Source organism: Scyliorhinus canicula, chromosome 2, assembly GCF_902713615.1.
Source record: "Scyliorhinus canicula chromosome 2, sScyCan1.1, whole genome shotgun sequence".
Lineage (NCBI taxonomy): Eukaryota > Metazoa > Chordata > Chondrichthyes > Carcharhiniformes > Scyliorhinidae > Scyliorhinus > Scyliorhinus canicula.
Window position 1 is genome coordinate 190,387,585 of NC_052147.1, and position 72,089 is coordinate 190,459,673.

At 45.5% G+C, this 72,089-nt stretch overlaps 2 protein-coding genes across 5 annotated transcripts in view; both read right to left on the bottom strand.

Moving 5' to 3' along the window:
* Window positions 1–11,434: 11,434 nt before the first annotated feature.
* On the bottom strand, window positions 11,435–49,576 carry nup35 (nucleoporin 35). Of its 4 annotated transcripts, none has more exons than XM_038789221.1 (9): window positions 49,468–49,576; window positions 29,627–29,794; window positions 28,881–29,008; window positions 27,683–27,743; window positions 26,470–26,611; window positions 16,712–16,781; window positions 14,323–14,451; window positions 13,379–13,543; window positions 11,435–13,284 (listed from the first exon to the last, which is right to left on the bottom strand). In XM_038789221.1, the coding sequence occupies exons 2-9, from the start codon at window positions 29,781–29,783 to the stop codon at window positions 13,207–13,209; spliced, it is 930 nt and encodes a 309-aa protein (XP_038645149.1). In that variant the 5' UTR covers window positions 29,784–29,794; window positions 49,468–49,576; the 3' UTR covers window positions 11,435–13,206. The 4 variants fall into 4 exon arrangements, with proteins under 4 accessions (XP_038645149.1, XP_038645148.1, XP_038645147.1 ...); XM_038789220.1 differs by lacking the exon at window positions 49,468–49,576 and adding an exon at window positions 33,820–34,027; XM_038789219.1 differs by lacking the exon at window positions 49,468–49,576 and adding an exon at window positions 33,544–33,678.
* A 13,018-nt stretch (window positions 49,577–62,594) lies between these two features.
* The window catches only part of dusp19a (dual specificity phosphatase 19a), a 10,187-nt gene continuing 692 nt past the window's right edge, over window positions 62,595–72,089 (bottom strand). The window contains exons 2-4 of the mRNA XM_038789223.1: window positions 71,009–71,055; window positions 68,483–68,635; window positions 62,595–64,005 (exon numbers count right to left, since the gene is read on the bottom strand). Of these exons, the coding sequence (XP_038645151.1) occupies window positions 63,808–64,005; window positions 68,483–68,635; window positions 71,009–71,055 (398 nt within the window). The 3' untranslated portion in view covers window positions 62,595–63,807. The remainder of the gene's footprint in view (window positions 64,006–68,482; window positions 68,636–71,008; window positions 71,056–72,089) is intronic.

Genomic DNA, 72,089 nt, shown 5'->3' on the forward strand with positions numbered 1-72,089 from the left:
CAGATAGACTCCAGCCCCTTAGACCCCACTTGAAAGTTTTATTTAAAGTTTTTTAAAACTTGGACCTTTATTGGTTCCAGCTCATTTTGCTGGTCTCGCAATAATCAGTTTGTTGTTCGTGCCAATTGTTAAATAGAGGTGATTTAATTGGAGCCTGATTTGCAAACTTAGTCAAGGAGATTGCTGGTTTCAGTGGGACTGTTGTTCTTCCCACCCACTCAGATGAGCAGGTTACCTGTCACATTCAGTAAATATTAACCACTTTGGCATGATGTGTACCACAAGTGTACAGTTTAATCGCATAGTGTCTAGTTGGATTCAAAGATGCATATTTACTTGTTATTTTGGTAGAAACCAATTGTATAATCAGATTGTGTGTGATAGGTTTGTTTATTTATAAAATGAAAATCTTTCAATAAATATTTATATATATATATTATATATATATATATATATATATATAGAATAAATTGAAGGGGGAGTGTCTGTTGGTGACGATGTGTGCGGCACGGTAGCACAGTGGTTAGCACTGGTGGTTCACATCACCAGGGCTCCAGGTTCGATTCCTGCTTGGGTCACTGACTGTGCTGAGTCTGCATGTTCTCACCGCGTCTGCATGGTTTCCTCCGAGTGCTCCGGTTTCCTCCCACAAGTGCCGAAAGACATGCTTGTTAGGTAATTTGGACATTCTGAATTCTTCCTCGGCTGTACCTGAACAGGCGCCGGAGCGTGGCGAGTAGGAGTTTTCACAGTTACTTCACTGTAGTCTTAATGTAAGCCTACTTGTGACAATAATAAAGATTATTATTCTTAAATACTGTTAGTTTCCTTCATACGTGCAAGGTAACATTGCCCATGCCATTATCTAAATGTCATAAGTGGTTTTCGATATTTAAAATTAAGAATATAACAGGTGCACCAGCAAATCTAACCCGAGCTGTGTGTCTCAATGTTAATGTATGACGTTTACAGAAGACGAACAACAGATTTAACAATTTATAAAGATGGTGCTGGTCTGCCATCTGGTGGAGAAGATATATGGTATCTTAGTAAACAAAATAACATCTAGGCTCCACTGTCAATCATCAGTTTAAAACTTGTTGAAACATAGTGGATAATTCTACAAGCCTGCTCTCCCAAAATCTCAGGTCAGAAATTAAAAACTATTTATATTAATCATTATGCACAACCAACACTAAAAGGCTGCAATTTTTTTAACTGTTTCCAGCTGTGATGAACTCTACGAGGACAGCATTTATTGCCCTGAGAAGGTGGAGTGGGGCTTCCTCTTGCACTGCTGCACTCCACCATGGTTTAAAAAGGTAGTAAATTCCAGGATATGGATCAATCAATAACGAAGAGACAACAATATATGGTCAAGTCAGCATAGTGTGTAATTTGGAGAGGAATCTTTAATTGATGGTATTATCACACTATTGCTGTCTTAGAAGTGCAGAAGGAGGCCATTCGGCCCATCTAGTCTGCACCAACTCACTTAAGCCATCACTTCCACCCTATCCCCGTAACCCAATAACCCCATCTAACCTTTTTGGTCACTAAGGGCAATTTATCATGGCCAATCCACCTAACGTGCACATCATTGGACTGTGGGAAGAAACCCGAGCACCCGGAGGAAACCCATGCAGACATGGGGAGAACTTGCAGACTCCACAGTGACCCAGCAGGGAATCGAACCTGGGACCCTAGCGCTGTGAAGCCACAGTGCTATCCACTTATGCTACCATGCTGCGCAAACGCAGCACGGTAGCATGGTGGTTAGCATCAATGCTTCACAGCCCCAGGGTCCCAGGTTCGATTCCCGGCTGGGTCACTGTCTGTGTGGAGTCTGCACGTCCTCCCCGTGTGTGCGTGGATTTCCTCCGGGTGCTCCGGTTTCCTCCCACAGTCCAAAGATGTGCGGGTTAGGTGGATTGGCCATGCTAAATTGCCCTTAGTGTCCTAAAAAATAAGGTTAATGGGGGTTGTTGGGTTACTGGTATAGGGTGGATACGTGGGCTTGAGTAGGGTGATCATTGCTCGGCACAACATCGAGGGCCGAAGGGCCTGTTCTGTGCTGTACTGTTCTAAAAAAAAACGGATGTGCCGTTCTTTGTTGTGAAGGTAGAAGGGGAGAGAGGAACTATCAAAGTAACCTTAGTGCGTTGCTGCAGTGCATCCTATAGATTAAACATTCATCAGTCACAACAGTGAATATTGGTCCTGGTGCCGAGTGCTCCAATGAAGAAAACCTTTTTGTTTTGATCGGCAAAACAGAATCCCTATAGTGGAGAATTCAGCCCATAGTTTCCCAGATGGAGAATCCTGCCCTATATTTCTGGTGCCAAGTATGGAAATATATTCCTGCTGTGGAGATCGGTTCAAAAAAATCTGCATATTTCAGCAATTAATTTAGACATGGTGATTGAAAAAACCTATTAAAATATATTAACAAATAGTTCTGAACCTTTGTGTCACAAGGCAAAGATGGGTGCCAGGTCTCAGGGGTGAAATTCAATCTGTACGACTGCTTATGGAAGCCCATTCTGCAAGTTTTCGAAGGTATCCTTGTAATTTGTTGCAGTCCATCTCAGTATTGACTATTCCACCATTTGGCATCAGCAAGTTTAGAAATTTATGTTTATGGATGTGAACCACATGGGTTCCTAAAATTCTCCCCATTGACCTGGAAGATTCAGGTGCATGCATTTGGATGGGAATTCTGCTTTCCTGGTGATGCCACCTGCACTTTCGTTTTGGGTGTGTCCAGGTCCTTCCCAGTGGGAGAAAAGAACATCTGACATTTCCCAGTACACACTGAATCAGAGCATTCAGGAGGTCAGAGAAGCCATCTATTCCAAATGAGGGCAGTACATTGACTTTTCACACAGGAGGGACGAGCAGGATGAAAAGGCACGTGGCTTCACTGGGATAGATTCTACTCCTCATTCTGCATCCTTTACATATCCTTTACCCTGGCACCAGGGAGGCCACACACCATATGGGATTCTCAGTGATGTTTTCAGATATGCCTATCTGTCCGCAATTATGTAATCTCCTGTTACTACTACCCCAACTACTCTTGGGGTCAAGGTCCATCCACACCCCCCAGCTGCCATCACTTCCAAAGATTTCCATAGCCAAGTACCTGACGCCTCCTGTAATTCCTGCCTCTTCCTACTCTAACGGATGGCTACCTTTACTGTCCGAGGGGCGAGACGATGTCGAGTCCAATTGTTCGGTGCTTGACTGCTCAACATGCTGTGTGCTGCCAAAGTCCCAGGTTCAATCCCGGCTCTGTCCGTGTGGAGTTTGCACATTCTCCCTGTGTTTGCATTGGTTTCGCCCCCACAACCCAAAGATGTGCAGGGTAGGTGGATTGACCACACTAAATTTCCCCTTAATTGGAAAAAATGAATTGGGTGGTGGACATGATTAGGAGAGACCCAGAAACAAGCTGTAAATCTGAAAAAGCAGATTAAGCCCCTGTTCACACATCAAATCTGGTGTGTCACCGTTACATATCTCCAAGGCATAAAAAAAGTATTCAATGTTAGAGATTTTGGACATTATGGTACTGATATTCATGACACATTTAGTTTACTCATAATAACTTATTTGTGGGTCAAACCAATTAGACATTATTTTTTTTATGGACATGTTCTGCAAGATCAATTGTAACTGTATAAATGTGATCTTGTGCAGTTAAGTTTTCTTTATTAACAAATTTTTAAATTTACTATTTAAAACTTCAAAGTGTTATTGGAATTTGTGATTCCTGACTTCAGCACTTCTCATTCTAAAATACAAATTGAAAATTGTGATAGCTCGTCAACTTTTCCTTTGGGATTTGGTGAGCATGGCACTTACCCCCTGCTTTATCGAAACTATCCACCTCTCAGCCTTTAACATGCTCTTTAAACTAGCATTTGGTCATCTGTCCCATTATCCCCTTGTGTGGCGCAGTGCCATTTAATTTTAAAATCAGGAATATTTTTGTTAAACATTTACTTCAACTATTATCACAGCATTTACATGGACCCTTGCGTCTTCACCTACCTTGTCCAATATGAAGTTATTAAAACGTGTTATGGCATGGAATTGTCATTTGACAGTCACTGACACCTGGTAAAGAGCTGGTCATTGATTTCAGGAAGCAGAGTGTTATACACACCCGTCTGCATCAATGGTGCCAAGGTGGAGATGGTTGATAAGTTTCAAATTCTTAGGTGTGCACATCACCAACAATCTGTCCTGGTCCACCCATGCCGACGCTACGACCAAGAAAGCACAACAGCGCCTATGTGTCCTCAGGAAACTAAGGAAATTCAGCATGTCCACATTGACGCCAACCAACTTTTACAGATGTACCATAGAAAGCATCCTCTCTGGCTGCATCACAGCCTGGTATGGCAACTGCTCAGCCCAAAACTGTAACAAACTACAGAGTCGTGAACACCGCCCAGTCCATCACACCAATCTGCCTCCCATCCACTGACTCCATCTACATCTCCCGGGAAAGTGGGCAGCATAATCAGACCCCTCCCACCCCGCTTACTCACTCTTCCAACTTCTTCCATCGGGGAGAAGATACAAAAGTCTGAGAACATGCACAGATTTTAAAAGATTAAAAAACAGCTGCTTCCCTGTTGTTACGACTCCTATACGACCCTCTTATGGACTGATCTGATCTCTTCACACATCTTTTCTACTTAGTACTACACTCCTATATGCTTCACTAAATACGCCTATGTATTTACATTGTGTATTTAATGTTTGCCCCATGTATTTAGGGCTGCACAGTAGCACACGTGATTAGCACTGTGGTTTCAGAGCGCCAGGGTCCCAGGTTCGATTCCCGCTTGGGTCACTATCTGTGCGGAGTCTGTACGTTCTCCCCGTGTCTGCGTGAGTTTCCTCCGGGTGCTCCGGTTTCCTCCTACAGTCCAAAGATGTGCTGGTTAGGTGGATTGGATATGCTGCATTGTCCCTGGGTAGGGTTACAAGGATAGGGTCAGGGATTGTCCCTAGATTAGGGTGGTCTTTCAGAGGATCGGTGCAGACTCGATCTGCACTGGAGGAATTCTATAATCACTCTATGCTGATCAAATAAATTACCTCAAAACACCACCTGGTGGCCAAAACCTTGCAACTACATGCAGGCTTGATCAGGTATTTTTAATGGAGATGGGGAGGGGGAAATTCAATGCACTCAATGGGAAAACCCCAATCCAGCATACCTAGAGGTAATTACAAAATATTGACATTGAAGTGTTCAACGGAAACGGGACATACTGGTTGTATCACAAGTAGGCTTACATTAACACTGCAATGAAGTTACTGTGAAAATCCCCGAGTCGCCACACTTCGTCGCTTGTTTGGGTGCACGGAGGGAGAATTCAGAATGTCCAATTCACCTAACAAGCACGTCTGTCAGAACTCTGGGAGGAAACCGGAGCACCTGGAGGAAACCCACAGACACGGGGAGAACATGCAGACTCCGCACAGTGACCCAAGCCAGGAATCGTGGACAAGTTGTAATGGCACCTTGGGGCGTGGGGGGGGGGGGGGGGGGGGGGGGGGGAGGTCTCACAAGCCATTGCAGACCGCCAGGTGGTTGGGACAGGGCAGGGTGGTACTGTGGCACTCCCACTGGCACCTGGGCACCACCAGCCTGGCACTGCCAGGATGTCCAGGTGCCCGTGACAAGAGCTGGGCGCAGGTGCTTTACCCTTATAACAGATGTGGGGGGGGGGGGGGTGGGGGAGGATTGAGGACCCTGGAAGAGATACATTGGGTGAAGTGAGGGGGCCTGGAGGCCACGGTGGGTTCACTGAGCGGGAATCAGAAAGGACAGTGCTACGGACTAATTTTCTCAAAGATCCAGCACATGCATAATAGTTCAATTGCCTCCTATGATTTCATGTACATCCTGATAGGTTGTTAGGGCTGGTTTAGCTCACTGAGCTAAATCGCTGGCTTTTAAAGCAGACCAAGCAGGCCAGCAGCACGGTTCGATTCCCGTACCAGCCTCCCCGGACAGGCGCCGGAATGTGGCGACTAGGGGCTTTTCACAGTAACTTCATTGAAGCCTACTCGTGACAATAAGCGATTTTCATTTCATTTCATTTTCAAAAGTCTCAGAAATCATATTAAGATTACAATTTCAGCATTTTGTTCACACGCACGTGAAAAATAAGCTAATGTTTAGACCTTAAATGACTGTAATATGCAGTTTATATTTTACACTTTTCTTTCTGCAGCTTGGCATAAATCTTTCCATTTGACACCATCTGTATGCATTTGTCAGGTAGAGAAACTCATTTAACTCTGCTTTCAGTTCTCAGGTGCTGGCATGACATTTTCCGCAGGTGTCAACCAGTCACCATATGGTTCTCAGATCTCAGTGCAGTATTAGCAACTGGCTAATTTTTTAAGCGCCATACATTTTAATGCAAATACCAAAAGTTTTTAAAAAGCATTAAAATTTAAAACTTTTGCCATACAATGAAAATGTGATATCAGTGCTACACTGGGGTAGCTGCTAACAGTGAATATAAAATGCTTCAGATTCAAGGCTCTTAGTTTGATCACAGGTTGCAGTCCGTGGACTATTTTGCAAATATTCATTCACTTTGGAGTATCTTGAACACAATTACAGGTGAACTGATTTAAATTCCTAAATGAAATGAATTAAACACCAATTCTTGGTGTATGAACTGCAATCCTGTCCCATTGACTCCTTTGTGCAGCAGCATCATATGGAAGGAAATTACTTTGGCAGGGAGAGGGAAAAGGTTATGAAATAGTCCGTTTCAATTCATTTTACTGTCAGTCCACTGACATGCAGCACACCACTGTGTTATGAAAATCTCAAACACTCTAAATCAGTGTTTTTCTAACTTTTTTTCTGGGGACCCATTTTTACAAACCGGCCAACCTTCGCGACCCACGTCTGTCGACCCTCGCGACCCACGTCAGTCGACCTTCGAGAGCCACGTCAGTCGACCTTCGCGACCCACGTCAGTCGACCTTCGCGACCCACCATTTTCTCTTACCTTTAATGCGGAAGGTGAGCCTGCTTGGTCCTCACGATTTCACTCCAATGAGGTTCACAGGAGAGTGTGGATTTCTACCTCAGTTCGTAAACTCCTCCCCTGTTGACTGATCATTACAGTAACACTTCAAGCAGATGAAGTCCACCGTCATTGGGATTGACTGGTCACTGTTTCTATTCAATGCTTTAATGTAGTCTAAAAGGTCAGCAAAAAAACTTATATCCACTCTTCAGTACACAGAGGGTGACGATATGATGATTTCCCATGGCTTTCATTATATCCCTTACCAAATGTTCAGTCTGTCCATGATTCAACCATGAGGAATATGTACTCTCTCCAGGTCATTACAGTAATGTTTAGGGATGCAAAACAGATTGATCACAGCCTTGTTCACCATCGGTGATCACTACACAGTCAGCCACCCCGATCACACTTTGTCACTGGGTTTAGGTCCCAACCCTCCCGGGCCGCATGCGCACTGATGAGCGGACACACGTGTGCAGTGCGGCCGCATTTTTTCAGCTGGTCGCAGCTGGCATTGTTAAAAGCCGGCTGCTGCGCGTGAATTCCTGCGATCGGGAACGCCACAATGGCTGGCTCTGCAACCCTCCCGCCACCCATCCGCGGGTCACAACCCCCACTTTGAAAATACTTGCTCTAAATGACTTAACTCAGGCCGTGCAGCAGAATGCAATGATAAGGGTTTGGCTGCAGTCAGGTCCTCGTGTACAATATTTTGCTCATCTTTCCTTACATAACACTTTGTCCCCTTCTTCCACCCCCCAAATAGCTAGGGATAATCCTCACCTCCTTACCTCATATGCTGAACTCAACAAAATATAAATCAAGACTTTATTCACCTCTGAAAAAACACTTTATTTTCTATATATGTTGGTGACTTTGCACTCACATTCTTTAAGCAGCTTTTGGCATCCAATGTCGTATCAACCATACCAAGAGTGGTAAATTATAATAAGGTCAACGACCTGTGTGGCTTAATCCGCATTCCAGAAGGTCCTTTTCAGACTAACCAGCTATGGCCTTACACTGCAGCCAGTGGCTTCTCATTCCAAAAGTACCACCCTGCCCTCCCCTCCCAAAAGCTAGCAAGGAAGCCATCAAATAAAATGTTAATGAGATAAGCGGAATACAAGCAGAATTTGAAAATTATTAACTGCATCCCCAAGAGTGTAGCAGGTGTATAAATGTTAGCCTCAGGTTGGGAGTTATGTGGATTGATTAGAGTTGGCATTGGAACACAAATCAGTATTTCTGGAATCTGCATTTACTGACCTTAACTTCTCACTAACTTTGGTTATACACCAATCGATTTCTTTCTACACATTGTGAATGAACTGTAAGTGGGCTTTAATGCGAGATGCTTCAGCAGGATTGGACAGGCTATGAGTGGGCACATGTATGGCAGATGCAGTATAATGTGGGTAAATGTGAGATTACCCACTTCGGTAGTAAAAATAGGAAAACAGATTATTTGAATGGGTGTAAATGGAGACAGGTGGATACTCGGCAGGACCTTGTTGTACTCGTGCATCAGTCGCTGAAAGCACACAGGTACAGCAGGCAAAGAAAGGAAATGGTATGTTGGCCTTCATAGCGAGAGGATTTGCGTATAGGAATAGAGATGTTTTACTGCAATTGTAGAAGGCATTGGTGAGGCCACACCTGGAGTATAGTGTGCAGTTTTGGTGTCCTTAGCTGAGGAAGGATGTTCTTGCTATGGAGGGAGTGCAGTGAAAGTTTACCAGGCTAATTCCTGGGACGATGGGACTGGCATGAATCGGGTTAGGATTATATTCATTAGAGTTTAAAAGAGCGAGGGGAGATCTCATAGAAGCTTAAAAAATTCTAACAGGATTGGGCAGGGTAGATTCAGAAAAAATGTTCCCGATGGTGGGATAGAGGTCATAAGTTTGAGGATAACGGGTAAACCTTTTAGGACCGAGGTGAGGAGAAATTTCAGAGTGGTGAATCTGTGAAATTCCCCACCACAGCTCTGACAAGGTATAATCACCTCTGAAGTTTAAACTCACCACTATTCTTAGAATTCCCCTATACCAAAATAAAAGGTTGATATTCTAAATGGTGAACAGGGATTCTCACTCCCTGACTCCAATGCAGGCTTCTGTGGGTGCTATTCAGGTCAAACTATCTTTTCAAGTTATCCCCCGGTATAACCCATACCTTCACCGAAGAATTTTACCTACTTACCCCTTAATAGCATTGATGTCCTGGGTCCTGCGTTATTAAGGAAGTGAAGTAAGCTAATAACCACTTTTTCAGGTTAAGTTATTTTTATTATTATATTTTTTCTTTTAAAAGCTGCAAACACTTTCTTTACAGAAAGGAAAAAAGATCTTGCTTCTGGCTGCTGGTTGCTTCAGGCCCACCTTGGCAATCGATCTTCTTAAAATCTGGTCTTCTTGAGTTGTATTCGCTGGTGAACTCGGTTGCTGTGTCCTGTTCTTCCCATGCACCGAGCTGTGAGAGCTGGCTCTGCTCTACCCTTTCTTCCGGTGGTTTATATTCTCTTTCGAAGAGTTATTAAGTTTTAACGACTTTATTGTAAATGGGCTTGTTTCACTTTGATAGTTTAAAAGTATCTTTGATGTAAACATCTTACTACAACTAATTATTCATTTTGGGCATATCGTCTCCTCTCAGATCTGATTTAAAAATGCTTTGGTTTCAATAGTTTAACTTTTATTTCTGGGATTTCGAATCGTTTAATTTTCCAATTGTCCCCAGCTCATAACTTTGCCTTTGATTTTGACTTAAATGATGTTTCTCATAGACAGGTCGTCTCCAATTTCTTTTAATTGACTTGATGTTCGTAGAATTTTACACTTTAAAATTGACACCAAATTCGACTGGGCATCTTCCATCCTTTCCAGCTGTTTACTAAGAGAGTTTATTTCAATTAAGGTGTGAAACTTTGCTTTTAGCTGTATGCTAAAATTTAACTTGGTTATGACTTGAAAGACTTGTCTGTTTTAAACATTCGTCACTTAATGCAATTGAAACTCTCATCCATGCTTTTTCAGATGCTTCCTGAGATAGTTACATTCCATGAAGGTGTGAGCCATTGTTTTAGCTTACCACATGAAACCTGTGTTTGCTAACCCTGCTTGTGATCAAGAATCTGCATTTTATAACCCTGCTCTTTGCAGCTGCTATTAACCTTTTGTGGGATCTTTCCCTGTACCCTCTCAAACCAGATATTGCCAGACTTCCATGTTTCAAATGACACATTTTTCTGTATTATCAAGAACACCTCTGACCAGCTCTCTCAGAAGCATCATGCAGGAACCAATCACTGACTGTTGTCAGCCAGAAGACTGATCTGGCCAACCCATAGGTTGCCAGCCAGCCAATCAAACCCACTTCCACCAAACCTGGTTCTTATTATTCCCTTGGCACCAGCGAGTCTGTTTTCTCTTTTCCAGAAAACAAATCATGGAACACACTGTCCTGACTAGCAGGTTACCTCAGCACAAGTCTACTACTTAAATACACATTCAGGTTCTGAGTTCACGAACCAAAAATAATAAAATAAAACAAAACAAAAAGATATCAAAAAGGACGGACTCACCAACAACAAATGTGAGGAGCTCTCGGACTTTTGTGTCACCAAGATCAAGATCACCAGTCCAGCTGGGCATACTTGACTATTTCAACACATTCCTGAGGTAACTCAAAACTCTGCTACCCCTGTCTTAACTCGCAATAAGTCCCATTCAAGTCCCTGTATTAGAGGAACTACAGTGACATCCAATCAAGCAACCTCGTAATTTTAAAAGTGTCATCCTTGGTTTCAAATCCCTCCATAACCTCACCCCTTGAAATTTATAATCTCGCATCGCCCTCAGTCCTCCAGCAGTACTGCAAGTTCCTCTTGTCCGATCTACTCTAACTCTGAGCATCCCAGTTTAAATGACCACCGGTGGCCACATCTTCAGTTGCCCAAGCTCTGGAACATCCTTGTTGCCTTTTTATCTCACTTTCCTCGTTTAACATACTCCTTAAAACCTGCATATTTAACTTAGTTTTTGGTCATCTGACTGAATATCTCCTTGTGTCACTCAGTGTCATATTTTACTTTATACAGCTCCCAGGAAGCTTTAGGATGTTTTACTATGCTAACGGTGCTTTACAAATTGTTGTGTTTCTACTCAACTCACAAATGAACAGATTCTAGCAGAATTCACGATAAAGGCTACATTCGTGAAGCCTCCGACACTTAATCCACCTTTCAAGGGTCACTGAAGTCAATTGTTCCACCTATACTGCCCAGCAAGGATCTGCTAACCACATAACAGGAGTGAGGCTGGAAGCATAATGAGTAAAGAAACATACAGAACTGCAATAATTCACAATTTATATCAAATTTATAAAACATTTGGAAACTGAATCATAAATATATGCAAAACTGAATTTTAAAGCTTAGGTTACAATATAGTTATGCAAATGCATTTCCCTCTGCCCAGCCCTGTGAAACGTAGGGTAGAACAATTTTCCACAAATTACTTGCAGAAAAAAGTAGTTTTTCTAACCCCATCCAAATATACACACCACCACCCCCAAGAGTTACAATACAGAAAGATATCCCAGTGAATAATTTAAGTATTCAAATATATAAATGATACACTAGAGCATTTAGAAACCAACTTAGCAATGGTTTACCAGTGCGCCCACTACCATGCATACCATAATTTGAATAACTGGAAATTTGCACCCAAATATTTAATCTTAAGAAAAGATTCAAACACAGCTTCTTTCCCGCTGTTACCAGACTCCTGAATGACTCTCTTATGGATTGACCTGATTAATACTACATTCCTGTATGCTTCACCCGATGCGGGTGTCTATGTATTTACATTGTGAACCTTGTGTTGCCCTACTATGTACTTTCATTTTATTTTATTTTCATGTACTAAATGATCTGTTTGAGCTGCTCGCAGAAAAATACTTTTCACTGAACCTCGGTACACGTGACAATGAACAAAACAGAACCGATCTTATGCACTCAGAAGCATTTACTTCTTTGCATTTCCACATGGTCCGTCTTTCATTCGCTCCAATAGATTTGACATCATATAAATTTGCGGAGGGGGAATCTTAGCATTGACTGACACCTTGAAATAAAATTGCTGGCCAGACTATAACTAATGGAACATGACCACTTGACGCATTCACCTTTATTTTCAAATGTGGTAACGTTTCCATGATACCATTTTTTATATGCAAAAGTGTTTTCTTAATTTGTGACTGCTACTGGACGTTTTCTTAAACAGATTTTTAGAATAGAAAGAACAGAGGATTCTATAAATGCACACAATTCTGTAAAATCCACAAAAGTTAGAATTCCATACACAAACTTCATTATCAATCTGCAAATCCTGATACACAATATCATAATAGTTGCTTTTAGAAAAATATCAATTCTTAAAAACTTGTTTTACAAAAGAATGGACACCAAAAATTACTAATAACACTTGGTAATACGCAATTATAGGGTTCAACGTTTAAAATTTGCAACTTTTTAGCGTTAAAAGAAAATCAGATTAACCTCCAGTAATTTTATCAGTTTGAAGCAAAACCGTCAGTTCATATAGGAAAAATAAATTTGAGGAAAGCATATCATTTATACTACACATGGTCGTGGGCTTTCCCAAGGTGTACAAAGATAATTTATTTTTCCTTGATAACGTAGATTAAAATACAATTGAAGATGTCAGGGACATAAAGAGCATGATCAGAAAAGTATACCGCCCCACACTAGAACATTTTCATGAAATGCATGCACCAAAAAATTAAAAAGGCAACGATTTGATATTTTAACATCGGTTACCAACTTCATGTGGCAACTCACCCTTGTAATGACGCTTCCTGTAAACTTATGCATGAAGTCAAATTTTAAAGTGCAAACTATTTACAAGTTACCTGATCTTGATAAATGCACAACCTTGTCTCAATAATAGTGGTTATACAACTAACCAACTGTATTAGTAGAGTTTTTGTGTTGATAATTACTAGAACAGTCTGCGCAATTGCATATTAGGTGTTTATCTGCAATTGGGAGTATTCAAAAACAAAATCCATACTCCAAAATCCAATTTCCTTAACAGGAGCACTACCAACCAAACATGTACTCCATGGCTTTGGAAACAAGACTCTCATCTTTTCTAGGTGTCTGTCTGTCTGAAACCACCTAAAAATGAAAAAAAGGAAGGTATTATTAGGTTTAGCTCAAACTACACGTCAAATTAAATACCACCACCAACTTCCAGTTTTTCCACATTTACCTGATAGTCACTGCTAGAAGCTTTGTACGCTGCAGCCAGAGGCCTCATTGTAGTTGTTCTTGGTGTGCTTGGCGACTGCATAGGTGTCCCCAGAGTGTTGATTGGAGGAGGAGTGAAGACGGAAAAGAGTGTTCCATAACCTCTATCAGCTGTCTCCATAACACTCTGCATAACAAAAAAAGCCAAGGACTCGTCACCTTCTTCTATCCTCATTTCTGTTTATCTTCAAAACTGAACCATTAAAATGTAGGCATTATCTCCCCTCACCTACTACCAGGTTACCATAAGGTGATTAAGGATTTTTACTCCTTTCCTGCCAGCAAAGGGCTGGGATTAGCACATTGAAATATTTTTCTGTCAAAAGTAAAACATTTTTCTGTCCACAAATCTCTAAACAGCAATCAAGAATGTCATGAGATAGTTTTTTGATTTTTCCTTGTTTCCCCCTTCATTGCCTGAACATTTTCACCTTTTACTTACATGGCGTATAATAGTGATGGCTAGAAAACTAGGAAAACCCCAACCCAAGCAATACGATGCATGCTGAACTACTCCCTTTAATTCCTTTAAGAAAACAAATTCCAAGTAATCAGCAGCCTGTTATAGACAAATGCTTAAGTCAAGAATATAATTTGTGTTCTCAGTTCCATTTTAATTGACGAGGTATTTCATTATCCAACGATGACACTTGCATATATTTAGGGCCTGCAACATTATAAATCCACCCAAGACACTTCAGAGGAGAACTATCAAGTAAAACTTGACATCAAGCCAGAGATATTTGGATAGGCAATCAAAGGACTGACCAAAGTATACATTGTGTACCAGCAGCGTTTTCCACAAGGTCTCTTCACCTTGGGTTTCATCAATAAACTGTCTGAAAACAAGAGACTCGAGTATAAATTTTCAGAGTTGAAACAAGACCACCAATTTCAGCAACCCACCTTATCGATGCATGGCTTCACTCCAACCATGATAGCGTCTCCAAAAATCTTTCCATCTTTACTTAAAGCTTTCTTAGCCTGTAGTTTAGACTGATACTGAATATGCATCCAGTTCCCATTGTTTGACATCTGTGTAATATTCCAACAAAGAAAAAGTCAGGTTTTGGTATATATTTTTTTTAAATGGAACAAGATAGGGTTATAAAGGAGGAGTTTTCTCACAGCTTAACTGTAGATTATGTCAGACAGGCAACAATGTCATAAATAAATTAGAAGCCTACTCAGCAAAACTAAAAGATTTATGAACCAAAACATGCGAAAGTAACACCATGTCAAGCTGTATATTGAACAGGATAGCTCATTTGTTTTGTGCCATTCTATACACAAGGCTAAGGGAAATCTAATGGGGAACATTTATCATAAATTGGGATCCAGTTTCAGAAAAATCTTACATTTTCAATACCTGAAGCAGCTGGGCTTTATTGTTGTGTTAAAGTATATAGACTGAATAATGATTTTGTCGAGACTGAATCTAATGTAATCAAATGCTGAAGTTCTCTTGTATCTATCATGGAATCAAAACTGTATCATCTTTAATTTCCGGATCACAGCACTATAATCGTTTAATTGAATGGGGGCAGTCTACTGGGTGAACAAGGATATTTGGAGAGTGGGAGGCAACCCATATGAACAGAAAAGACTCTTGGTGGTCTGTACAGTGCAACTTAGCAATGACTAAAGCACTGATCCAGAAATGATTCAATTGAGTGGGAGTGCATTGGTTGAATGCTTTACTTTTGGAAGGGAGTGAACGAGGATTGGAAGGCAGAGAAGGGTGAAGGGGACTTTATAATAACATGCAAGACATCTGAAGCAGCAGTGGAATGGAAGCATAAATGTAGTGGATTTGTTATTGCCAATCATTTTTTAAAAATGTAGAATTTGGCAATCTCACAAAGGATATTAAAAATGGCCTTTTCCCCACAAGTACGGGACATAAAATTACTCAGCAACAAAGATTAATATTTCACATTTTAGGGTTTTACTTAACTAATTTCTAATGATTACAATATTAAATTATAAATATTGACTTCCGTCAATGAGAGAATCAGCATCATTGTGCAGAGAAACAGCATTTAACCTAAAAATTCAAAGAAATTACATTTTCTGCTGAGACCAGCGGCTCTTTGGTTTCCTGTCCTCATCGTCAGAGGAAAGAAAAGACATTGTTTGCCAATGTCGGGCATTGAGCAACACATTCAGCGTTCACAGCAAAGCTCTTTAAAGTGACTCTGGAAAATGCACAAACATTCGCTGCATTTTTCGAAGGGTAAAATCTCTATAGCCTGGGTCATGTGAATGAAAACAGTGTTGCAGTCCATTGCAATTAAGCTCACGTTATGTTCAGTTCATTGAATAAGGGCACCCAATTTATCAACTGAATCCACAAGGAATGTTTTCCAAACATGAATCCAGTTTCTAAACAGAAATGATCAATAATGCCAAGCATCCACACGTCAAATTGCTTACACTTGTGCATCCGTATGTAGGATGAGAAGGGCTGATTACATTGGGTCTCCGGGCTTGTTCCGGGCTTGTGGGGGGGGGGGGGGGGGGGGGGGGGGGCACACAAGAGGCTAACATGAGCTTTCCATCATCAGGGGAGATAGGAAGTTTGGCTGCCACCTACATCAGTTCACAAAGTAACAGTTTTATATAGTGCTTTAGAACACAGATTTCCATATTTATATAAGTTGGTCTACAATATGCAAACTACAATCATTATATACTGAATCTCACAATGCTCGTTTATTGTGGTTTTGCTTTTGCTGGCAGCAGGGATCGGATTGGTTAAATTTCAGGTGTTAAAATGGGGTCGCATTGGAAAATAGTTTGGGAAGCAATGCACACCAATTGAACTATTTCAGCGTGGTTATTTTAAAGTCATTTTCAGTGATTTAAAATCAGGTCACTCACAGGCGGTGGACAAGACTTGATAAAACTGAATTTCAGCTGCATTAATAAAATCACCACGTTGCCACTTAAATAGATCAAGGAAGTTTTTTTTTAAATGCAAGGCAAGTAAAACAATTCTCCATTATGCTGGTTCATGGGAGATATATCTGTGATTACACAAATATGTTCGGCAGAAACTTGAACCACACAACTTCAATTTAGAATGTCAGTGCAATTGCACTCCGTTTGCTGCCTGCACCCAAGCTGGAATGTCTATCCCGTTTCAGAATCAAGAGCTCCTAGAGTCCATGGAAAAGTTCATTCAGATGATATTTGCCCATAATATTTAAGCAATAAATAGGAAAAATACACGATTCCAAACAGCAATAGAATCACAGCAACTGGAAAGCTTAATCGATTTGGAAAACCTTACCACATGTTTTAAAATGTTTCCATATTGTGCAAACTGCAGGAGGATGTACGAAGCAGATGCTGATGGAAACCTGCAATGAGATTTTTCTTAGCTTAATTAATCTTATCCCCAATGTCAGTGAATAACACTTCCAACTGGAAGTTAAAACCACAAGTTCAGGCACTAATAAGGAGTAAGTTCTTGTAGGAGCAGGGAACAACTTCTAGCCACTAGTATGCATCTTTTTAAAAATAAATACCTGAGGTTTTCTTCTTTCAGTCATATGTATACTGCACACAGGCAGGTGGTCTGCTTCCAATACCACATCAAGCCAGATGTTCAGTCTCCACCCAACACTTGGCAATGTAGCAAAGATTAGAAGCTAGTTAGTGAATGTAAAGATTATACAACCTACTACTGTCATAGCACCACACATGCTATGCCAATCTTTAGCTGGGTTCTAGTTAGCACTTAAGTGACAATTCTGAAAGGACCAGATATTTCTTAGTTACCAATCTGCTATTTAAAAGTCCAGAATATCAGATTTTCTAATTCAACATTGCAGAGTTAGAACACTGCTGAAATTACAAGCCTCAAATTTAAATGGATGAATCCTTGGTGAAAAGTAAGGGTCAGCGTGATTCTCTCACAAAATAATTAGGAGACAGGTTAACCATTTATAGAAAGATTCACTGAAAATGTAGTTAAAAAGCTGCAACTTAAGGCACAGTTGAAAGTATAATTCAGTTGCAGTAACTTAGATAAGATCACGAACAAATCTTTCTCTTCTTCCACTCATTGTCTAAAGTGCTCTTCAGACAAGGTGGTTAAGCTAGTTAGTCAATTCTGCGAACTGATTATAAATTGATATCTAATCGTGCAATTCACCCACATGTATAGAGTTGGCTCACCGCCAGTGGTCCACCAGTAAACCAGGAAACTGAAAATGCCGACTGCAATTGGATCCAGCAGTGACGTAGGAATTCAACTGTAATAATTTACCGGTTCAAAATATTCCCAGCATAGGGCGGCATGTGGCGCAGTGGGACTGCGGCGCTGAGGCCCGGGTTCGAATCCCAGCCCTGGGTCACTGTCCGTGTGGTGTTTGCACATTCTCCCCACGCCTGCGTGGGTTTCACCCCCACAACCCCCAAAGCTGGGTGGATTGACACGTTAAATTGCCCCTTAATTGGAAAAAAAAATAATTGGGTACTCTAAATTTATAAAAACAAATATTCCCAGCAGCGAAGTCAGGAGACTATCAAACAAAGATTTATTTTTGGCCTGGAAAAAATTACGTTCGCAGTAAGAGGATCACCATCGGGGTTCGCCCGGAGGTGGCAACCATTCATCGATTTCTTCGCGGAGAATTATCGTTGGGGGGATTAGAATAGCGTAGAGTATGGGGGGGGGGGGGGGGGGAATAGGCGGGTCTATTTGCAAGAGAGAAGTTGCTATTTGCACTATGTTTTTTTTAATTGATATTTGCACACTACTGTATATCATTGCTGTTTACAATACCAAAATACCTCAATAAAATGGTTTGTTAAAAAAAAATTATTTTATGAATTCAATGTGGCATGAAGTGACAAAATAAAAAGACATAAACAGCTCAGCAGCAAAACTGAAGTCCATGGGAGAAAAGAGGCAATAACACTGACGCACAAACAAGTTAAAAGATAGAGTTGTTCTGAATGGATGTTTTTCAATAATTCCCATAGAATAGAATCCCTAAGTGGAGGAAGCGGCCATTCAGCACATCGGGTCTGCAACAACCCTGTAAAAGGGAACTCAACCTAAACCCACACCCATGCCCTGCCCCCCCCCCCCCCCCTATCCCCGCGCATTGATCATGGCCAATCCACCTAACCTGCACACCTTTGGACTGTGGGAGGAAACCAGAGCACCCGGAGGAAACCCACGCAAACACTGGATGAAAGGGCAGACTCTACACAGACAGTCACCCTACGTCAGAATCGAACCCTTAGTTTGATGGGCAAATTACGTCCCTTCGCGACTGTACTAGTCTTAAACAGAAATAGGTTTCAGTTTTAAATGTCACTGCAGACAATGTAATCTTAAAAAACATACTAGAGTAAGCTGAAAAAGAAAGACAGTTCTACACAAATTGACATTCCTTATGAATTAGATTAATTGCTGCCAAAGTAATTGCAATTCAATTCACCCAATATGTTGTGAAACCATGCTTTATATCAAAAAATTATTTTTGAATTTACCAGTTGGAAACCCCTAAAGGTTTTTTTTTAAAAGTAAAGCTACATGCCAGTGATGTGAAAGATGGTTAGAACATAGAACATAGAACATAGAACAGTACAGCACAGAACAGGCCATTCAGCCCTCGAAGTTGTGCCGAGCCATGATCACCCTACGCAAACCCACATATCCACCCTATACCCGTAACCCAACAAACCCCCCCCTTAACCTTACATTTTTAGGACACTACGGGCAATTTATCATGGCCAATCCACCTAACCCGCACATCTTTTGGACTGTGGGAGGAAACCGGAGCACCCGGAGGAAACCCACGCACACACGGGGAGGACGTGCAGACTCCACACAGACAGTGACCCAGCCGGGAATCGAACCTGGGACCCTGGAGCTGTGAAGCATTTATGCTAACCACCATGCTACCGTGCTGCCCAAAATATTTTGTTTACATTACAAAACCATTGAAACAAAACCACTGAAAGGGAGATAACCGATTGCAAAGCCACGCCAGGGAGAAACGACGTGAAGTTGTATGAACAGCAGGCCCTTTCCTGTCCTATTAACAAAGCATACAGACAATCACCTGGGTCCTCAATGGAATGGATTAAAATCATTAGACAATCACATGGACAATGAGACTCTAGCTCAGTTGGGAATTCCTAGCCATGATCTAATTTCAGGATTACTCCCTGTGCCATGTGCCAGTGAGGCTAGAAATAGGAGAATAGTGCAGCTAAACCTGTGGCTAAACTGGTGGTGCAGGAGGGAGGGTTTCAGATTTTGGACCATTGAGATCTCTTCCAGGGCAGGTGGGACAAGAAGGACTGTTACATCTAAAGTGGAGGGGCACTGATAGTTATGTACAGGCCCCCTAGCAGTAGTCAGGAGGTGGGGCAGAAAATAAATCAGGAGATAGAAAAGGCATGTAAAAAATGCAAGACTACAATAATCATTGGGGACTTCAATATGCAGGTGGACTGGGAAAATCAGGTTGGTAGTAGATCCCAAGAAAAGGAATTTGTGGAATGTGTAAGAGTTGGTTTTTTGGAGCAGCTTGTGACAGAGCCTACTAGGGAACAGGCAATTCTGGATTAGTGGTGTGTAATAAGGCAGACTTGATTAGGGATCGTTAGGTGAAGGAACCCTTAGGGAGCAGTGACCACAATATGATAGAATTTACCCTGCAGTTTGAGAGGGAGAAGCTGCAATCAGATGTAACGGTATTACAATTAAATAAGGGTAACTACAAAGACATGAGGGAGGAGCTGGCCAGAGTTGATTGTAAAAGGAGAGGAGCAGGGAAGACAGTGGAATAGCAATGGCAGGAGTTTTTGGGGGTTATTCAGGAGGCACAACAGAAATTCTTCCCAAGGAAGAAGAAACATGCTAAGGGGAGGAAAAGGCATCCATGGCTGACAAGGGATGTCAAGGACAGCATAAAAGCTAAAGAAAAAGCATACAAAGTGGCGAGAATTAGTGGGAAGCCAGAGGATTGGGAAGCCTTTAAAAGCGAGCAGAGGACAACTAAAAAAGCAATAAGGGTGGGGAGAAGATGAAGTAGGAGTGCAAGCTAGCTAGTAATATAAAAGGAAGATAGGAAACAAAGAAAGGGCAGACGAACTGAATAGTTACTTTGTATCAGTCTTCATAGTGGAATAGTAAGAAGTCTTACAACACCAGGTTAAAGTCCAACAGGTTTGTTTCAAACACGAGCTTTCGGAGCACGGCTCCTTCTTCAGGTGAATGGAAAGGCTTGTTCCAGAAATGTTTATATAGACACAGTCAGAGATGCCCGGAATGCGAGCACCTGCAGGCAATCAAATCATCAAAGATGCAGAGAGAGAGGTAACTCCAGGTTAAAGAGGTGTGAATTGTCCCAAGCCAGTTCAGTCGGTAGGCCTCTGCAAGTCCTACCGACAGACCTACCGACCGGCAGAGGCCTACCGACTGAACTGGCTTGGGACAATTCACACCTCTTTAACCTGGAATTACCTCTCTCTCTGCATCTTTGATGATTGATTGCACTGCAGGTGCTCGCATTCCGGGGCATCTCTGACTGTTGTCTATATAAACATTTCTGGAACAAGCCCTTTCCATTCACCTGAAGAAGGAGCCGTGCTCCGAAAGCTCGTGTTTGAAACAAACCTGTTGGACTTTAACCTGGTGTTGTAAGACTTCTTACTGTGCTCACCCCAGTCCAACGCCGGCATCTCCACTTCATAGTGGAAGGCACCAGTGGGATGTCAGAGCTCCAGGAGCAGAGGAGAGTGCAGTGACCATTACTAAGGAGAAGGTTCTTGGGAAACTGAAAGTGGATAAATCACCTGGAAAAGATGGACTACACCCCAGGGATCTAAAGGAGATAGCTGAGGAGATTGGTGATGATCTTTCAGGAATCACTGGAGGCAGGAAGGGCCCCGGAGGACTGGAAAGTGGCGAATGTAACATCACTGTTCAAGAAGGGAGGGAGGCAGAATATGGGAAATTATAGGCCAGTTAGCCTGACTTCGGTCATTGGTAAGATTTTAAAGTCCATTATTAAAGATGAGATCGCGGAGTACTTGGAAGTGCATGATAAACTAAGACTGATTCAGCACGGCTTCGTCAAGGGGAGGTCACGTCTGACAAACCTGTTAGAGCTCTTTGAGGTAACAAGGAAGTTAGACAAAGGAGAACCAGTGGACGTGATTTATTTAGATTTCTAGAAAGCCTTTGACAAGGTGCTGCATAAGAGACTATTAAATAAGTTAAGAGCCCATGGTGTTAAGGGTAAGATACTGGCATGGATAGAGGATTGGCTGACTAGCAGAAGGCAGAGAGTGGGAAAAGGGGGTCTTTTTCAGGATGGCAGCGGTGACTAGCAGTGTACCTCAGGGGTCGCTGCTGGGACCACAACTTTTCACAATCTACATTAATGATCTGGAGCAAGGAGCCGAAGGCACTGTTGCCAAGTGTGCAGATGATACAAAGATCTGCAGATAGTATTGAGGAAGCAGGCAGGCTGCAGAAGGACTTGGACAGGCTAGGAGAGTTGGCAAAGAAGTGGCAGGTGGAGTACAATGTGGAAAAGTGTGAAGTTATGTACTTTGGAATGAGAAATGGAGACATAGACTATTTTCTAAATGGGAAGATGCTTAGGAAATCAGAAGCACAAAGGGACTTAGGAGTCCTTGTTCACGATGTTAACCTTAAGAGAATTAAGGTTAACATGCAGGTTCAGTCGGCAGTTAGGAAAGGCTATACAAGGCTCTGGTCAGACCCTATTTGAAGTATTGTGAGCAGTTCTGGGCCCCGTATCTAAGAAAGGATGTGCTGGCCTTGGTAAGGATCCAGAGGAGGTTCACAAGAATGATCCCTGGAATGAAGAGCTTGTCATAGACATTGTAAGAAGTCTTACAACACCAGGTTAAAGTCCAACAGGTTTGTTTCAAACACGAGCTTTCGGAGCGCTGCTCCTTCCTCAAGTGAATGAAGAGGTATATTCCAGAAACATTCATATAGACAAAGTCAGAGATGCCAGACAATGCTTAGCATTTGCGGGTAATCAATTCATTACAGATCCAGAGATAAGGGTAACCTCAGGTTAAAGAGGTGTGAATTGTCTCAAGCCACGACAGTTGGTAGGATTTTGCAAGTCCAGGCCAGATGGTGGGGGATGAATGTAATGCGACATGAATCCAAGATCCCGGTTGAGGCCGCACTCATGCGTGCAGAACTTAGCTATAAGTTTTTGCTCAGCAATCTGCGTTGTCGCGTGTCCTGAAGACCGCCTTAGAGAACGTTTACCCGGAGATCAGAGGCTGAATGCCCTTGACTGCTGAAGTGTTCCCCGACTGGAAGGGAAAGTTCCTGCCTGGTGATTGTCACACGATGCCCGTTCATTCGTTGTTGCAGTGTCTGCATGGTCTCGCCAATGTACCACGCTTCGGGACATCCTTTCCTGCAGTGTATATGAGGTAGACTACATTGGTCGAGTCGCACGAGTATGTGCCGCATACCTGGTGGGTGGTGTTTCCACGTGTAATGGTGGTATCCATGTCAATGATCTGGCATGTCTTGCAGAGATTGCTCTGGCAGGGTTGTGTGGTGTCGTGGACGCTGTTCTGAAGGCTGGATAATTTGCTGCAAACAATGGTTTGTTTGACGTTGCGCGGTTGTTTGAAGGCAAGTAGTGGGGGTGTGGGGATGACTTTGGCAAGATGTTCATCTTCATTGATGATGTGTTGAAGGCTGCGAAGAAGATGTCGTAGTTTCTCCGCCCCAGGAAAGTGCTGGACGAGGCTTCCGGTTGCGGCTATGCGGAGCTAAGCCGCACGTTCGGCAGCTCCCGCTATTTAGGGACTTTTGGGCCGTTTCGAGGGCCCCAAACGGAGCTGTTTCTACGCATCCCGGTGGGGGAAGGTGCCTGGAAGAACTTGCCCCACACTTTATGGTGCTCACCTGGAGTGGGAAGAAGAAAAAGGCTGCAGTAACTCCCCCAAAAAAACGGGGGAAGAAAAACAAAATGGCGGCCGGCACTCCTGCTATTTAGGGACTTTTGGGCCGTTTTGAGGGCCCCAAACGGCGCTGTTTCTACACATCCTGGTGGGGGAAGGTGCCTGGAAGAACTTGCCCCACATTATCTGGTGAAAAAGGCTGCAGAAACGCCCCCAAAAAAACGGGTGAAGAAAAACAAAATGGCGGCCGGCACAACACCCGAGGACTGGTGGAAGTGGGCGCAGGAGCAACAGGCCTCGCTCCTACGTTGTTTTGTTGAGCTGAAGGCTGAGCTGCTGGACTCCATGAATGCAACTACGACCAAGCTGCTTGGGACCCAGGCGGCACAGGAGGAGTCTATTCGGGAGTTGCAGCGGCAGGCCGTTGAAAGAGAGGAGGAGGCCGTGGTCCTCGTTGGGAAAGTGGAGTTGCACGAGGCACTTCATAAAAAGTGGCAGGACCGCTTGGAGGAGCTGGACGTTCGCACGAGGCGAAAGAATCTGAGGATCCTGGGCCTGGCGGAGGGGCTGGAGGGGTCGGATCTCCCGGCGTATGTGACCACGTTGTTGAGCTCGTTGATGGGAGCAGGGTCCTTCCATTTGCCCCTGGAGCTCGAGGGAGCGCACAGAGTGATGGCCAGGAGGCCCAAGGCAGATGAGCCCCCGAGGGCGGTGCTGGTGCGGTTCCACCGATTCAGTGACCGGGAATGTGTGCTGCGCTGGGCCAAGAAAGAGAGGAGCGTGGACGACGAAGGGTACTCTGTCAGTTGTGTCCCATGTTTGTCTTGAGGAGGTCGGTGCGGTCTTTTGCTGTGGCGCGTTGGAACTGTCGATCAATGAGTCGAGCGCCATATCCCGTTCGTACGAGAGCATCTTTCAGCATCTGTAGGTGTCTGTTACGCTCCTCCTCGTCTGAGCAGATCCTGTCTATACGGAGGGCTTGTCCATTGGGGATGGCTTCTTTAATGTGTTTCGGGTGAAAGCTGGAGAAGTGGAGCATCGTGAGGTTATCTGTGGGCTTGCCGTAAAGCGAAGTGCTGAGGTGACCGTCCTTGATGGAGATGAGTGTGTCCAAGAATGCAACTGATTTTGGAGAATAGTCCATGGCGAGTCTGATGGTGGGATGGAACTTATTGATCTAATCGTGTAGTCGTTTCAGTAATTCTTCGCTGTGGGTCCAAAGGTGAGGAAGTCTTGTTCAAACTTGTGCATGAAGATGTTGGCATATTGAGGTGCGAATTTGGTCCCCATGGCTGTTCAGTGCGTCTGGATGAAGAATTTGTTGTCGAAGGTGAAGACGTTGTGATCTAGAATGAAGCGGATGAGTTGCAGAATTGCATCTGGAGATTGGCAGTTGTCGGTGTTGAGTACTGAGGCTGTTGCAGCAATGCCGTCGCCATGGGGGATGCTGGTGTAGAGTGCCGAGACATCCATTGTGACGAGGAAAGTTCCACGTCATAGACATTGACATAGAATTTACAGTGCAGAAGGAGGCCATTCGGCCCATTGAGTCTGCACCGGCCCTTGGAAAGAACACTCCACTTAAGCCCAAAGCCTCCGCCCCATACCCGTAGCCCAGCAACCCCACCCAACCCCTTTGGACACGAAGGGCAGTTTAGCATGGCCAGTGCACCTAACCTGCGCGTCTTTGGACTGTGGGAGGAAACCAGAGCACCCGTAGGAAACCCACGCAGACACGTCGTATGAGGAACGGCTGAGGACTCTGGGTCTGTACTTGATGGAGTTTAGAAGCAGGAATATTATTGAAACTTACAGGATACTATGTGGCCTGGATAGAGTGGACGTGGAGAGAATGTTTCCACTTGTCGGAAACACTAGAAGCAGAGGACACAATCTCAGACTAAAGGGACGATCCTTTAAAACGGAGATGAAGAGGAATTTCTTCAGCCAGAGGGTGGTGAACCTGTGGAACTCTTTGCTGCAGAAGGCTGTGGAGGCCAAATCACTGAGTGTCTTTAAAACAGAGATAAATAGGTTCTTGATTAATAAGGGGTCAGGGGTTATGGGGCAAAGGCAGGAGAATGTGGATGAGAAATATATCAGCCATGATTGAATGGCGGAGCAGACTCGATGGACCGAGTGGCCTAATTCTGCTCCTATGTCTTATGACCTTATAATCAAGTTATAACTGGAATAACTAGCCATGACCATGTGTGTGTCATTGGTCAATTGGAGAGTGGGTCATATGACAAATCAGCTACCCTGTTTAAGGAACTTTTTTTTCCTGCAGACCAGAACAAAAAACTGAAACAGTGAAGTGTCCCTCTCTCTCTCTCTAGCCAACTTACAAGCTTTGAACCTTGCTGCTGATTTTGACTATCCAGGTTCCACATTGGTTTTGAAAGGTCTCAACTCCACAGTTGCTATCATCAGAGGAACAGACAAATAATGTGTCTACATCTTTAAACCACCTTGACACTGACTAAGGAGTACCATGACTTCAGCCTGAAGCCAGCTAAACCATATATCTTTTAACTTTACTTTACTTTTTAAATTGTTTAAGCTATCCACCCACATGCGCACACATGCAAGTCACATTTTTTTTTAAAATATATATTTTTCTTAAACAAGGTTAGACAATAAAAAGGATTGTTTCTTCTTTTCAAAAAGCTCAAGAAAATCGGTGTGCCTTACACAGCATGTAAACCGTTAAACACTCACTGAATTGGAAAACATAACCTCAATACCTTTTTCGTAAGAGGACCTGTTATGGATATATATATATATATATATATATATATGTCTATATTCATGTTTTGCCTCAACACATGAGAATTGCAAACTTAATTATTTCCAACGTTTAATATTTCCAGGAAGAAAAATGAAGCAACCCCAGATTCAGAGCTATTTTAAGCCACAGTATGGTAACACCTGGAACGTCTTTGCATCCTTCAGAATTTGTAATGCCCAAATTAATGTAATATGCAGTTTGCACACACACTTGCACACTAAATTACATTCGATCGGGAACTAAAAGGTTGAACAATTTACTTCTAATCTGTATACCCAGACAAGCAGTCTACCGTTCTAGGAAAGATTATAAATCATACAAACCCGAAAACTGTAATCCAAGTATCGTCTAAATGATCATCTGAAGTGAGAGATTCTCCTTGCGTGTAGAAAGGATCCGCCTGTGCAGGAGAAAGTGTGATTTTTCGGTGTTGGCCAATAGTGGTCGGACTAAATACACTCGGACCTAAGGTAGAAAGGAAATGTTTACTATTCAAGTGCAACCTACAGAAGTAATTTTGTGTGCCCGTTCGCAAAATGAATTATTGTTGAACGCAAATTTAAAATTAATGCATTTCTCCTTTATTCAGCAATAAACAAAATTGGGCTTTACTGGAAACAAGTATCACACCTATAATTTGAAAATATAAGGACCACGGTAAATTTTGAAGGATTAGACTTTTAAGTGTGTACAGGAAACCAGTTATCATCAGCATCTGATTTCAATCAGCAAAACTTCTCCATTCAGAAATGGCTTCAATTTACTTGCCTGATGGTTATGATGGGAGATGTTGCAAACTAATATTAGGTTCAGAAATATACCTTTGTAAAATTAGTCATTAGGTTTGTCATTTTATCATTTTACAACCAAAAATCAGCAACAGCACACATAATCTAGAGGACATTTAATGAGCAGATACCATGTCACTAGTAGCAATGATATGAAACATTTGGCTGCAACATCTAATGGCATTAACAGAGATATCCATTTCCAACACCAGATTGTTCAATGCACCCCATTCACACAGCAGCCCTTTAGAAGTCTCCTGGCCCCACTGTTGACTTCATCCCAGGGCAGCTGCTTTGATTACTAACTATTTGAGTCCCTTAAAGAAATGGAGATCCTTGTTTTTCCCCCAAATCTCTTTTCAAATGTCAGCTCTTTGGGAACAGACTCACAGACTTTGGGAACAGACTCACAAAAGATCAACTAGCAGAGAAGCAGTCTCACACTGGATATACATTTTGTAACCAGCAGAAAAAGGCTATCTGTACACAAGGAATATGCCAGCAGCACTTTGAAGGCTGAAACTATTGCAAGGATCTTCTTGGGAGCCAAAGGTATAGAAAAGACAAGTAATTTTTATCTTAATATATCAAGAGTAAAAAATTATCACTGTGAAAATTGTGAACGCTTTGATCATATATTGTTAGTGAAGAAACAAAATTTGATGAAGACCGAAACCTTGTAGGACCATGTTTTAATCAAAAAACTGCAAATGCCTCATTGAAGAACGACACCTGATAGTAAACATACCTGATCCGGGCGTTAATAAGTTATTTCCACAAAGAGGAGTTTGAACTTTTGAAAGATTACCCTGCAATTTAAAAAAGTCTAATGTGAATTATTGGAAAAAACTTATATTTAATTCACAGGCAATCGTGATTCACACGTCTCGCAATTTCATACGTAGAACTACATAGTGACGTGGCGGCTGGGGGGTGGGAGGAGAGAGAAAGACGCAATAAAGAAAGTGGAGTAATTCCTTGCAACATCCAGGTACATCATAGCATTGGAAAACAGCATTGCCAGAAATTTGGAAGCATGGTGCACATCCACCCAGCCACGTTCAACATATGGCATAAAGAGTTTAGGCAAAATGAGGAAGAAACTACTTTTAAAAGAGTAGATATGTGATCTTAAACATCATTACAAACGTGCAGCAAAATAACGTAGTGAATGACAGAATTACTGAAAAGTTGCAGAACTGCTCCAATATCTATCTAATCGTAGCCAGAGAATTACCTGCAATGCCTTTCATTCTCATCCCCTCACCATTACCTGGCAAATTCCACTCTCTGGCCACCGATTCTAACTTGACTTCATTAAAACCTCTGCTGCTCGTGCCTTGGCTCACACCAAATCCCGTTCGTCCACCCACTGCCCCTTTCTCACTAACTTACATTGGATAGTGTACATTAAGCAATACCACTTTAAAATTCTCAGCCTGGTTTTCAAATACCTGCACATTTCTTCAATTTCCTCCAGCCCCACAATCCTCCAAGGTATCAGCACTCATCTAATTTTGGTCTTCGGCATCTTTAGTTTTAATCCTCCCCGACTGGTGACAATACTTTCAGCTGCTTGGATCCCCAAGCCTCTGCACATCTCTACCTTGCTTTCTTCCTTTAAGAGGACCCTTAAACCTTTAAAGCTTTTCTGCGATGTTCCCCTTACAAAATTAAATTGCAGAGTGCAGTCCTATAAATTGTACGCAGCCATATGAACGAGCAAGATCTGTGTGGCATCTTCCAGGCTGCTATGCAGCTGCACCCACTCAGTTTAATGGGAACATTAGTCATCTGCCCTTAAGTGGCTGTCAAATTTCATTTTGCAGGGCTCCTATGAAGCATCCTGCTCTAAACTCCCCAGAAGCTATAGTCACATTCAATATAAGAGTGCAGAAATATTTTGCCCAAAAAAATCACCCTTGGGTTTGTATCTAGCTTCTTACCAGTTGTCGTGAATTTAAGGGTGAAAGACCAGCTCTTGAGTTTCCCAAATCATCATATAAACTACGAACTGGCGGTGCACCACACTTATCTTTTGGAGTGGGTACAACTGGTTGAGGAGGAGTGCCTCCTGAATTTGAGAGAAAGAAAATGAGGTTTTGCATTTACAAGAAATGTTTACTATTGCAGATTTTATAATTCAAACAATTTAAAAATTGAATAGCTTAAAGCTTTTATTCTTATTTATAGATATAAAAGAATAGACCCCACTGCAAAACAAAACTCAACAGACCCGACCTGAAATTGTATTACCGTATCCAACACCGCTTCCCAAAACCTGTGGGCTCCATCAGGTGCAAGACTCAAATGTAACCAAAGCCCAGAAGATTTAATTGAATATTTACATAATTTCAAAACCTAGATCCAATCATTACTACTTAGCCATTCTCACGGTTAATGCTAGATTGAAAATGTAGAAGATCACAGTGCCTAAGCAGTATATTATACAACCCTATGATAGCATGCAACTAGAAGTATCGCTTTTGTTTAACAGAGCAACATACAATTATAGTAACTACCAGACATTAGTTTGTTCTTGTTATTAATTTTTATATAAGTCAACTAAATACCTGTTAAACATCTCAACATGAACCCACCCACTATCTGGTATGTATTAAATAAAACCTAAAAAAGAACTTTCCAAGTAAGACTAAATTGCTAGACTCAAAGTCAGCACAAACCCACTTACCTCCAAAGGGAGATCGCACATCTGTTATTCCTGCCAAATTTCCACAAAAGTTCCGTGGTTGAGGAGTTACAGGGGCTGGTAAATCTCCCATTAAAAAACCAGGTAAAAACTGAGCACCAGCACCTGGCTTAGGAGATGTTGGAGATCCCAATGCCATTGGTTCAGATCCTAAAATTAAAAATAAAATCACTGAGTGTGTGCATGTGTGTATATATATTCCTATAAAGACAGAAATTGACTCATAGGAGACGATACAGCAGGAAGATTAAGGAAATAGAGGAATGAAGGTGGTCAATGTTGTATAGCTTGAAATGTGGAAGGAAATGAATGGCAAATGAGAGGACTGGCTAGCACAGGATAGTGGCAAGGAATTGAGTAGGGTGATCATTGCTCGGCACAACATCGAGGGCCGAAGGGCCTGTTCTGTGCTGTACTGTTCTAAATCTAAATCAAAGGCTACTATGTGCCACAGGCCTGCCTTTGGACACAGCGCAAATGATGATATAATTATAATTGCTTATTGTCACAAGTAGACTTTAAATGAAGTTACTGTGAAAAGCCCCTAGTCACTACATTCCGACACCTGTTCGGGGAGGCTGGTACGGGAATTGAACCCGTGGTGCTGGCCTTGTTCTGCATTATAAGCCAGCTGTTTAGCCCATTATGCTAAACTAGCCCCATATGCATATGCACATGACGCGAATTATTTATTTTAAAATTTCGGGAGGGTTGGTGTAAATAATTATATGAAACAGTCAGCCTGTGTATAGGTATAGTGAGAAAAGGAAATACGGTACTTGTCTGTATTAATGGACTGAAACCAAATCAAAAGTTACAGATTGGGTGTGATCAGTACGATTCAAGTTACAAGAGATAGCAATTTGATTGTTCGCGTGAAAAGGAATTCAATTTACAAGAAAACTGTGTTTGTTTTATTCTGAGCTAACCCAACTGAAGTTAGGTAATAAGAATTACAAAACCTGATCTGCTATTGGGGAGAGAGGGAGAAGAGGTGGAAGAGCCAAAAACGTTAAAAAAAAATAACCACACGCAATGTCATGGGTAATCTTGAAAATAAGTAAAGAAATACAATTTTCCTGTAAGGTTAGAAAGCTGACAAGCAAGTGTTCAAAACGTTCTTTATGCAGATTGCTTCTAACAACATTGTTTCTTTCTCAGAATTTGCCACTTAGCAGTCACTGAAGTTGCAAATGTGAAAATGAGTCCAATATATGGCTCCAAAGTACAAATTCATTTTACATAATTCATCCCAAGAAACTAATTATAGTTCCTTTGCTCCAGACTTCAGTGCAAGCATCGACCTAACTTGCTGCGTTCCCACATTTCCAGGGGTCGGTAATTGGTTAAATTATGACAGTCGTGAACAATGCTGAATTCCATCGTTCATTACAATTCAGTCGAAAGAACGCCCCCTGTATCAGAGGAGTGAACTCCGTGATGCAGATTAAAGTGTGAATACACCTACTGGCCCCGACTGAGAGATAAGAGATGTCTCCGTGTTGCAGCCACATGTTCGACTCCTTCAGACCATCAGCGCTCTTTCTCTCCCCTTCTGCACTCCTCGCCCATTTCCTGCACTCGTGTGTGTGGTGGACAAGAAAGCATTAACCATTTGGTTCAGTTGACCTCATCTTGAGTGAAATCTCAATGCAGATAGAGAACTCAGACCTCGGTGGCATTAACCTGCTTTCGATTCAAATTCATTGCGAGAAGCTGAACAGGAAGTAGGTTTGGTCCCAGTAATATACCTCATGAAGTGCTTCCTCTTATTAGTTATATATTTTCTAAAGGGGGTTTAAAAACAAAAGAGCTGACCCCTGCTTGGAGCTGAAAGACATCACATGTACTCACTCCCCTGAACTTACTGTTGTAATTATTTGTGAACTGGTTTATGTTTCAGTAACAGTGCTGGTTGGCCACCCTCCCCCTGAACTGTTAATCTCCCAGACACATGGGGACACAGGAACCAATCTTTAACAAGGCAGGAACCAGGAATTTGAACTTCCAGAGACGCGGCAGGTTATCATTCACATTATATAATCTGCTTCAATGTTGATTCAGAGCAATTTAAACTCTTCCCAAAGCGACATTCCAACTAAACAAAAAATGGAGTCAACTACAGGCCTCACACCGCGGGCAGCGCAAATTTAAAACAAAATAGCCTGACTTTTACAAATACAATTAATCCGCGCTGTGGTCACTACTCCTGTCTCCTGAACAGTGAGAGGGAGAGTTAGAAGTGAGGAGCTGCCGACCTCCGCATTCACTCACTGCCCCACATCCTTGTGAGATTGCGGGGAGAAGCCACCATCATCTTCACATCGCCCCTTCCTCTCAGACCAAACATCCCCATATCCATTCTCATCCTCCCCTCCGAGACACCCCTCATCCATCCCCAGACCCACCCCCCATTCCATCCATTCCCAGACCCACGCCCCCCCCCCCCATCCATCCATTCCCAGACCGATTCACCCCCAAAAACACACACCATCCATCCAACCCCCCAACACACACACACCACCCATCCATCCGCCCATACACACACACACCCCATCCATCCACCCACACACACACACACTCCATCCATCCACCCACACACCCCATCCATCCACCCACACACACCCCATCCATCCACCCACACACACCCCATCCATCCACCCACACACACCCCATCCATCCACCCACACACACCCCATCCATCCACCCACACCCCATCCATCCACCCACACACACCCCATCCATCCACCCACACACACCCCATCCATCCACCCACACACACCCCATCCATCCACCCACACACACCCCACCCATCCACCCCACACACCCCACCCATCCCCCCACACACACACCCCCATCCATCCACACACACACCCCAATCCATCCACACACACACCCCAATCCATCCACACACCCCCCATCCATCCACCCCCACACACCCCCGTCCATCCACCCCCCCCACACACACCTCCATCCATCCACCCACCCCACACACCCCATCCATCCACCCCCACACACCCCATCCATCCACCCCCACACACACCCCCATCCATCCACCCCCACACACCCCCATCCATCCACCCCCACACACCCCCATCCATCCACCCCCACACACACCCCCATCCATCCACCCCCACACCCCCACACACACCCCCATCCACCCCACACACACCCCCATCCATCCACCCACACGCACACCCATCCACCCACCCACACGCACACCCATCCACACACCCCCATCCACCCACACACCCCCATACACACACACACCATCCACACGCACACACACCCCCATCCATCCATCCCCAAACACACACACACACACCATCCATCCCCAAACACACACACCCCCATCCATCCATCCCCAAACACACACACCCCCATCCATCCATCCCCAAACACACACCACCCCCATCCATCCATCCCCAAACACACACACACCCTCCATCCATCCCCAAACACACACCCCATCCATCCATCCCCAAACACACACCCCATCCATCCATCCCCAAACACACACACACCATCCATCCCCAAACACATACACACACACTATCCATCCATCCCCAAACACATACACACACACCATCCATCCCCAAACACATACACACACCCCATCCATCCATCCCCAAACTCACACCCCATCCATCCATCCCCAAACACACACCCCATCCATCCATCCCCAAACACACACCCCATCCATCCATCCCCAAACACACACCCCATCCATCCATCCCCAAACACACACCACCGAATCCCCCACATACCTAAACCACGATCAAAAATACCCTTTCCCCAAAGATATCCTTACTCCACAAACACCCCCTCCCCAAAAGTCCCTCCGACTCCCCCTCCCTGTCAGGAGGGGGAGCGTTCGCCCCGCGGAGATGGAATCTTGCCTTGGAATTCCATGACAATAGGTTCGAGAATGTGGGCGACACATGGACCTGGAGCAGCTCCGACCTGCCCGCGGCCCGGCTCGGGCAGCAGCTCCTTCCTAACCCACCCCCGGCACCGGCAGCAGCTCCTTCCTAACCCACCCTCGGCACCGGCAGCAGCTCCTTCCTGACCCACCCCCGGCACCGGCAGCAGCTCCACCTCGCTGCACTTTCAAAAATGGCGGAAAATCTCCAATTGCAAGAGCGGAGCTGCACGATGGGAAGAGCGTCACTCACTTTACTCGGATGTATTTCCTTCCAAGGGCCGAGCTTGAAGAGACTTTCAACCTCGGCTTAACTGACGTTGTTACAACACCGCCTCCTCTGTCAGTAATTGTCTCGATTGTATGGGGAAGCTTTTTCCTTGGTAATGTTCAACGGGCAAAATCTTACAAGGAGCTGCGCCCTACCTACTATTGCGGGGGTAGAAATAACAACTGCCAACATATCGTAAATATAGGTGGCAGTATTTATAAACGAGCGACAAAATTGAAAGGGGTTGAAATGCTGTGCAAATGGTTTCGAATATGTGTTAAAGCGTGATGAGCATGGGACCACACCAGAAAACATTCAAAAATGAGATATATTTCCCATACAGAACAATCCAGTCTGACCCGCTTCCCACTCTGTCACCACCCGACATCTTCTTATTCTCTCCAATTCACTTTTGAAGGTCACTATTCAGTCAACTACTACATTCCAAACATTAACCACTCGTTGCAAAAAGCATCTTTATGTCACCTCTGGTTATTTTGCCAACCCCCATAAATCTGTGCTCTCTGCCATTAAGAATAGTTCAAGTATTCTGTTGAACCCCCTCTTATTTTAAATATCTGTCAACTCACTTCCTAAGGAGAAAAACCCCAGTTTTTTTCAATTGATCCACATGACTAGTTTCTCATCCATGGAACCTAATAGTAAATCTCTTCTGCACTTTTTCCCTCGCGATGAAAATAGCTCACTTGGGGGGCGGTGAGAGACCTTTGATTCGATTGGCTCGGTGAATGTGCAGGAGTTGGGTGGTCTGGTCAAACGTTCAATAGTTTTCTCTCACTTGAAGAGTTTGAGGGCCGATGTGGTGCTGGTGCAGGAGAGCCACTTGCAGGCAGGACCCGGTAAGGCTCCGTAAGGATTGGGTGAGTCAGTTGTTCAACTTGGACTTTGAAAGCACGGCCTGGGGGGTAGCAATACTGATCAACAAAAGATTTTGGTTCCAGGTGGAGAACAAAGAAAGGTACAGCACAGGAACAGGCCCTTCGGCCCTCCAAGCCAGTGCCGACCATGCTGCCCGTCTAAACTAAAATCTTCCACACTTCCTGGGTCCTTATCCCTCCATACCCATCCTATTCATGTATTTGTCAAGATGCCCCCTAAACGTCACTATCGTCCCTGCTTCCACCACCTCCTCCGGCAGCGAGTTCCAGGCACCCACTACCCTCTGTGTAAAAATACATGCCTCGTACATCTCTAAACCTTGCCCCTCGCCCCTTAAACCTATGCCCCCTAGTCATTGACCCCTCTACCCTGGAAAAAATATCTGACAATCCACTTTGTCTATGCCCCTCATAATTTTGTAGACCTCTATCAGGTCACCCGTCAACCTCCATCGTTCCAGTGAGAACAAACCGAGTTTATTCAACCTCTCCTCATAGTTAATGCCCTCCATACCAGGCAATATTCTGGTAAATCTCTTCTGTACCCCTTCTAGAGCCTCCACACCCTTCTGGTAGTGTGGCGACCAGAATTGAACACTATACTCCAAGTGTGGCCTAACTAAGGTTCTATACAGCTGCAACAGGACTTGCCAATTCTTATACTCAATGCCCCGGCCAATGAAGGCAAGCATGCCGTATGCCTTCTTGATTACCCTCACCACCTGTGCTGCCCCTTTCAGTGACCTGCGGACCTGTACACCTAGATCTCTCTGACTGGTGATACTCTTGAGGGTTCTACCATTCACTGTATATTCCCTACCTGCATTAGATCTTCCAAGGTGGGTGACGGATCAGGGGGAGCAGATATGTCATAGTTATGGGTCGTTGGAGGGTAAGTCGGTGGTTTTGGCAAATGTATCCGCTCCAAATTGGGATGATGTGGCGTTCATGAAGAGAATGGTGGCGGCCATTCCGGACATGGACACACACCAATTGATCTTGGAGGGGGGATTTGAATACAGGTTTGGATTCCAGAATGGATCGGTCTAAGCCGAACTTGCTAACCCCCCTCGGGATGGGGGGGGGGGGGGGGGGGGGGGAGGGGGGCGGGAGCAAGCAAAGGTGCTGGCAGCATTCATGAGGGAGATGTGGGGAGCAAATCTGTGGCGGTTTTTACACCCGGGGGGGGGCAAGGAATTTCACCGGTACATAATGTTTGCTTGCGGGTCAATTTCTTTATAATGTAGAGATCTTTGTTGCCGGGAGATGAGGAAAGCGGAATATTCCCCGATTGTTATCTTGGACCATGTTCCACACCTGGTGGATGTGGTGTTGGAGAGGGCATCAGCTCAATGGCCGGCATGGAGTTTGGATGTGGAGCTGTTAGCAGATCTGGGATTCTGTGTGAAGATGGCATGGGTGATTAATGAATATGCGGGATTTAATAAGAATGGGGAGGTTTTGGCGTCAGTGTTGTGGGAGGCCTTGAAGGCGGTGGTGAGAGGAGAGATAATAATCTTTATTAGTGTCACAAGTTGGCTTACATTAACACTGTGAAAATCCCCTAGTCGCCACACTCTGGCACCTATTCGGGTACACTGAGGGACCATTCAGAATGTCCAATTCACCTAACAAGCACGTCTTTCGGGACTTGTGGGAGGCAACCGGAGGAAACTCACGCAGACATAGGGAGACCGTGCAGATTCCACACAGTGACCCAAGCCGGGAATTCAACCTGGAACCCTGTCGCTGTGAAGCAACAGTGCTAACCACTGTGCCACCATGCTGCCCATTTAATCTCGTATAAGGCGCAGGTAGATAGGAAGGCAGGCCAATGGTTGGTGGATTAGATTTTAGAGGTAGATGACAAATACTCGGGAGGATCCCACCCCAGAGCTCTTGGCCAGCAGGAAGAGACTGCAGATGTAGTTTGACTTGTTATCCACTGATCAGACAGTGCACCTTTGCGTCGCTCTAAGGGGGTAATATACGAATATGGGGAGAAGGCCAGTCGATTTCAGGCTGGCCAGCGGCGGTGGCAGGCGGCCTCCCAAGAGACCATTCAGGTTCCGAATATGGGAGGTGGGTTAGTATCTGTGCTGGACAAAGTGAATGGGGCATTTTATCAAAAATTGTATAAGTCGGGGCCACCTGTGGATGAGTCGGATATGGCAGAGTTTCAGGAGGGATTGGAGTGTCCCAACAGTGGAGGAGGATCAGGAAGGGTTGGAGGAACCTCAAAGGTGATGAGGTTTGGACAGCTATGGAGAAAGTGCAGACAGCCGTGGCGAGGCTGGATGGGGTTTCCAGTGGAATTTTGTAAAATGTTTGCTGACCAGCTGGTACTGTTGGTGGAGATGTTTGAGGATTCGGTAACATGGGGGTATCTCCCGGAGAAGATGATAGGAACATAGGAATTAGGAGCAGAAGTAGGCAATTCAGCCCTTCGAACCTGCTTCGCCATTCAATCAGATCATGGGTGACCTCTTCCTGGTCTCAAATCCACCTCCTCACCTGTTCCCCATATCCCTTTAACCCGTTTTCTATTAGAAATATATCTATCTCCTTCTTGAAACCATTCAATGACTCTAATTCCACCGCACTATGGAGCAGCGAACTCCACAAATCCACCACCCTCTGTGAAAAGTAATGCCTCCTCATCTCAGTACTAAATATACCGCCTCTCAACCTATATCTGTGACCTCTCATTCCAGATTGCCCACAAGGGGGAACATTTGGTCTACGTTTACTTTATCATTCTCCTTTTAGTATTTTATATACCTCGATCAGATCCCTTCTCATCCTTCTAAACTCCTGAGAGCCAAACTGTTTAATCTCTGCTCATACGTCAACCCTTTCATCCCCGGAATCAATCTGGTGATCCTCCTCTGAACTGCCTCCAACGCCACCACATCCTTCCTCAAATAAGGAGAGCAAAACTTGACACAGTACTCCAGATGTGGTCTCCCCAACAACCTATACAATGGCAACAACACTTCTCTACTTTTATATACCAATCCTTCTGTAATAAACGCTAACATTTCATTTGCCTTTTTAATTACATGCTGTACCTGCACACCGACTTTCTGAGATTCATGAACAAAGACACCCAGATCCCTCTGCTCAGATGCATTTTGAATCTGCTTTCCATTTAGATAATAACTTGCCTTTCTATTTTTTCGGCCAAAATGGATAACCTCACACTTGTCTACATTAAACTTCATCTGCTAAACCTTGGCCCAATCTCCTAGCCTATCGATATCCATCTGTAAAATTGTTATCTCCTCTTCACTGCCTGCTTTTCCACCTATTTTAGTATCACTCACAAATTTTGCTATGTTACACTATGTCTTTGGTTGCAAATTATTTAAATAGATTGTGAACAATTCAGGTCCGGCGACACGCCGCTAGTTACAGTTCACCAGCCAAAGAAGGACCCTTTTATCCCAATCCTCTGCTTTCTGTCAGTCAGCCAATCATCAATCCCATCTAGTACTCTAACCCTAATCCCCTGCGATCTCACCTTCTGGATCAGTCTTTTATGTGGCACCTTGTCAAACGCCTTCTGGAAGTCTAGATATACCACATCCACAGGTTCCGCATTATCCACCTTGCTGGCTACATCCTCCAAGATGATACAGACATCCATTTCACTTATATTAAAGAAAGCTAAGGACCCGGTGGAGTGCAAGTCATACTGACCGATCTGCTTACTGAATGTGGACGCTATGATCTTGGCCAAGGTACTGGCGCTTTGGTTGGAGGAGTGCCTCCCTCAGGTTGTGGGGGAAGATCAGGCAGGGTTTGTATAAGTTAGGCGTTTATCTTCTAATGTACGGCGGCTGTTAAATGTGGTACTCTCTCCATCGGAAGGAGAGAACGTGAGGTTATTGTGGGTTTGGATGCAGAGAAGGCTATTGATAGGGTGGATTGGGGCTATTTGTTTGCGGTGTTGGAACGGTTTGGGATAGTGCCGACATTTGTGGCATGGATCCGGTTACTACACAAGGCGCCTATGACTAGTTTCTGCATGAACAACGTGAGTTCGAGATATTTTTAGCTACACGGGAACAGGCAGAAGTGCCGTGTGTCCCCTCTCCTTTTCGCTTTGGCGAATGAGCCTTTGGCCATCGCTTTGAGGAATTTGGATAAGTGGATGGGGATAGTTGTGGGGGGGGGGGGGGGTAGAGCTTAGGGTGTGCCTGTATGCTGACGATCTTCTTTTGTATGTAACAGACACGCCCCCACAATCGGGGACATAACAGTGCTGTTGAAACAGCTTGGGGCGTTTTCAGGATATAAATTGAGAAAAGTGAAAATTTTTCGGTTACTCCACCGGTGGGGAAGGGAGCCAAACTGGGGGCATTGAGCTTCTGCTTAACGGGCACTCATTTCAGATATTTAGGGTGCAGGTAGCTCGGCATTGGGCTCAGCTTCGCAAGTTGAACTTTACAAGCCTGGTGAGTAGGGTTAAGGCTGACTTACAGAGGCAAGATAGCCTCCCTCTCTCTGGCAGGGCGAGTTCATTCGGTGAAGCTGAATATTCTACAGAGGTTTCTGTTTCTATTCTAGTGCTTGCCATTTTTCCGACCAAAAGCGTTCTTTGTGGGTGTGGAGAGATTGATTTTGTCCTTCATCTGGGCGTGCAAGGTAGCAGGAATTCGGAAAACGATTCTCCAGAGGGATGTGCATTCAGGGGGTTTGGTGTTCCCGAACTTGATATATTACTATTGGGGGGCGAATACGGAGAAGGTGTGGGGATCAAGAGTGTGCAGATGGAGTCAGGTTAGTGTAGGGGGTCGGGGCTGAGGGCATTAATGACGGCCCCGTTCCATTCTCCCCAGGAAAGTATTCGGGTAACCCGGTGGTAGTCTCCACATTGAGGATATGGAGACAATTTTGGCACCACTTTAAATTAGGAACAGTCTCAAAATTGGTGCAGATTTGTGTGAACCAAATATTTGAGGCGGCGAAGTTAGATGCCAAATTTAAAGAATGGGAGGACAAAGGGGTTGAAGGAATGACAAAGTTGTTTTTGGAGGGGTGATTTGCGAGCTTGGAGGAGTTGTCAGAGAAATTCGGATTCTCGCAGTCAGAAACCTTCAGGTATTTTCAGTTACGTAATTTGCAAGGAAGACTTTCCCAACATTCCCGGTAGTGTCACCTTCATCGTTGTTGGAAAGGGTGTTGTCACTTTCTGGGACGGAGGAGGGGAGTGCTTCAGGGATTTATGGCAAAGGATATAGCATAGCTGGAGGGGGTGAAGACCAAGTGGGAGAAAGAGTTGGGGAGAGAATTGGATGATGGGGTGTGATATAAGCGCTGCGGAGGGTGAATGCTACAACTTCGTGTGCAAGACTTGGGTTAATACAGTTTAAAAATATATATTTATTCAAGGTATTTTTACATTTATACACACAATATCAGTAGAAGAACAAACCAACTCAATTAAACAACCACAAGCTGCCTTCCCCGCCACCAACACTCCGCCACATCCCGCCTTCCCCATTTTAACCCCTTTACCATGCTGACCCCTCAATCCTCCCCAAGAAATCGATAAACGGCTTCCACCTCAGGTCGAACCCCTCTGCCGACCCTCACAGAGCGAACTTGATCATTTGCAGCCTCAGGAATTCTGCCAGGTAGCTTCCACACATTCCCGCTTTCGGCAGCTCTGAGTCCCGCCACTCCAGCGAAATCCGTCTCCAGGCTATCCGGGAGGCAAAGGCCAATACATCGGCCTCTCTCATCCCCTGGATTCTCGTGTCTTCTGACACCACAAATATCGCCCTCTCTGAACTCAGAACCACACCCAAACCCAACCACAAACCCCTGCCCGAACAGCACCTCCAACAAAGACACCCATTCCACCCAATCAAAAGCCTTCTCCGCATGGGAGGTGCAGTGGTTAGCACTGCTGCAGACCACAACGCTGAGGATCCGGGTTCAATCCCAGCTCCGGGTCACTGTCCGTGTGGAGTTTGCACATTCTTCCCGTGTCTACGTGGGTCTCACCCCCACAACACTGAAAGATGTGCAGGGTGGGTGTATTGGCCGCGCTCAATTGGAAAAAAATTAATAAACATTTTTTTAAAATCCTTCGCCGCATCCATCGCCACCACGACCTCTACCTCCTACTTCCTGCCCCTGCGAAGGCATCATAATTACATTTAGTAGCCTCCGCACATTAGCTGACAACTATCTTCCCTTCACAAAATCTGCTAATCCTCGCCTATCACCCCCGGCACACCGTCCTTGATCCCCGATGCAAGCACCTTTGCCAATAACTTGGTATCTACATTCAAAACGATATCGGGCGGTACCACCCACATTGCTCCGGATCCTTATCCTTCTTTAAAATCAGGGAGATGGAAGCCTGCAACAATGTTGGGGGAGTTCCCCCCTCTCCTACGCTTCATTATACACCCCCCTCACCAGCAGTGGCTCCAGGTCCACCCCAAACATTGTAAAAGTCTACTGGGAACCCATCTGGCCCCGGGGCCTTCCCTGCTTGCATCGTCCCATTCCATCCATCACCTCCCTCTGCCCAACTGGGGCTCCCAGGCCCTGAACCAGCCCCTCCTCAATTTGGGAAACTCCAACTCCTCCAGGAACCGCTGCATCCTCTCATCCCCAGTCGGGGGCTCCGAGTCATATAGCCTCCTATAAAAGGCCTCAAACACCCCATTTACCCCCTCTCGATCCTTCACCGCCTTCCTCTCATCATTCTTAACTCTACCAATCTCCATCGCCGCTGCCTGCTTCCTCAACAGACAGGCCAACATCCTGCTTGCCTTTTCCCCTTAGAGTACACTGCTCCTCTGGCTCTCTGCAATTGTCCCACCACCTTCACCATCGAGACAAGCCTAAACTCCATCTGGAGCCTCTGCCTCTCCTTCAACAACCCTGCCTCAGGCACCTCTGAGTACCTCCTGTCCACCCACAAGATCTCAACCTCCATCCTTGCCCTCTCCTCCTGCTCTGCCTTTTCCATGTGCTCCCGAACCAAAATAAACTCCCCTCTTAAGTGCCTCCCACAATGTGGCCACTGTGACCGCCCCCATATCATTCAGTTACACGTAGCCCAGAATGGCAGCCGACACTGGCTCACACACACCTCCTCATCCACCAGTAAACCCACATCTAGCTTCCACCGCGGCTGTTGGGTCTCCCACTGAACCACTCACAAATCCACCCAATGCGGCGCGTAATCGGAAATCACAATTGCCGAATACTCTTGAGTCGGCCACCCCTGCCAGGAGTGCTTTGTCCATCACAAAAAAGTCAATCTGGGAGTATACCCGGTGTACATGGGAGAAGTATAAAAACTCCTTCACCTTCGGCCTCCCAAACCTCCATGGGTCCACACCCTCTCATGAATTCCCTCAGCTCCCTCACCACAGCCGGCGCCCTCGACGACTTGGGACTCGACCGGGCTAAGCTCGGATCTATGACCGTGTTGAAATCAGCCCCCATAATCAACCAATGCAAATCCAGGTCCGGAGTCTTCCCCTCAAAATCCACGTCATCCCAATTCGGGCATAAACGTTTACCAGAACCACAAGTATCCCCTCCAGCTTCCACTATCACATACCTCCCCCCAGATTGGCCACAATGCTCCCCACCTCGAACGCAACCCTTTTATTGACCAACACCGCCACCCCCCTCATCTCCATATCCAGCTCCGAATGGAAGACCTATCCCTTTCTCAGCCTCGTCTGATTCCCCAAATTCAGGTGCGTCTCCTGCAAAAATGCCACGTCCGCCTTCAGAGTCCTCAGATGTGTGAACACATGGCAGATCTTTCAGGGCCTCTTTGCTGCTGAAACTTATTATTCAAGAACTCCACCAGCTGCTGTGTCACCGTCAGCTGTTGGGGGGGGAAGGGTTTATAGGGAGGGTACTGGTGGGTGGCATGGTAACACAGGTGGTTAGCACTGTTGCTTCACAGCGCCAGGGTCCCAAGTTCGATTGCCGGCTTGGGCCATTGTCTGTGCGGAGTCTGCATGTTCTCCCCGTGTCTGCGTTGGTTTCCTCCCACAAGTCCAAAAACACATGCTGTTAGGTCATTTGGAAATTCTGAATTCTCCCTCCGTGTACTCGAACAGGAGCCGGTATGTGGCGACAAATAAATAACCAACAACCCCCACCCCCCCCTACCATTATCCTTCACCCACTCTGCCTCCTTTTTTTTAACCCCAAAGTCTTCGCCCCCCACTCCCCCTGCTGACTTCACCATCCTGGAAGAAATCGCTAAACGGTTTCCATCTCCAGGCAAACTCTTCCACAGACCCTCGGAAGGCGAACCTGATTTTTCCAACCTAAGGAACTCTGCCAGGTTGCTAACCCACATCCCCAGGCTCGAGTCCCTCCATCCCAACAAGATCTGTTTCCGGCCTACCAAAGAGGCAGAGGCAAAAACGTCATCTTCTCTCACCCCCTGGACTCCCAGGTCTTCTGACACTCTAAAAATTGCCACTTCTGGACTCGGGACCACCTTCACCCTCAGCACCTCAGACATCAGCAAACCCCACAGAATCCCTCCAGCTTAGAACAGGCCCAAAACAATTGGAAATGGTTCGCGGGCCCCCTACACACTGCCCACAACTATTCTCCATCCCCTCAAAAAACCCGCTTATTCTGGCCATCGTCATAAGTGCCCTGCGAACTACTTTATATTGGATAAGGCCAAGCCTGGCGCACAAGGAGAATGCATTCACCCTTCTCAGAGCCTCCTCCCATAACCCAGCCTCCAACACCGTCCCCATCTCTTCCTCTCACTTCCGCTTAACTTCTCCTACCAGAGCACCCTCCCTGTCCGTTGATTCTTTGTAAATCTGCGACACCTTTCCCTCACCAACACCTGCTTTCGACACCACTTTCTCCTGCAACCCCGGGGTGGCTGGTCAGGAATAGACAGCACCTGTTTCCTCACATAGTCCCGACCTTTAAGTACCGGAACCCATTCCCACTGGGCCATTCATACTCCTCTACCAGTCCCTCCAAGCTCGAAAAGCTGCATCCCACAAACAGGTGCCCAAACCGCTCAATCCCCGCCCGCCGCCAACCCGGAACCCCGCATCCAGCCCCCTCCCGGAATAAACCTGTGATTTCCACAAATCGGAACCCAAACCGAGGCCCCTTCCAGCTTCAGGCACTTCCGCCGCTGTCCCCATACCCTCAGGGCCGCCATCACTACCGGACTTGTTGGGTACCTGGCCGGCGAGAACTGCAAGGGCGCCGTCAACAGTGCTCAAAAGCTAGTGCTCTTACACGAGGTTGCTTCCATCCGCTCCCGTACCAACTCCTCTCCCACTACCCACTTCCTTACCGTGGCTATATTTGCTGCCCAGTAATCATATAATTTACAGTGTAGAAGACCATTCGGCCCATCAAGTCTGCACCAGCCCTTGGAAAGAGCACCCTACTTAAGCCCACACCGCCACCCTCTCCCCAATACCCAGTAAACCCAGCTAACCTTTTTGGATACTAAAGGCAATTTAGTATGGCCAATCCACCTAACCTGCACATCTTTGGACTGTGGGAGGAAACCGGAGCAAACCCACGCAGACACGGGGAGAACGTGCAGACTCCGCACAGGCAGTGACCCAAACTGGGAATCGAACCTAGGATCCTGGAGCTGTGAAGCAACTGTGCTAACCACTGTGCTACCGTGCTGTCCATTACTTCATTAAGTTTGGCCAGGCTAACCCCCCTCCCCACCTTATCCCCGCTCCAGCAGCACCTTCTTCACCTGAGGGGCTTTCCCCACCCACACAAACCCTAAGATCAGTGTATTGACTTTTTTTTATAAATTTAGATTACCCAATTATTTTTTCCAATTAAGGGGCAATTTAGCGTGGCCAATCCACCTACTCTGCACATTTTTGGGATGTGGGGGCGAAACCCACGCAGACACGGGGAGAATGTGCAAACTCCACACGGACAGTGACCCAGAGCCGGGATCGAACCTGGGACCTCAGCGCCGTGAGGCGGTTGTGCTAACCACTAGGCCACCGTGCTGCCCGTGTATTGACCTTCTTAAAAAAGGCCTTTGAAATAAAAATCGGAAGGTTCTGAAACACAAATAAAAATCCCGGGAATACGGACTGCACCCTCCCCACCAACGCCAACAGGAGCGCGTCCCACCTCTTGAAATCCCCCTTCATTTGCACTACCAACTGGGCCAAATTCAGTTATGTAATTGCTCCCATCCCTGCACCACCTGGATGCCCAGATACCTGAAACATGCGCCCAGTACTTAAATGGCAGCTCACCCAACCACCTCTCCTGCCCCATGCCTGGATTGGAAAGACTTCACTCTTCCTCATTTAGCTTATACCCAGAGAACCGGTCAAATTCCTGTTTTGACCATTTTATTGTTATGTAATTATTGATAGTTTTGAATAAAAATATTTTTAAAAATACTCAGCCTACTTAAACCAACTAGATTCAGGAGTGTGGTTATTTTGACATTGGTATTGCACTTTCAGCATCACTGTCTGATTTCCTCCACTGTTCCTTTTTGTTTTGTTGATGGCTGAAATAGTGTCCCACTTCATGGCAGTTTTGGTGCCAAACTGGCTACAGGTTCCTGCCAACTAGTGAATGACACCATTTTGTGCAGCCTGCAGCCCTTGTGTGCCCTTTTCAGTATTTTCCATGGGCAGCACTATCTCCTTTGCTCATTTAAAAGTTACACCGACCTGGGGCAGCACGGTGGCCTAGTGGTTAGCACAACCGCCTCACGGCGCTGAGGTCCCAGGTTCGATCCCGGCTCTGGGTCACTGTCAGTGTGGAGTTTGCACATTCTCCCCGTGTCTGCGTGGGTTTCGCCCCCACAACCCAAAAATGTGCAGAGTAGGTGGATTGGCCACGCTAAATTTCCCCTTAATTGGAAAAAATAATTGGGTAATCTAAATTTATTTTAAAAAAGTTACACCGACCTCAGGAAGCAATCTGCGTTGAATAGCGCTGTTGTTCACACCACAGACTCACCTGTTCCATAGCATGTCATTTAGGATAGCTCCAAAATCACAATACATTGATAATTGCTTCAGTTTAGCAATGTAGATTGCGATCATTTCACCCGAGGCTCTCACCATCAAATTAAAATTGAATGTCTTGAGTATGGCTGATGTTTGAGATTATATTTGTGGCTTCATTAAATTCACAAGCTCACTAAATGATTTAGTCAGGAGCGCTTGGGGCTGTAAGACTGCAAGTAAACTTATAGATCTGAATTCCACAAACATTGAGGAGATTTGCTTTGCATTTTGCTTCCCCTATTGCGTTTACGGGGAAATAGTACCCAACGTTCTCAACGTATTGTTGTCCAGTCCTCTGTGGGTGAGTCAAATGGGTCCATTCGCCCAAAGAAAGGCATTCTGGTGAGTTTATTTTTTCTTTTTCTCAGACTTCAATTAAAACAGATACTCACAGGTATCAGGCCAAGTGTCAGGATAATTTATCCTCATCACCGAATGTAATGATGCACTTTCAGAGACTTTGTTAGTGAACAACAAAGGATTTCTTTACAAGGATCTACATGAGCAGCAACAAGGCTGCAACTAGTTCTGGAATGCCTTTGTCAAGAGAACCTTTCCCCCCAAGGTGATTCCTGCTCTGAGTCCTGATTGGTCACCCAGACCAGATTACCCTTACTCCACTGTGTTGCCATGAAAGGAACAATCACCATAATTGTTTTTATATTAAATGCCTCTTGCCCACTCATTTTCTCTGTCGATATTTGGATTTTCCTTGTGTTGTCTGGAGATTTTCTGCATATTTGTATCTGTTTTCTATTGTGGTTTCATCTCTGTTGTGTTTCCTACTTGGATTTTCTGCTTCTACTGCTTGTTGCTTGGTGGTTAACATGGGTGCAATTTTACTAAATGGGAACAAAGTCCCCTAGCGAGTGCATTTAGCCAATGTTTCCTGGCACTCTTAGCGCCGAGAAACACAAGACTATAAAACGTGACTATGTTTGATAAGGGGCCTCAACGGGGAACGTGCGGTGGAGGCCACACGTAGCCTCATTTTGAGGAGCTCCGCTCGCTGGTCTCAGTGTGGCCAGAAAATAGGACAACATCTTTAAATGGCGTCCCGATCTCCGAGGCCACCAAAGTGACCCACACCCAAGACCCAGGGCATTGTGAGAGGGTCGTCACAGCCCCCCATCCCCTGCACCCCCCCATCCCCCGAAACGCCCATGCAGGGCAACCCAGCCCGATCGCGCCCATGCAAAAAATGCCAGCTTGGCAGTGCCCTGCCAGCGCTACCTGATCACCTTGGCAGTGCCAGATTGGCAGCATCAAAGTGTCAGGTTAGCAGTGACAGTGTTCCCAGGTGGCAGCAGCAGTGCCAGATTGCCACTCTGCCCAAAGGGCATGCACCTGGGGGCCTCCAGTTCCCTGGGAGACCCCAAGTTTCATTCCGTCTGGTCCCCGTTGGTGGAGACCAGTACTAAACGTGGTCTCCGAGGCGAGGGCAATTGATTCCGCGCCTCGGGTAAATCAGGAATCTGCACATTAAAGTGAGATTAGCTGTCTTGCTTTAATATGCAGATTTGCTAAAAAGTGATCCCGCCACGTCTTACGCGATTGCATTAGCTCTCACAAAGCGTTGCGAGCCAGGTGGATCCCGGAAGCGGGGTCTCCCAGCTGCTTTCGGCCACACGGCGCCATGGCGAGTTGCTTTTTGGGCGCAGCGTGGCCATAAAATCGTGCCCGTATTGTCAGAATGCCCTTTGCCCTTACCTTCTTCCACTCCATCAAATGCAATCTCTTCCCCTTTATCTCATGCATTGTAGGTAGGTGTTGAGAACCAAGGAGCCAGGCTATAGCAAGAGCACAGGACTCTGGGCAGAAGTGGCAAGCCGAGTCAGTGAGGGGTCATTAAAAAAGTAAACAACTAGTAAACCAGAAAAGGAGAGCCAGTAGTGAAACTGGCTACAGGCAAGCCACACTCCTGAGAATGGGATGGCAGGTAGGGAAAATACATTTTTATGCCTGGGTTGGTAGGAAGGAGAGATAACATTCACAAGGGATAAATAGCAGAAAAAATAGAACAGCAAAAATTAAACAAAAACTTGGAGAAAGTTGAACAGAAAAATATTACTTAATGGACTGGCAGAGAGCTACAGACGCGAGTAGTGGAACTGAAAGTATCAATGAGAAGTGCTTTTGGGAGGACTCAAAGTTGAGTATAAACGGTAGGTACACATACCATGGGCGGGATTCTCCCATGCCACGCCGTATGGGAGAATCGCCATTCGTGCCATTTCTTCTCGCGGCGCCGTTCCGACGCCGGCAGGTGATTCTCCGCAGAGAGGACAATAGGCAGCATTTGGCACGGTCGCGAGCCACCCCACGGCCAGGCCGCCGATTCTCCGGTCTTGATGGGCCGCGCGGAAACGGCAGAGTCCCGCAGCCGACGGGAACTCTGCGCGTAGGGTCGGGGGACAGCCTGTGAGGCCAGGAAAAGCGCTCCTTCACCATGGAGGGGGGGGGGGGGGGGCCATCCGATGGGGTCTGGCCCACGATCGGGGCCCACCAATCGGCAGGCCAGCCTCTCCAGCCCCGGCGCTATTTTACTACACGCCGGCCCCTGAGCCCCCACGCCATATTGCGTCGGGTCCGGCGCGTTGAGGAAGTCCCCCGTGCATTCACAGGTTGGCGCATCGCCCAGTTGGCACCGGGAAGGGAGGCTGGAGTGGCGTGAACCACTCCAGCATCATGCTGGTCCCCTGTGGGGGCTAGTATCGGTAGTGCCCGCACCCCTTTCGCGACGGTGTGAACACTCTGCCTCCATTTCGGAGAATCCCGCCCCATACATTTAAAACTAATACCTAAGTATTACACGCCAGACTTGGCAACACTTTGGAACAGGAAGCAGGGTCTTGCTAGAGACGCAACAGAGAGAAATCCCCCACCCTACCCTGCGACCGGTCATGGATTTAACTGCCGTGGGCCAACTTTGCCAATGGCTGATAACCCTATTTTTAGTACATCTCCACATAAAATTAAATTCCTAAGTGCAGCATGGTATGAAGCAAAGCTGTCTTGCACCAACAGTGTAATTATAATATAAATGCAACCTGACCAAACATAGAGCCCAGGATTATACCAGTGGACAGTGTGCTGGGAGTGTTTGGAGGAGGTTATCTCGGAGCCTGACACCGTAGAAATTTAGCATAGGTGCAAAGCCTGTATACAGCATAGCTATTCTCCACCAATTTCATTCCTGGATTTAAAAAAAATATATTCTTGAGAAAGTCATCACTAATATCGTTGTGTGGAAAGGCATGACAGCATGTTTCACGTTGTACTTCAAAATCAATAACGTTTGGAATCTAATCAAGCTTTCCATTCATGTTTTGATACAATCCACCCCTGTCAAGTGTGTAATTTGAGGTTGATATCATGAAATGAAATGAAATGAAAATCGCTTATTGTCACGAGTAGGCTTCAATGAAGTTACTGTGAAAAGCCCCTAGTCGCCACATTCTGGCGCCTGTCCGGGGAGGCTGGTACGGGAATCGAACCGTGCTGCTGGCCTGCTTGGTCTGCTTTAAAAGCCAGCGATTTAGCCTGGTGAGCTAAACCAGCCCCTGAAGCTTTTTTCCTTTTCATTTTTACCAATCACTGTTGATCTTTCGGTCTTCAGTTATGATGAAGGGTACATAACAGGACATAAGAGGTTGTCTTTATCTTTAAAAATTCCGACTGACCTGCTACGTATTTCCAGCATTTTCCGTTTTTATCCGTGTTTCTTGGTCAAATTCTAGCCTTCTAACACGTACTATTCTGGTGGGCTGTTATTTTTCAGAATAAATACATTTTGGATTTGAAAGTTCAAATCAGATATGATTGCAGTAAATCCCAGGGGTCACTGACTATTGCAGTGACCTAGTCTGTTTGGAATGACAATGGGACATCTTTATGATGTAATCAGTGTGTGTAATTGAAAATATGGTTGCCAGCAATTACTTTGATTTGTTTTGTATCAGTTATCTTGTCTACCCCAATACAAAAGTGAAACACTGCAGATGCTGAAAACCTGAAATTAAAACAGAAACTGCTGGAACTACGCAGTGGGTCATGCAGTTTCTGTGGAGAGAGTAACATCGGGCCCTAGGACTCCGTTTCCACAATGTAGCCGAGGATAGCTAAGCGGGTCATGCGGAAAACACATTTCTCCTTATTATACGTAAGATTAAGGAGCTTGGCAGTGTGAAGGAAACGCTTGAGGTTAGTGCCATGGTCCTGCTGGTCATGGCCGCAGATGGTGACATTATCCGGATACGGGAACGTGGCCCGCAGCCTGTACTGGTCAACCATTCGATCCATCTCCCATTGGAAGACCGAGACCCCATTTGTGATGCCGAAGGGAACCCTAAGGAAGTGGTAGAGGCGGCCATCTGCCTCGAAGGCAGTGTATTGGCGGTCCTCCGGGCAGATAGGGAACTGGTGGTATGCGGACTTCAAGTCTACCGTGGAGAAGACTCGGTCCTGCGCAATCTGGTTGACCATGTCAGATATGCGGGGAAGTGGGTACGCATCGAGCTACCGGTTGATCATCTGACTGTAGTCGACGACCATCTGGAGCTTCTCCCCAGTCTTGACAACCACCACTTGGGCTCTCCAGGGGCTGGTACTGGCCTCTATGATCCCTTCCCGTAGGAGTCGCTGGACCTCTGACCTGATAAAGGCCTTGTCCCGAGCACTGTATCGTCTGCTCCTGGTGGCGACAGGCTAACAGTCCGGGTGAGGTTAGCGAAGAGCGGGGGTGTGGCGACCTTAAGGGTCACGAGGCTACAGACGGTGAGAGGGGGCAGGGGTCCACCGAACGTTAAGGTCAGGCTTCGGAGATGGCATTGGAAGTCTAGGCCTAATAAAAGGGGAGTGCAGAGATAGGGGAGCACGTCGGATTTAAAGTTAGCATACTCTACGCCACATATCGCAAGTGCTGCGACACAGTACCCCCGGACCTCAACAGTGTGTGATCCGGAAGCCAGGGAGATTGGGACGTAGGAAAAATTCAGAGGGAGCAATGTCCTACTGTATGCAGATGGACGAAGCTGGCCATGCTCCCGGAGTCGAATAAGCAGGTTGTCTCGTGTCCGTTGATCCAGACGGTCATCATGGAGTTCTTGAGATGACAGGGCCAGGACTGGTCGAGGGTGACGGATGCGAGCTGCGGAAGGTGGCTGGTCTGGTCAGTGGTAGCGGGTGGCATCGAAGATGACGGCCAAGATGGCGGCCCCCACGAGTCGCACGTGGCGGGTCGCGTTGGAGATGGCGAACATTGCAAAGTGGCCCTTCTTACCGCACTCGCTGCAGGTCGCGTTCCGAGCTCGCCAGCGTTGTCTGGAGTGCTGTCCCTGGCTGCAGAATTAGCAGGACGACACCCCTGGATCGGGTGATGGCTGTGCCCAGGACGCCCACGAGGATGCCACATGGTGGAGCATGAAGGCATCCATATTCTGGAAGGTCACTTCCAGGGAGTTTGTGAGCCGCACCGTGTCATTTAGGTCAAGGGTACCTCCTTGGAGCAGGCACTGACAGATGTAGTCAGACCTAACGCCGGCCACATAGGCGTCCCAGATCAGGAGCTCGGTATGTTGAACTGCCTGGCAGCTACAATTCCGGGCACGTACCCACAGGTCACACAGGAACTCAGCCAAAGATTCTCCTGGGCACTGACGCCTCATGGCACGAAGGTGCCGGGCGTACACCTTGTTTACCGCCCTCACGTACTGCCCTTTGAGGAGTGTAATCGCCTCACCATACGTGGCCGCAACTCTGATGAGTTGTAAATATTCAGTGGCTCACTCGGGCATTGAGGACCCAAAGCTTGTGTTCGCCTGAGACGGCATCAGTGGAAAAGTCGAGGTAGGCCTCGAAACAGCTTAGCCAATGCTGGAAGATTGCGGTGGCGTCGGCTGCCTCCGGATCCAGGTCCAATTGCTCAGGCTTGAGTGACTTATCCATCATACTATCTTAGAGTATTAAATTGATGCACCATCAATTACACACAAGGCAAGTTGTAGAAAACAAAGTAATGGTTTTAATACTCTAATATGTAGCCTGTCTGCTGCTGAATCCAGACTGGAGACAGGGCTACAGATCAGTCAACTATAAACAACACCTAGTGAGGCGGAGCCACGGAAGAAGAACAATATATAACACAGTGAGTAACAATGGAACAAATAGTAACAGAGAATATATACAGCGCTGTAAGTAACAGTGGAACAACAGTGGAACTACATTAACAGTGGTTCACCACAGTAACAAAGTTAACATTTCAGATGGGACGACCTTTCATCAGATCCAGAGTTCTCCTGCCTCCTAGTCTCGTGTTGCACAGAATCACTGGTACAGGGCTGGAAGTTGTTTGCCTATCTGTCTTCTTAACTGCAGCATGTTGTGTAACATTAGGGAAAAAGAACAAATAATTGGAGGCAAAATTAAATCATGGTTAGGCAACAAAAAGGTAACCACTGCGGAAAGTCCAAAAAGTAACCACTGCAGTAGGCATATGCAATAGATTAAGTGCTGCAGACAACTTTAGGTAAAATTTTAACTCACTCATTGCCCGTTCATTTAGACAAGTTAAAATCAAGCGCACATTTTTAATCAATAAATAATACCTGGAGTGAACTATTCTGCCAAAAATAATGATTTGTGGTGCGGAATTGGGGGTGGGGTTTCTCCGTAGGTACAATTTACTAGTTTGGTGGTGAGGGTCAAAGTGGACTTGGCAAGGTGGGACAATCTCCCTTTGTCACTGGCGGGTCGGTGCAGGTGATTAAAATGAATGTGTTGCCGTGATTTTTGGTTTTGTTTTGATGCCTGCCAGTCTTTTTACTGAAGGCATTCGTCAAGGAAGTGGAGAAGTTGGTCACCTAGTTTATCTGGGGGGACGATAGCCAGGGTCAGGAAGGTGGTAATGCAGAGAGGGCGGCAGGTGGGGAGGGGGGGGGGGGGGGGGGGGGTGGGGGGGGGGGGGGGGGCGTTGGGCCTCCTAAATTTACTATACTATTATTGGGCAGCGAATGTTGAAAAGGTAAGGAGTTGCGTTGTGGAGGGGGAGTCCTGGTGGATTAGCATGGAGGAGAGTCTATGTAGGGGGTCGGGGTTGAGGGTGCTGGTAACGGCGCCATTGCCAATAGCCTCGGACAAGTACTCTGGGAGTCTGGTGGTGATGGCAACACTGAGGCAGATGAAGCAGCATTTTAAGTTGAGAGCTGGGTCTGGGGAGATGCCGATCAGAGGGAATCACAGGTTCAAGCCAGGGAGGCTGGATGGGAGGTTTCCGAGATGGGGAGTGGGGGCATCAGGTTATTAAAAGACCTGTTCCTGGGGGGACATTTTGCGAGGTTAGAAGAACTGGGGGTGAAGTATGGACTGGGGCAAGGGGAAGGGTTTAGGTACCTGCAGCTCTGAGACTTTGCTAGGAAGGAGGTTCCGAGCTTCCCGATAGCACCTGCACCCTCGTTGTTGGAAGAGGTATTGACAGCAGGAGGATTGGAGAAGGGGGTGGTGCCAGTGATTTACAGGTAGTTTCGGGAGGAGGACAGGGTGTCCTTGGAAGGGATTAAGAATAAGTGAGAATGGGCAGCACGGTGGCACAGTTGGTTAGCCCTGCTGCCTCACGGCGCCGAGGTCCCAGGTTCAATCCCAGCTCTGGGTCACTGTCCATGTGTAGTTTGCACATTCTCCCCATATCTACATGGGTTTCGCCCCCACAATCCAAAGATGTGCAGGGTAGGTGGATTGGCCACGCTAAATTGCCCCTTAATTGGAAAAAATTAATTGGGTACTCTAAATTTAAAAAAAAAATAAGTGTGAAGAATAGTTGGGGGAGGTAATGGAAGAAGGGTTTTGGTGTGAGGTGCTACGAAGGGTGAATGTCTCAACCTCATGTGCCGGGGCTGATACAGCTGAAGGTCATATATAGGGCGCACCTCACGAGGGCGAGGATGAGCCGGCTCTTCGAGAAAGTGAAGGATGTCTGTAAACGGTGTGGGAGGGGCCCCGCAAACCATTTACATATGTTTTGGTCCTGTCCAAAGTTGGAGAGGTATTGGAGGGAGGTCTTTTGTATCATCTTGGGGTACAACATGTGGGCTTGGAACCGGGTCCCTTAGAGGCCATTTCCAGTGTGTCGGACTGATCCGAGCTGCAGGCGAGCTGATGTTTTAGCCTTTGCCTCGCTGATTGCCCAGGCAGGTCCTGTTGGGGTTGAGGTCAGCTTCTCTGCCCTGTGCCTCAGCTTGGCAGGGGGGACCCACTTGAATTTCTGACCCTTGAGAAGGTGAAATTTGAGCTGAGGGGAATGAAGGAGGGGCTCTACAATTCATGGGGACTGTTTATTATGCACTTTCGGGAACTGGTTGCCGTTGAATATTAGTGGGGGAAGGGGAAGGGGTGCTGGGGTTATTGTTTTAGTGTTTTGTTCTTTTAGCTGGAATGCACAAATGGATGTACTGGATTGTATATTGAGGGGATATTGTTTCTGGGGAATTGTTATCGTGTTTGTTTTTCGTTTGTTTTTTCTTTTGTTCTTTATTTGATGAAAATGTGGAGTATAAAAAGATTTTTTTTTTAAGTAATGGTTTTTTCCCCCCCAATTAATGGGCAATTTAGCATGGCCAATCCACCTACCCTGCACATCTTTGGGTTGCGGGGTGAGACCCACATAAACATGGGGAGAATGCGTAAACTCCACACAGATAGTGACTCGAGGCTGGGATCGAACCCAGCTTCGTGGTGTGGTGAGGCAGCAGTGCTAATCACTGCACCACCGTGCTGCCCCCTAAAGTAATCCTTTCTAACTACATATATTGTTTTGCATTGCATGCTTTTGTTTTTTTGATTATACTTGATGCAGCTTCTCCCTTTGTAAATTCCTATGCCCACAGTTTCTCTTAAATTTAGTAACATTAATTTTCACCAGCATGGCTTGCCGAAGAACTCAAATGCTGATCAAATAACTGCGGCTGCCTACCAAGTAGTGGAATTTTCAGGTGTCCAAAGTTAAGTGTTAAACAAAAAAATGTGAGGCTGTGTCTCTCTGCCCAAACATACAGATCCGATGCACTATTTAAAGAAGAGAAAGGGCCTTTTCCCGAAGTTCTAGGCAACATTAATGCTCAATGCCTGGAAAAAACAGATTACCTGGTCTTTTATCTCCTTTTGACGTGTGAGACCATAAGCAAATTAGTTGCATGTTTACCCACATATCAACATAGAACATTACAGCGCAGTACAGGCCCTTCGGCCCTCGACGTTGCGCCGAAACCACTCTAAAACCCATCTACACTATTCCCTTATCGTCCATATGTCTATCCAATGACCATTTGAATGCCCTTAGTGTTGGCGAGTCCACTACTGTTGCAGGCAGGTAATTCCACGCCCTTACTACTCTCCGAGTAAAGAACCTACCTCTGACATCTGTCCTATATCTATCTCCTTCAATTTAAAGCTATGTCCCCTTGTCCTAGACATCACCATCCGAGGAAAAAGGCTCTCACTGTCCACCCTATCTAATCCTCTAATCATCTTGTATGCCTCAATTAAGTCGCCTCTTAACCTTCTTCTCTCTGACGAAAACAGCCTCAAGTCCCTCAGCCTTCCCTCATAAGATCTTCCCTCCATACCAGGCAACATTCTGGTAAATCTCCTCTACACCCTTTCCAATGCTTCCACATCCACAACAAACAGTGACATTTCAATCGTGTGGAGAAACATGACACAAGTGCAAGTTCTTTCTTTTCTTCAGGAAGCATATTAAGCTGCTTCAAAGCAAAAGGTAAGTAGCTGCCTTTGGAAAGATTCAAAATTAAATTCAACTGACTGGAAATCTCTGGCAAGACCGAAGGGTGAAATACAAAAATAGCTACCAGTCAAAATTAAATAAAACACGATTTGAAAAATGGAGTCTTCAGGCATCTCTACACCTGACACAGCGTGTGAAGCACAGAGCACGGGGAACAGTGTGCTTCGTAAACCGGATACTAAAGTCAGGAATTTGTGCAAGTGGAATTCCTCTTCAGAAAGCGAAGGAGATGCTGCCTTTCTTTCTGTTTATCTGCAGCAGTTGGTGAATGTTTTCAGCTAGAAGACTGGAACTGGCTATTTATGAAATCAGTAACTAATTAACCAATCAACTCAATAAATAAAGTTGGATATGGCAGGGTAACTGGTATGTCATTACTGCAATGTGGGTTTTTGTGGAGGGAATTGCAATTCCAGCTAAGTATATCTGCAGTGTCTAATGCTCCAGCAACAGAGCTGAAGAGCTGGAGTCCAAACTGCAGACATTGCAGGGCATCAGGGAGGGGGGTGTTACCTGGACACTTCGCTCCAGAAGACAATCGCACTCCTTAGGTTAAGTAGATCTTTAAGTTGGTCAATGGTCAAAGGCAACAGGGTGTGTGTCCCCATGGGACCGGAATGTCCATGCACGGACCGCCATTGTTGGCCTGCAAGACAGCCATCTTGCTGCACCTCCCACTGACCCCCCACCTTGGCCCGTGATTCTGTAGACTGACACCGGCCATATGGGTGTCCCCAACCCACCGCACCCCACCCTCTACCATACCCACCCCCCAAAACTGGGTCTAGGACAACTCATCGCCGCCGACTCATCGCCAACCCAACTCATCGCCAGCCCAATAAAAACAGTACAGTCAACAGACTTCGTAACAGCGATCTGGAGTGAATGGAATCTATTTAAACCAACAGACTTCTTAACAACGCTCTGGAGTGAATGGAATCTATTTAAACCTATAGAAAACAAAGGACATTTTAACATATTTTGGTCAGTTGACTGTTTACTGTCGGGCTCTATTGAAATAGACGCTGTTAATTGTAAGTTACTGTTTTTTGTATTGTGTTTTCCGTCCGTCTCTGGTTAAATACAATCGTTTTTATATTGGGCACTTTTTAAATAGAGTCAATTTATTGAAAAATATACAGTAAACAGTCAACTGACCAAATCTGAACCTAATCAATTTCACATTTGTCGCTCGTCAAATTTGTTTGTCAATTTCAGCTATTCAGCTATTCAGACGAAAAGCACAAAATTATATGTGGCAGGTGCGAATATACATTGAGCAACTTTGTGAGTTGCAAAGTGCACTCTGGTCCAAGTCAGCTGATATATGCCACTGGTTTCATGCTAATAAGTTTCTTTGAGATGCCACGATTGATAACCCTATGCAGGTGTGTGTGTGTGGATGCATTTGCGTGGATAGATGTGGGAGGATTATCATGTTAATAAATATATATGCAATATATATAGAGTCAATTTACTGGAAAATATGTTAAAATGTCCTTTGTTTTCTATAGGTTTGAATTGTTTAAATAGATTCCATTCACTCCAGAGCGCTGTTAAGAAGTCTGTTGACTGTACTGTTTTTATTGGGCTGGCGATGAGTTGGGCTGGCGATGAGTTGGGCTGGTGATGAGTTGGGCGGCGATGAGTCGGCGGCGATGAGTCGGCGGCGATGAGTTGTCCCATTCCCCCAAAACTGTCCGCCACCCGCCGGCAGAACATCATGCGGCCCACCAACGGTCACATTAGCCCCACCAGGGGGGCATCGGAAGGGGGATATGGAGTGTTCCGCTGGCGAGGGCAGTGCCAGCCAACAGTACCCCTGGCAGCAGGGACAGATGCACTCACAGTGCCGGGCAGTGGAGATGGGAATGGGGGACATGCGGGGCTGGGTCCCCAGAGCCACCCGGGGCCACTGTGTAGTCCGTTGGACCTGGTTGAACATGGGAGTACGCACCATGCTAACATGCCTGCCTTTCGTCCCCTGCAGAGCATGAATATTAGAATTCAACCAGCAATGGTGGCCTTCCTCCTAGTCCGCAGCCCTGGGGGATGCATTGCGGCTGTAAGAGCTGGAGCTGCTCGAGGAGAAGGTCTCTGCAGCAGCGAAGCCTGTCCCAGAGGAATAGGAGACAGTCGCTGAGGATGGAGAGCTGCTCACCCAACAGGCCGAGGAGAATGAGGTGCCACATGAGGCCTCGTGTGTACTGGCGGCGCCTGTCATTTGAGTACCTGCTGAAATGGGCAAAACGAAGACTCTGACTGAGCAGGGAGACAGTGCTACATATCTGCCGGATCATGGCGCTCCTGGAGGAATGGGCTCCCTGTGACTGGAGTGGTGAGCGCAGGCTGAACTGTGGTCCCTGGGCCAGGCCCACCCACAATAGCATCGTCCCTGTGGGAATCACCGGCACGGGCCCCATCGCCTCATCCTCCCTTGGGGTGCCCTTATGGTTCCCGGCTACTCCATGGGTTAGGGGTGAGAGTGAAGCTAACCTTAAGGCCCCCCGCCACTGGCACTGCCAGTTCTGGAGGCCCCCTCCTCGACTCTACCTTCCCGCCACAGCTATATCCAACACCCTCCACCATCCCAGAGACACTCACCTCGGTTGGGCACTTTAGTGAAAAGGCCGCTGGGACACTATCTGGTGCGCATCATACACACATGCTCCGTACATCATGTGGAGGTGTCATCGACGTCGCTAGTCAACACCTGGGGTTTTGCTTGTAGTTGTGGTTGGGGTTGGCGTTGGGGGACACTAGAAGGGCCCACCCCATCACCAGATGCTCCTGCAAGATTCAAAACAAGATGCATGATTGCATCGCAGTTCGGGGGGAGGTGTGTGGGCTGGTGTGGGTGTGGCATAGTGGTGGGGGGGGGGTGTAACACACATCCTATGGGGAACCGCACCTCAGTGGGGTTCTCACCCCAATGCCAACCTCCACTCCGGCGACTGCGCTTTCTTCAGGGCCTCCAACCACATCTAGTGCTCTCTGTTCTGCTGCAGTGAGGGAACCACAAGTCCGGCTGTCCCCTCCAGTCTTCGCCCTCTCTTGGCGGTTCTGAGCATCCTTCACATTTTTGGGGAGGTTGGGGGGGTACAGAAAACACGCAGTTAGACAGTCTGACAAATGCAGCCCAGGGGGTGGGCAACTGGTGGCTTCAGTGGCCAGAGCACCCGGCCATGGCGGCGGGTATGGGTGCCGGCATATGGTGCAGTGTGGAGGTTTGGCCGCCCTCCGGGCTGGGGGAACGGTTTATGGGTGTGTCGGACAGGGGTTGGTGCTCGGAACACAATGCTGCCTACTGACCCTGAGGTCGCAAAGTTTCTTTCTGCACTGCTGGCCCATCCTTGCGGTGTTGCCCACGGCACTGACCTCTTCCACCTGCGTCCAGGCCTGGTGGAATGCAGTGGCTGGCAGCCTTCTTCCCATCCTGGGGTACAGACTCGCCCACCTCTCTTCCACGGCGTCCAGAAGCTTCTTCAGTTCCGCACCGGTAAACATTTGTGCCGCTCGTCTTGCTACTATCCTGTTTGTTGGGATGGTGTGTTTGGGGAGTGAAGTATTATATGCGGCTGCAGATTGTCAGCCTCGTGCCAATCGTGAAACTGGTGAATCCCCCACCATTTTTCATTGGAATCGAGTGTGTTCCATGTGGCGCCGATGGTAGTCCATTAACGGTCGGTGAATTGGTCCAGGTGCGGCGCCAGTTTTGCTGTCGTAGAACTCCACTAATCCTGCCCCGGCGTCAACACTCAGGAACGGAAAATTCGGCCTGTGCTTTTTCTCCGTATATCAGCACAGAATCATAGGTTGATAGCATTTTAAATCAGCAAGAGTTAACCCATGGGCAAAGTTTTAAGGTGGTTGGTAAAAACCAGAAGCGTCATGAGAAAATGCACTTTTACATCATGTGCAGGCAGGATTTGGAATACACTGTCCAGTATGGCGGTGGTACATAGAACATAGAACGATACAGCGCAGTACAGGCCCTTCGGCCCTCGATGTTGCACCGACATGGAAAAAATCTAAAGGCCATCTAACCTACACTATGCCCTTATCATCCATATGCTTATCCAATAAATTTTTTAATGCCCTCAATGTTGGCGAGTTCACTACTGTTGCAGGTAGGGCATTCCATGGCCTCACCACTCTTTGCATAAAAAACCCACCTCTGACCTCTGTCCTATATCTATTACCCCTCAATTTAAGGCTATGTCCCCTCGTGCTAGCCACCTCCATCCGTGGGAGAAGGCTCTCGCTGTCCACCCTATCTAACCCTCTGATCATTTTGTATGCCTCTATTAAGTCACCTCTTAACCTTCTTCTCTCTAACGAAAACAACCTCAAGTCCATCAGCCTTTCCTCATAAGATTTTCCCTCCATACCAGGCAACATCCTGGTAAATCTCCTCTGCACCCGTTCCAAAGCTTCCACGTCCTTCCTATAATGAGGCGACCAGAACTGTACGCAATACTCCAAATGCGGCCGTACTAGAGTTTTGTACAACTGCAACATGACCTCATGGCTCCGGAACTCAATCCCTCTACCAATAAAGGCCAACACACCATAGACCTTCTTCACAACCCTATCAACCCATATTCAACAGGAGCCTTCAAAAGGGAAATGGTTAAGTAATTGAAGGAAGAAAAAAATGCCACGATATGGGGAAGATCACAAGAGTGAGGCTACTGGATTGCTCTTTGAAAGAGAAAAGATGACTCAATGGACCAAGTGGCTTCCTTCTGCGCTTACTGTTCCAATGATTCTAAGAGTTCATCAGATAAATCGAAGTGCACTTAACTGGATTATGATTATGAATGTTGGGATAAGTGGGTGGGAACAATTCTGGTGTGTTGCAGCCTCGCCCACATACATTCTCTCTGTTCTTTCCCTTCCTCAAAAAGCACAACATTGTCTAACTAAGACTACTACTTTGCGTGAGGCACCTGTATAAATAGAACACTAAAATAATGTTCATTGCCAAATGTAACCTCATGTTCATGAACCTCTGTTCCTACAATTTAACCTGCTGATTGCCATGTCTATCTGAAAGTACAGCCATGAAAACAAGAAAAAAAACTGTCAATCGTCAGCAGGTCTGGCTTCATCTGTGGGAGAAAAACAGAGTTACCACTTCAGGTTGATAAGTGCAGGTCGTTGATCTGAAATGTTGCCGAGAGAAGCTGGAGAAATATCCTCAAAACACTATTGCAACTTTTCCTATAAAAATGTCCTTTTGTCAACGACATAGCAGGGATTTATCCGCCCCTCCCTTTGTTGGGGTTGATGAAGCCGCACCATAACGCTGTAAATATCATATCATTAGACGCACAGTAAACGTTAGGATATTGGCCTCATTTGGATAAATTAATTGTCTGCAATATTAAATGGAATGCTAAATAGACAGAAATCTAGTGTTACCGAATAGTTTATGTCCAATTTTTAGGTATAACCAATTAGAAAAAGCAGCCTTGTTTTTTTCAAAATAGCCACAATAGCAGAAAAACAATGTAAAATTAATTTAATATAAAAATAAAATAATATTTTATTGTATACATTGGGAGAAATGTATGCCGGCTCCTGAACATTAGCTGCTCAATGAAACAGGAATGGAAAATATTTAATCGGTCATTTGTTGCAATGTCATAGCACAATCTTATTTTCTCCTCCCTCAACATCTCCAGTTAGACTTGATGTAAATGAATGTAACAAATTGGTTCCAAATTTTCAAGTTTTCATAATATGGTGAATTCAAGACAATCTTGGTATTTTTGATAAATAAAAATTGAAACGAAACCAAATAATTTGTATTACAGCAAAACTGCTCCAGCAATAGGTTTAAAATCAACAGTATGATTCAAAAACCCCAGGGGTCACTAAATTAAAATCAAAATTATTGCAGATGCTGGCAATCTGAAATAAAAGCAGAAAATGCTGGAAATATTCAGTAGATATGGCAGCTTCTGTGTAGAGAGAATCAGAGTTAATGTCTCGGGTTGATGATCTTTCATCAGAACTTTTGACCTGAGAAAGGTTACAACAGCAAAGTACTACAGATGCTGGAAATCTAAAATTTCAGGAGGAGGCGGGACACTTACACTATTTGGGAAGACCGCCAGGATTTCTGCAGGCATGGAGTTGGGGGCTGGTGGGGGTACCACTCTTCTGATCAGAAACTCAAGGGCCAGCCCCTGCTCAAGGAGCCCTCTCTACCCTCAACAGCGACCACCTCCCACGCCTTGTAGGTCAGGGCCTGCCTGACTGGCCCCAGCAATCCCACTCCACCCTCCTGTCTTCTGAGGCCTCCTTCATGGCTGCTGCTCCCAGGTCTGTTGCATTCACAACAGTAGTCACCGTTCCTGACAGTGCTGCTGAGACTGAAGAGCAATTGGTATTGATTAATCAACAGCTCTTAGAAGAAGGATCTTTGCCTTTAAAGGCATGGAAATCCTCAGTGGCGGGCAGTTAACTTCTAATCCTGTCGGGGCTCACAGAAATGGTTGCAGCTGGATTGTCACCAGCGTTAGCCCGTGGTGGATGGGGCCACATCTGTGGCCATTAAGTTCAACCCATAATATTTCCAATGAGATTATTCATAAAGCCCAAACTTTTTATGTGCCGAGAAAATCTGAAGTAACCTATAGCAGCAGACATATTTCGAGGGCCTAAAGTATGTATGAGGTTACACTATATGCACCAGATTGTGTTAAAAACGTGGTAAATATGTTTCAGGATTAATAGCTTTGAAAGATTATAACCCATTATTGCCAGAGCTCACACAGTCTGTTTTGATAACACATTCATGCAGCACAATGAAATGTGAATCTAAAGTAGCTTGCCTCAATATTCACACTGTGCTGAAATTTCCAATTTAAACTGATTCAAAATGAACAGATATGTTGGTATAAAAGTGAGATCTATGTATAAACCTCCAAAAAAAGTGAGCAATAAGATGGTCAGTATATTCCATAAAAATAAAAGCAAATCATTATTGCAGGAAAGGAAAAGTGAAACCGAATAGCCATTTTATTGGTTATGCAGACATCAGTTTGTTCAGTTTAATACATTTTTAATCATAACGCTCCAAACTACAGTCATTAAGAAAATGAAATTTGAGTGCTTTTTGATCATGTCGGTCTTTTAATATCCATTTAAAATTATATAGGTACTTGTATAGGTGAAGATTCCTGGAAGCAAATTAAGAATTCAATTGGAAATATATTATATGAATAACTTTTTTTCAAATTCTGAAATAAATAAAAGACATGATCTTAAGACAGGTTTCCATTGTATATACTGATTCCAATGGCAGAAGCAATCTGAACAGATATTCCTGCGTCAGAACTTTTGCAAAGCATTTAGGTTTTGGAAACCATTTCTACAGTACAACTAATTTTATACAATTTCTTAAATATTTGAGATTCGGTAAAATTCCCAGCTTGGCCGCCATCCCACCTTGGGGGAAAGTGCCCACAAGGACGCGATTTTAATTGTGAAGTATGTGGCTGGTGCAGGCTGGAGTTGGGCCAGTCAACCCAGGAAAATGTTTGGTGGCAGCCACAGGGTCAGCTGGAGGCAGAGGCAGCCTGTTTAAAAAGGTTTGCCTGGGTGCTGTGGGACATTGTCTCAGTCATAAGAAAAAAATGTAAGGCCCTCAAGCCCTGACACTCAGAATTGGGACCCAGTCGCCATTTTTAAAGGGCCCCTGACTTATCCTGACTCTGAATTTCCAGGCCATTTTTTTTTCTTCTTCAATAAAATGTTCTTTGCAATAGTTCCATGTTAGAATATGTAATGTCACAAAGTATTCCACAACATTATCTTACAACGAGAAAGTTATTTTTAAGTTACAGTGATGCTAAATTATCTAACACAAATCATGACATGCACAACAGAAATTCCTGGAACATGTTTGATCCATATCCATAAACATATCCACAGTCTCGTGGTCAGGACACAGTTTACAACAGAGCACAACTTCTTGTAGTCAGATTTTCATTGGTTGCAAATGAGTAGCATCCAAACTACCATTAGCATTTAATTAATGCAAATGTCTTTACTAATGGTCACTTATTATGTATATGTTAGTATTGAAGGTATTACCAACAATGAAAATAAACTGTAAAATCAACAGGTTGAAAATGCATAATCTCACCATAGCTTTCCTACTGAAGGTACAGAGCATCCATAAAGTTATCAGTTCTCTGGATTGAGGCCCATTTCATTTTACTAATTTCTTTGGCTGGTAGTTCTTTAGTTGCTCCATAAAGCCAGGATTGGGATTGATAGCCTGCCTTGCATTCTTCACTATTGAGAAAGCATCTTTAAAGCCAAGTCCATTTTCCCACATGAGATAACCTATCGCTATAGATGCAGAACGTGACACTCCAGCGTTGCAGTGGACGAGCACAATCCCATTCTTGAAGAAGAAATGTGAAAAGCAAGACAAATCATTTTCAAGATATCTTTTAATTCTACAAGGACTACCGCAAACCTTTTACAATAAAATATACATTTATCAATCTACTTTTCAAAAATACAAATCACAATAAATTACATTTTCCTAAATTGTGCATTTGATTTTAAAGGATTCTGAAGAAATTTCATTCCAGTGAAAACCTCAACGAAAAAGGAATAATTACAAGTCTTTATTTCTGAACATCATAAAATATATTCCTCTGTACATGTTTTCAATTAAATATTGATAGCATCCATCAACTTGTATAATTTAATTATGAAATACAGTCATTTGATAACCTCACATCAACCCACTAAAAATAAAGCATCTTCTAACTGCATTAGATTTCAGGCCTTTGGATTTATGTTTTGATCTTTAAACAAAAATAAATCGTATTTAGTTTTAAAAATAAATTTAGAGTACCCAATTCATTTTGTTTCCAATTAAGGGGCAATTTAGCGTGGCCAATCCACCTAGCCTGCACATAGAATAGAACAGTACAGCACAGAACAGGCCCTTCGGCCCTCGATGTTGTGCCGAGCAATGATCACCCTGCTCAAACCCACATATATACCCTATACCCGTAACCCAACAACCACCCCCCCCCCCCTTACTTTTTAGGACACTACGGGCAATTTAGCATGGCCAATCCACCTAACCCGCACATCTTTGGACTGTGGGAGGAAACCGGAGGAAACCCACGCACACACGGGGAGGACGTGCAGACTCCACACAGACAGTGACCCAGCCGGGAATCGAACCTGGGACCCTGGAGCTGTGAAGCATTTATGCTAACCACCATGCTACCGTGCTGCCCCCTTTGGGTTGTGGAGGCGAAACCCACGCAAACACGGGGAGAATGTGCAAACTCCACACAGACAGTGACCCAGAGCCAGGATCAAACCTGGGACCTCAGCGCCATGAGGCAGCAATGTTAATCACTGTGCTGCCCATCAAAAATAAATCTAAATTTGGCATTTCAAATTAGCAGAGGTTGTGGACACTTCAGTCGCCTGGATTTGAATCCAGCCTGGAATGGGACTGGGATGGATGGTGGAAGAAATGGGGATTTTCCTCTGCTTTTGGCCTATTTCTAAAGCAAGATTAGTTTGACCCGACCCAACTAGGTTTATAGTGGGTGGTGCTTCCCAGACCAAAAGTTTCTTCAGATTATGGTCCATTACCAATACATGACTTCTTCCCTGGTTTTCATCAGCCTCCCCATGACTTAGCTGGTTCCTACCAATCAACACCCCCGAGCACTGATCTCCTCCAACTCTGTTTTTGTCAATTCCCTGCATGATTCCAGCTGCTCACTATCCCGTAGACTCCTTCCTGATGCCCAGCTGTCTTTGGGGCCTCTCCCTGCCCAGCATTCGCCTCTTGCTGGCTGAGGTTGCTTTTCTGTTATTTGACAGCTTCTAGTGCCCACTGACAGTACTCCCCACCCTAACCATAGCCAATGTGTGTCACCCCCTGGCCCATTCTCCACCACTTGGCACCCTGCAGATTGTTGTCGCTTGCTGCATTGTCCCCTCCACCTCCTCTCCATCATGATGGTATGGCAACTGCTCGGCCCAAAAACCCAAGAACCTTCAGAGTCGTGAATACAGCCCAGTCCATTACACAAACCTGCCTCCCATCCACTAACTCTATCTAAACCTCCCGCTACCTAGGAAAAGCGGGCACCATAATCAAAGACCACCCCCCCTCTCCCTTGCCCACTGGCTTACTCACTCTTCCAACTTGTTCCATCAGGCAGGAGATACAAAAGTCTGAGAACACGCACACAGAGTTTCAAAAACAGCTTCTTTCCCGTTGTTACCAGACTCCTCAGCTGACCTGATTAATACTACACTCCTGTATGCTTCACCCGATGCCGGTGTCTATGTATTTGCATTGTGGACCTTGTGTCGCCCATGTATTTTCTTTTTATTTTAGATCCTTTTCATGTACTAAATGATTGGTTTGAACTGCTCGCAGAAAAATGCTTTTCACTGTACCTCGGTACACGTGACAATAAACAAATCCAATCCAATCTAACTCACTCTCGGCTGTTTTGAAGGTTACAGTCTAATGAATGCTGCCAGGTCCAGAGCCCAGCACCAGCAACAGATTGGTTATTCTAGCAATATATGTTTCTCATCTTGTTTTTATAAAATATTCAAGTCAGGCTAGTAGGAGATACAGGGAGGGCATTACGATGAAGGGAATATTTGGGAGTGAGATATTACAAGATGGATTTTGAGGGGAGCGATCTGTATGGAAAGCAAATGTAGACATGGCATTAAGACACCAAAGGGAAGTGTTCATGGGCAAGGAAACAGTAGGGAATGCAAGGGGATGGCATTAAGGGAATTTCAGGAGTCAGAAGTTATTACTGGAGGCAATGGGAATGTCAAGAGTGGTCAAGGAAAAGTGGTCAGTGAAGGTATCAGTGTGTGTGTGTGGGGGGGGGGGAGTGGATTGGTGAAGAATTGGAGGAGGTGTGGAGTGACTGCCAGGAAAGGCAATAAAGGCGTGACAGGAGAGGGAGGATACTGGAGTCATGGAAGGAAGGGAGGTCGTTGGAGAAAAGGAATATGCTGCTGAGGGAACAGATGTACAACCAATTTCTTAAATTGCTCAGATTGTTCTCTTGTAACATCCGGTGAGTCGACAATGTCCCATTCCTCATCTATGACTCAGCATTTATGACAACCCTGTCTGGATCCTCTCCCAAATGCACAACCCAAAGCCAAGCTGCAGGTTTTGCCAACAGTTCCTGTACCTGCCTATCATCATCAGCAGTTCAATACTTACCCTGCTACCAGTTAATGCAAAACAAAATTATAGCTTTACCCAATCCCCTCTCCCCCCCCCCCCCCCCCCCCATCCCACCCCAGGCCTGTACCATGGCTACATCTCTCTTCTGAATGGTGCCCACTTGAAAATATGCCCCGCTTCCATCCTCAATGTGCCTCCCTACCCAACCTATGCACTACACCTGTTACTGAAAACTATCATTGGGGACCCTTCTCTGCTCACTTCCCTGTCACACCACCCAACACCTCAGACACAAAAATTAGGACTACTATGGCGTGTAACTCACCTCCTGACTCCCCAAAGGCTGTCCACCATCTACAAGGCACAAGTCAGGAGTTTAATGGAATACTCTCCACTTGCCTAGATGAGTGCAGCACCAACAACACTCAAGAATCTCAACACCATCTAGGACAAAGCAGCCCGCTTGACTGCTCCTCCTTCCGCAAACATTCACACCCTCCACTACTGACAGACAGTGGCAGCCATGTGCATCATCTACAAGATGCACTGCAGTAACTCACTAAGGTTCCTTAGTCAGCACCTTCCAAACCCACGACCACTAACATCTAGGACAAGAGCAGCAGATACCTGGGAACCCCATCACCTGGAAGTTCCCCTCCAAGTCACTGACCACCCTGACTTGGAAATATATCGCTGTTCCTTCACTGTCGCTGGGGCAAAATCCTGGAACACCCTCCCTAACAGCACAGTTGGTGTATCTATACCTGAAGGACTGTAGCGGTTCAATTAGGCAACTCACCAGCACCTTCTGAAGAGCAACTAGGGATGGGCAATAAATGCTGGCCTAACAAGCGCCACCACATTCTGTAAATAAATGATAAAAAAGACACACAAAACATCAAACAGAATGGAAAAGAGAGCAAGAGAAAACCAGAGGGAAGCAGTATGAAAAGAGACTGTGAAACATTACAGTGGGTAGACACACATAGAATAATATAGATTTAGACATTTCTAAGTAAGCAATGAATGCCACAGGTTCACGAGTTTAAATGAAAAACAAAATGTTTCATTTGAACTAGCCTTGGTCAGTTTGTTACTGCAGAGTTTATATTTACTGATCATGGGTATTTGCATCCTATTAAATTTAGTCCTTGTATTATTGCAACATTCTGGGTGTCTGTAGTGAATTTTATAATTGCTTTTTGTGTATTTCTAACTCCAGTTTAACCACTGTAGAGCAGCCATCTTTTTAACTCCTCACAAAGGGTTTTAAACAGTTCCAGAAATGTTTCATCTCAATGATCAAACTCATTCCAAGCAGTTTCATACTGCCAGTCATATCTAAAGGCGATAAGGACACTGTATACGAGAGCAGTGGCTATTACTTGAATAGTCTTTCACATCGTCTTCTGTAATAAATAATAAAAAACAGTTCTTCACTAGTTTGTGTGCATGGAGTCAATTTCCTCCTGTATACATTCCTTTGTCAAAGGAGAACTAAGTCACGTTCAGTGGAAAAAGGAATAAATTATTCATTGCACACACATCAACAATTTAAAATATTTGCATATTTTATTAATAGGTCACCCAATTTCTTTTATCTCAAACGTTCTTTAAACAAGTTTTAATGACACGGAATTAATTTAGTCTCTGTACTTCTTGCACTTCTCACCTGTGTCTTTGCTTGGTCAATAAATTCAAAGCATTCGTGGAAATATGAGGTGATAGAAGTCTCAGGTATGTCCAATATGGAAATGCTTTTATGAATGAATTCACTTGGAAAGGCATTTTCTACTCCATAGCCTACATTCAGGAGGTGAGAGACCTTAAGAGAGAAGGACAGTTAGAATTAATTAGCACAAAATTTGCATTTAAATTCCATCTATAACTATTCTCTTTGGAAAAAGCGAACTGTCTGGTTCAACTGATATAACCATCCTGCACTTAGGCTAATCATTAGCAGATACACATGACTCACAGACTGACTCAGCCTCTGGCTTTTGCCCTCTCAATGAGGGAAAATGCCTCAGAAACACTTTTACATATGATGTGATGAGGTACTTGCAGTGTAGGAAATCATGAAAGAGACCATGTCCATGGGTAGTAACACCATTTGTATATCATAATTCATGCAGGACAGTATCCCAAAGTGTTTCAGAACAAAAAGGGAACAGGCATCAGTCTTTGTGGCAGAGTTGACTGGGACAACCAAAAGCTTGATTGAAGATACAGGTTTTGAAAATATTTTTAGAGGTAGAAGGGCTAAGGCAGCTGTGGTTTTATTTATTCTTTCACTGGCAAGACCAGCATTTGTTGCTCATCTTTATTTACCCTTTGACTGTGTGACGTACTAGACCATTACAGAGGGCAGTTAAGAGTCAACCATATTACTGTGGATCTGGAGTCACACATAGGCCAGGCCAGGTAACAATGGCAGATTTATTTCCTAAAGAGCTTTAAAAGAACCAGACTTTTTTTTCAACAATCAATGATAGTTTCCTGGTTACCATTACTGAAACTAGCTTTCATTTCCAGATGTTTTAAAACTGAATTCTAAATTCCACCAGCTGCTGTGGTGGGATTTAAACCCATGACTCAGCTAGAAGAGCTAATGTTATTCATTTAACATAGTGGGCGCGAATCACCAGCCACGTTGGGTTCTTGTTTGAGCGCAACATGGCCGGAATATGCCAGGAAAGGCCTCCAGAGAGCCTCCAGACTGGCTCCGCACCTCCTGGGATTCTCCAGAGTCCCGCGAGATGTCATAGTGGGAACTCCGGCCCAAATGGATGGGACCAAATGAAGTTCATGGAAGTAGGTCGTAAACCTACTTGCGACCTACCTGCGCAGGATCCAGCGGGCTCCCTTGATTCTTTGGCCTCTCCAGGGAGGCTGCAGCCGGGCACCAATTAATGCTGGTCCAAACAAACATGGACCAGGTGGAACAGCACCCAGGGGTTCTCCCGGGCCATTGGAGACCTCAGGGTGGTTAGGGTAAGTTCAGGGTGGTTCGCTGGCCCTCCTCCTGGAATGTGGGCACCTTGGCACTGCCCTGGTGGCACTGCCAAGCTGGCAGGAGCACTGCCTGGGTGCCAGGGTGGCAGTGCAAGAGTGCCCAAGTGCCAAGGTGACAATTCCTGAGGGCAAGAGGGGGCCATGCCCATAAAATGAGGGTAGAAGGGGAGGGGGGTTTGAAGGGTGGGGGAGTGCAGAGCAGGTAAGTTGGGGCCTCCTAGGGCAGCACGGTGGCCTAGTGGTTAGCACAGCTGCCTCACGACGCTGAGGTCCCAGGTTCGATCCCGGCTCTGGGTCACTGTCCGTGTGGAGTTTGCACATTCTCCCCGTGTCTGCGTGGGTTTCGCCCCCACAACCCAAAAATGTGCAGAGTAGGTGGATTGGCCACACTAAATTGCCCCTTAATTTGAAAAAAATTATTGGGTAATCTAAATTTATAAAAAAAAGTTGGGGCCTCCAGGAGGTTGGGTGGGTGATGGGTGGGGTCCTAGAAAGAAGGGGTGCTGTAGCGGGGCTTTGGGGGGCCTGAGGCGGGGAGACCCCCAGGGACCCCAGAGCAGGGTGTCCTCACTTGGGGGTGTGGGGTGGTGTCCATGTGTGTGGGGGTAACATTGCCCATGGGTGGGGGTGTGTGGGGGACCCACAAGCTCACTTAGAGATCGGGGCACCCTTTCAAAATGGCTGCCCAATCTCGAAGTTCAGCTCCCAAGTGCTAAAAAAAACTCGAAGTGTGGGCTGAGCTGGGGAGAAACTCCCCAGGGCCCAAGAAAGTGACTAAGTATCATTGAATAACGATTAGTTCCTGCCGTTAGAGACGGCAGGAAACTCACTGAAAAACACATCGCAAATAAACTTTGAAATTGTTTTGGGAGATTCGGGCCCAGTGTTTCCACGTTTTTGACCGAGGATCCCACCCTCCCCACCCCCCCGTCAAGTCATTCAGCAACTCCAGCTGGAATGATAGGCAAGCCACCTACTCCCAAACACCAGAACTGCTTTGACTGATCAAAGATATACCAGAGAACCTCACTAATAATAATGTTTTACATCTGTAGCAGCCCCTGCTTGCCCATAGCTTAATGCCCTGAGGTGCACAAACCTGCCACACTTACTCTGTGTACCACTTTGCTGCTGACACTTTTTCCTGAAACGCCATCAAAACATCTCAACTAATTTGCGTTACCTTATAATCTTTCAATTTCTCATAATCATGGGCCACATCTTGGGATGCTAGAAGAAAATGAAATACAAAGTAAACATCAGCAGTATTCTTAATTCTGGGGAATCGTGGAGCAGGGTAGAAGACACCAGGACCCATACAGAAACAAAATTTGGATAAATTAATTCAGGCGGACATTTAAGCAAGCCTATAGGCTTTTTGAAACATAGAATTATACAATCCCTACAGTGCAGGAGGAGGCCATTTGGCCCACTGAGTCTGCACCAACCCTCTGAAAGAGCAACTCTACCCAGGCCCACTCCATTCCCTATCCCCATAACCCCACCTAACCGTTGGATACGAAGGGGCAATGTAACACGGCCAATCCACCTAACCTGCACATCTTTAGACTGTGGGAGGAAACCAGAGCACCCGGAGGAAACACACGCAGACACAGGAAGAATGTGGAAACTCCACACGGTCAGTTACGCAAGGTCAGAATCGAACCTGGGTCCCACTGTGCTGCCATTTGAAACATTTTGGAACTCAATTGATCTAAACAGTAATATGATGCCAAACGGGCTGGATGGAGAACGGTTCTCCACTTTGTAACTTCATGCTCTAAAAGTACTTGTCACAAACAGGCTGGATAGAATGTCCAGCCACAGACAAAGTCATTGTGCACCAGCTGAAAGTGGATTCAGCTAACTGGACCATGCATGGTACAAATACCAGTCACTACTTCCAAAGGCAGGTTTTACCAAATTTTCATCTGATCTAAGAATTATTAATTGACATTACAATAGCTTACCAAGAACCAATCATATTGTTAAACTGAAATTGTATAAATAAATAAAACTTTTGAGTAATAACTGAAAAATCATTCCAAGTGCACACACCAACAACAAAAAACTTTAAGCTCCAGAATCGTTTGAAAGTTGTTCTATAAATTATTTCTCATACTGTAATACTGCAGCACTAGTTATTTCATTTATCTACGTGTGGTATACTAAAATCAATCAAATACATTCTGACAATAATCCCGATCATATAGAAAATAAGCAGTACTGCCCTGTGCTGACAGTAGCTGGAGTAATGTTTGACC

Bases quoted from the DNA above. Each gene is read 5' to 3' on its own strand.
- nup35 (XM_038789218.1), bottom strand. From the start codon at position 31,158: ATGTGGCTGCAACACGGAGACATCTCTTATCTCTCAGTCGGGGCCA. The intron at 29,795-31,112 runs GTAGGTGTATTC...TTTTAATTTTAG, and splicing joins TTATCTCTCAGTCGGGGCCA to GATCTGAACCAATGGCATTG. The intron at 14,452-16,711 runs GTAAGGTTTTCC...AATATTACACAG, and splicing joins GAAACATTTTAAAACATGTG to ATGTCAAACAATGGGAACTG.